A 71572-nucleotide genomic window follows, 5' to 3' on the forward strand; every position below is an offset into this window, starting at 1 on the left:
TCATCTATAATACCTAATTTACACAATCTATCATTTGTATTAACTTTATCAACTAGTACAAACTAAGCAAACAACTCAACTCGTGATGGAACCAAATCGCTCCATATAGCTGTAGTAGTGAAGCTGTAACTAGTAATGTCATTTAAAACTGATTCTGCTTGCAAAATTTGTACAAAATAATTAGTAGAATAAACACTTTTTTTAATCAAATTATGGAAATGATATATTATTTATTTGTTTAAACAAGTTCTAAAATTAAAGTATTTAATTGACTGTCGATAGATAGATAACAGTTGAAAGCATCTAATTATTAGAAAGGCTTGCTCTTTTTATAGCAAATAGAACTGTTCATACCCTGGCCCAGCGAATAAAGCTAGACCCAATAAGGATAAGAGACTCAATCTATAAAGAGGGTCTCCAATCAATACCCGACCTCTTTAAAGAGGTCGAACACCGTACGAGGAGTCCAGTTTTACTTAACTGAACGAGTAACTACCTCCACGAATCACTCCCATTATCTCTATCTTTACTTAAAGAGAGGTTCTAACAAACTCCCAAGATAAAGGAAACAGTTATCCATCAATAAAAGGTGGAACTACTCCAACAAAAGGTGGTTATCAAATCTACTATAAATATACTGACACCCCTCAAGTATTATTTACGTTTTAATATACTAAAAACCTGCCTAAAGCCTTGCTAACTTAAGCATCGGAGTCTCTTGAAGGCACCACCCCTACCTCCTCACGAGGAACTTGGACAGGCGACATCTCGGCACCAAATAAGTCGGACGCTACCACACAAAGGGATCTGGACCTCACATTCAGGCCCAAATCAATGTTTCAGATAACCATCAGAACATTGGCACCGTTGCCGAGGACCTGGGATTCAACCCCTAATAATGGCGGACCACTAGTATGAAGAGGGGCATATAGCATCCGAATCTAAACCTGAGCCCCAACCAGAGGGCCATGCCATTATACTCTCTCCACCACCACAAACGCATGTTCCTCACGGAGAAGGGACATCGAGAAATCCCCAGCCATGGTGGATCCAATTAGAGGTCCATCCACTAACAAAAGAAGACTCTCTGTAAACAATGGAGCTGCTGGGGTTAGTTCACGGTCAACGAGAACGACTAGAATAAGTTGAACTTGAGGCCGAGTGTCAACGAGAAGCAGAACGGGAGTTGCGACGAGAAGTGCGACGAAGAAGGGAGCTAGAAGAAAAGCTCTTACGACTAGAGGGCGATCTCCAAAGATGAAGCACCAAAATAGACCGGGAAGAAAGCCCCCTCGGGGAGAAGACCCGTTCATAGAAGAGATAATGCGAGCTAAAGTTCCTAGGAATTTCAAAACTCCTGACATGGATCTCTATGACAGAACCTCCGACCCGAGACACCACCTTAGCAACTTTTAAAGCCAGATGTATTTAGCTGATGCCTTTGACTCCACCCATTGTAAAGCCTTCCCGACCACTTTGACCAAAGCGGCAATGAAATGGTTCGACAGCTTATCCCCCAGGTCGGTAACATGTTTCGACGATCTAACAAGGAAGTTTCTTACCAGATTTTTCATTCAAAAAGATAAGGTAAAGCATGCTCCGAGCTTGCTGGGAGTCAAGTAAGAGGTCAGAGAAACACTCTGAGACTACATGAAAAGATTCAACAAAGCATCTTTAGAGATCCAGAATTTACCTACAGAAGCGGTGATAATGAGATTGGTTAATAGTCTTAAAGAAGGACCATTCTCTCAATCCATATTCAAGCGAATCCGGCTTCCTTGTATGAAGTACAAGATTGGGTAGAAAAGTACATCAATATGGAGGAGAACTCCCAATTACAAGATCCACTCCCGAGACCTAGCTTGCCTTACCCACCCCAAGAAAAGGAAAAAGAAGCTAAAAAGAAGGAAGAGTACAATCCGGAGAAGCCTCACAGATATCATAACTACACCCCTCCGGGTCTCCCTGGTAGATGTTTACAGAGAAATACACCATACTGAGAAACTTCCACTTCCTCGACCAATTAAACACAAAAAGGGTAGAAGTCGAACAGAATACTGTGAACATCACAAACTCTATGGACATTCTACCAATGACTGTTACGACTTGAAGAATGTCATAGAAAAATTGGCCAGAGAAGGTCAATTAGACAGATACCTAGTGGATAGGTCGGGAGAGCCGGGGAAAAAAAAGAGAGATGAAGAGAAGGAACGACAGGAACATCCACCTCAAACTCTTGAGCAACATGTACACATGATTAATAGAGGATTCGCTGGAGGAGAAATATCAAAATCATCACGGAAAAGGCATTTAAAAGAGGTGTACCAAGTCGGGGAAGACACCAAATTTCCTGACTTCCCCACCATCCCGTTTACTAAAGAAGACACCGAAGGGTCAACACCTGACCATGATGATCCCGTGGTTATAACCATGATCCTCGCCAATGCCAATCTCCTTAGAAACCTCATAGATTAGGGAAGCTCGGCTGATATACTATTCAAGCCCGCTTTCGACAAACTCGGATTAGAGGAAAAGGATCTAAAGGCCTTCCCAAATAACCTCTTCGGACTGGGGAATGCGCCGATCCGACCTCTCGGGTACATCTCTCTCTACACTACCTTTGGCAAGGGCACAAGATCGAAGATATTGAACATTTATTATATCGTGATTGACGTAGCCTCTGCATATTGATGTGAGGGAAATCGTTGGTTCGGAATTTTCATGAAATAATTCCGTTGAAGTATAGATCCAAACCAACAGATAACTCTCAATCAAAGTTTAATTTTTTTGTCACTTAAGTCAAACCAATAAAAACCGAGAGTATTTAAACCTCAGGTCATCTCTCAAAGGAATTGCAGGGAAGTGTGCATATTTTTTTTATGAGAATTTTGGGGGGGGGGTTTGGAATTATGAATAAGAAAATAAAGCTATAACTAAGGAACTATAAATGCTAAAAGACACTCCTGGCAAGGATTAAGAGTTAAGGTTTCCTATCTAGATCATTAACCACAACATAGTAATTACAAAGGGTTAATTCCACTTAGTCATCCTCTAACATCGGAGGGTTAAGTCAAGTGGATATAGTTGATCCTAAAACCAACTAACAACCCTAAATTACCAATCACACTGGACATCAATGACATTAAAGAACCCAAGTCCTCAATCTCAAGTCAAGAGTGCTAAAAATCTACCATAAAACCAAACCAAGTATTTTATCAAACACTTGGAAGGTATAAAATAAAAGTATAGTAAAATTGCAATAATAATAAAATCTACAAATACCAAATGCAAGATAACAATAATAACAACTCAATCAGACATCAATAAACATAAAAATATCAAATTGCATTAAATGAAAATGAAAATCAACAAGACTGCATAAGATCAAAAGCAACAAAATAAAGGAAATAACAAGTAAAACTAAAAGAACAAGGATGTAATAACAAGAAATTACAAGGAAAACTAAAGCAAGACAAGAATTAAAATCTAAATCTAAGAGAGATTTTAACCTAAATCTAACCTAATTTGAGAGAGAAGAGAGAGATTCTCTCTCTAGAAAAAAAACCTAAAACATGATTCTAAACTAAAACCTAATTGCTCTCCCCATGATCCTCCTTGAGAATTGCATGAAATACTTTAGAAATAAGCTGGATTGGGCTCAAAATTGGCCTGAAATCGCGACCCATATATTTATTTAAATAAATCATGTGTTGGCAGTCATGCGTACACGGAAGGCATGCGTACGCGCAAATTGGCAAAATTCCAGGTCATGCGTACGTGGAAGCCATGCGTACGGGCAACAGGGCAGATTTCCAAAACTTCATTTCTTCAAGATTTCTCCACTTTTACATGCTTCATTTCTTCAAGTCATCCTTGTCTTCTAATGCCTAAAATCACTCAGCAAATATATCAAGGCATCAAATGGAATTAAAATGAATTAAATTTAGCAATTTAAGGGCTTAAAAAGCATGTTTTTAATCATTAAGCACAATTAGGAGAAATTCACAAAACCATGCTATTTCAATGAATAAGCGTGAGATAAATTGATAAAATCTACTCATTTCAACCCAAAATTTACAATAAAATTATGGTTTATCACATACAACACCCTAATAGGTCGGACCACCTTGAACCAACTTGCAGCTGTTGTCTCCATACCCCACCTCTGTATAAAGTTTCCCACGTCAGAAAGAATTGCCACCATTAAGGGAGATCAGAAGCTAAAACGTAGGTGCTTCAACAAAAGTCTTAATCTAAAATGAAGTCCTAGGAGAAAAGAGGTCAATGTCATCGAGCTTGGTGGCGTTCGAACTCGAAAAGAGGTCAATGTCATCGAAATTGGAGACAACCCTGAGAAAACAACAAGCATAGGAGCTAATTTAGAGGAAGGACTCAAGAAACAGCTCATCGATCTAGTAAGAAGAAATTCCGACCTCTTCGCCTAGAAAGCCTCCGACATGCCTGGCATAGATCTCGACCTATTATCTTACAAACTCGCAGTATATCTGGGCTCTCAACCTATTCAACAAAAGCGTCGAAAGCTCGGACCAGATAGGATGCAGGTCGTGGAGGAACAAGTGCATGCCTTGCTTGAAGCAAAGTTTATAAGGGAGGTAAAATATCCATTGTGGCTAGCTAACATTGTTTTGGTGAAAAAAAAAAACGGAAAGTGGAGGATGTATGTTGATCACTCGACCTCAATAAATCTTATCCTAAGGATGCATATCCTCTCTCTAGCATTGACACTCTGGTTGACTCAGCCTTAGGTTATCGGTATTTGTCTTTCATGGACACTTACTCGGGATACAACCAGATCCCGATGTATATACCGGACCAAGAAAATACCTCATTCATAACTTCAAAAGCTAACTATTGCTACATAGTAATACTTTTTGGGTTGAAAAATGCTAGAGCTACGTACCAGCGACTCATGAATAAAGTATTCTCTTCTCACCTAGGAAAGCTTACGGAGATATATGTAGACGACATGCTCATTAAAACCAAAGAGAATTCAGCACTACTATCTGACCTCTCCGAGGTATTCTCCACAATAAGGAAGCATGAGATGAGGCTAAATCCCTCAAAATGCACCTTTGCAGTAGAGGCAAAAAATTCTTAGGCTTCATGCTAACTCAAAGAGGCATAGAAGTTAACCCGAATAAGTGCAAAGCCATATTGAACATGAAGAGCCCGACTTGTGTCAAAGAAGTTCAACAACTAAACGAAAGGTTGGCAGCTCTATCTAGATTCCTAGCAGGGTCAACACTGAAATCCCTACCTTTATACTCAATTCTCAAAAAGGGAAAGTAATTTGAATGGATCCCTGGTACGCGGAATCGTGATTACACTTTAATTATGTAAAATTCATTGCTCTTTCTTTCCCTGGAAATGGCGCCAAAAACATGATGCCAAGACCATGGTTCACAACTCCGTGTAACTAACCAGCAAGTGCACTGGGTCATCCAAGTAATACCTTATGTGAGTAAGGGTCGAATCCCACGGAGATTGTTGGTATGAAGCAAGCTATAGTCACCTTGCAAATCTCAGTTAGGAAGATATAAATTGATAGTGGTATTTTCGAATAATAATTAATAGAATAGGCATACATTCAGAAAACAAGAAGCATTGTCACCACATCAATATAATTAAACTAAGTTCAAGGATAAATTCGAAACTCATGTACTTCTTGTTCTTTTGAATTAAAACATTTTTCATTTAAGAGAGGTGATGGATTCATAGGACATTCATAACTTTAAGACATAGTTACTAACTACTAATGATCATGTAATGAAGACACAAACACATATAAGCACATAACATAGAAAACGAAAAACAGAAGAAATAAGAACAAGGAATGAATCCACCTTAGTGATGGTGGCGTTTCCTTCTTGAGGAACCAATGATGTCCTTGAGCTTTTCTATGTCTCTTCCTTGTCTTTATTGCTCCTCCTTCATTGCTTTTTGGTCTTCTCTTATTTCATGAAGCATGATGGAGTGCTCTTGATGTTCCACCCTTAGTTGCTTCCAATAATTGTGTGGAAGAAAATGTATCCCTTGAGGTATCTCAGGGATCTCTTGATTTGCAGTCAAATGTTCTACCACTGAGCTATAGACCCTTGATGGAAGCTTTTGTCTTTCCTTTCCTCTTTTTAGAGCTTTTTCTGGCCTTAGGTGCCATCAATGGTTATGGAAAAAACAAAAAAGCTATGCTTTTACCACACCAAACTTAGAATGTTGCTCGCCCTCGAGCAAAAGAAGAAAGAATAGAAGAAGAAGAAGAAGAAGATATGGAGGAGATGGATGGGAGTGTGTATTCGGCCATATGGGTGGGATTGGGTGGGAGAGAGAGATGTTGATGAATTTTGAAGGTAGTGGGTGTATGGATGTGAGTGGTAAATGTAAAACAGAAGGGATGATCATGAATGGAAAGAGAGATGAGGTATGTGGGGATCCTGTGGGGTTCACAGATCCTGAGATGATCCTGTGGTGTCCTACAGATCTTGAGGTGATCCTGTGGTGTCCACAGATCCGGAGGTGTCAAGGATTTACATCCATGCACCCATTAGGCATGTAAAATGCCTTTGCACACAACTCTGGGCGTTCAGCGCCAGGTTGGTGCCCATTTTGGGCGTTCAACGCCCATTTGTGTGCCATTTCTGGCGTTGAACGCCAGAACCATGCCTGTTCTGGCGTTCAGCGCCCAGAAGCTGCCCATTTTGGGCGTTCAGCGCCAGCACCATGCTCTGTTCTGGCGCTGAACGCCAGACAGATGCTCCTCCAGGGTGTGATTTTTCTTCTGCTGTTTTTGATTTCGTTTTCAATTTTTATATTTATTTTGTGACTCCACATGATCATGAACCTACAAAGACATATAACTAAGGAAAATATAGTTAGATAAATAAAAATTGGGTTGCCTCCCAACAAGCGCTTCTTTAATGTCAATAGCTTGACAGTGGGCTCTCATGGAGCCTCACAGATGTGCAGAGCTTTGTTGAGACTCTCCAACACCAAACTTAGAGTTTGGATATGGGAGTTCAACACCAAACTTAGAGTTTGGTTGTGGCCTCCCAATACCAAACTTAGAGTTTGACTGTGGGGGCTCTGGTTGACTCTGCTTTGAGAGAAGCTTTTTCTGCTTCCTCTCTATGGTTGCAGAGGGAGATCCTTGAGTTTTAAACATAAGGGAGTTCTCATTCCATTGAAGGACTATTTCACCTCTGTCAACATCAATCATAGCTCTTGCTGTGGCCAAGAAAGGTCTTCCTAGGATGATGGATTCATCCTCTTCCTTTCCAGTATCCAGGACTATGAAATCAGCAGGGATGTAAAGGCCTTCAACCTTTACTAACACGTCCTCTACTTGTCCATAAGCCTGTTTTCTTGAACTGTCTGCCATCTCTAATGAGATTTTAGCAGCTTGCACCCCATAGATTCCCAGTTTCTCTATTACAGAGAGGGGCATGAGGTTTATTCCTGAACCAAGGTAACACAGAGCCTTAAAGATCATGGTGCCTATGGTACAGGGTATTATGAAATTTCCAGGATCCTGTCTCTTCTGAGGCAATGTCAGTTGATCCAGATCACTTAGTTCATTGATGAACAAGGGAGGTTCAACTTCCCAAGTATCAATGCCAAATAATTTGGCATTCAGCTTCATGATTGCACCAAGAGACTTGGCAGTTTGCTCTTCAGTAACATCCTCATTCTCTTCAGAAGAGGAATACTCATCAGAGCTCATGAAGGGCATAAGGAGGTTCAATGGAATCTCTATGTTCTCTAGATGAGCCTCAGAGTCCTTTGGTTCCTCAGAGGGAAGCTCCTTATTGACCACTGAACGTCTCAGGAGGTCTTCCTCCTTGGGATTCACGTCCTCTACTCTCCTCACAGGTTCGGCCATGATGCTTATGTCAATGGCCTTGTACTCTCCTTTTTTATTCTCTTCTGTATTGCTTGGGAGAGTACTAGGAGGGATTTCAGTGATCCTTTTACTCAGCTGGCCCACTTGTGCTTCCAGATTTCTAATGGAAGATCTTGTTTCATTCATGAAACTTACAGTGGCCTTAGACAGATCAGAGACTAAGTTTGCCAAATTAGAAGTGTTTTGTTCAGAGTTCTCTGTCTGTTGCTGAGTGGATGATGGAAAAGGTTTATTATTGCTAAACCTGTTTCTTCCACCATTATTAAAGCTTTGTTGAGGCTTTTGATCCTTCCATGAGAAAGTTGGATGATTTCTCCATGATGAGTTATAGGTGTTTCCATAAGGTTCACCTAAATAATTTACCTCTGCTATTGCAGGGTTTTCAGGATCATAAGCTTCTTCTTCAGAAGATGCCTCTTGAGTACTGTTGGATGCAGCTTGCATTCCATGCAGACTCTGAGAGATCATATTGACTTGCTGAGTCAATATTTTATTTTGAGCCAATATGGCATTCAGAGTATCAACTTCAAGAACTCCCTTCTTCATAGGCGTCCCATTATTCACAGGATTCCTTTCAGAAGTGTACATGAACTGGTTATTAGCAACCATGTCAATGAGTTCTTGAGCTTCTGCAGGCGTTTTCTTTAGGTGAATGGATCCACCTGCAGAAGTGTCCAGTGACATCTTTGATAGCTCAGATAAACCATCATAGAATATATCCAGGATGGTCCATTCTGAAAGCATGTCAGAAGGACACTTTTTGGTCAACTGTTTGTATCTTTCCCAAGCTTCATAGAGGGATTCACCTTCTTTCTGTCTGAAAGTTTGAACATCCACTCTAAGCTTGCTCAGCTTTTGAGGAGGAAAGTACTTGGCTAAGAAAGCCGTGACCAGCTTATCCCAAGAGTTCAGGCTGTCCTTGGGTTGAGAATCCAACCATAATCTAGCTCTGTCTCTTACAGCAAAAGGGAAAAGCATGAGCCTGTAGACTTCAGGATCTACTCCATTAGTCTTAACAGTATCACATATCTGCAAGAATTCAGTTAAGAACTGAAAAGGATCTTCAGATAGAAGTCCATGAAACTTGCAGTTCTGCTGCATCAGAGAAACTAATTGAGGTTTCAGCTCAAAGTTGTTTGCTCCAATGGCAGGAATGGAGATGCTTCTTCCATGTAAATTGGAATTAGGTGCAGTGAAGTCACCAAGCATCTTCCTTATATTATTATTATTTTTGGCTGCCATCTCCTCTTCTTGTTCGAAAATTTCTGAAAGGTTATCTCTGGATTGTTGTATTTTAGCTTCTCTTAGTTTTCTCTTCAGAGTCCTTTCAGGTTCTGGATCTGCTTCCACAAGAATGTTCTTATCCTTGCTCCTGCTCATATGACAAAGAAGAGGGCACAGAAAAATAATAATAATAATAGAGATCCTTTATACCACAGTATAGGGATCCCTGTGTGAGTAGAAGAAGAGGGGGAGACAAAGAATGTAATATAATGGAAGAAACACAACTGTGAGGAGGGTTGAGATGTGAGATAAGATGTTAGTAGATGAATAAATAAATAGAATAAGATGAGAGAAAAGGAATTTTCGAAAATAATTTTTGAAAAAGAGTTAGTGATTTTTCAAAGTAGTTTTTGAAAAATGTTAGTAATTTTCGAAAATTAAGATTTAAAAATTAAAATAATTAATAAATTAAAAAGAAATTTTGAAAAAGGGGGAATATATTTTCGAAAATGAGAGAGAGAGAGTTAGTTAGGTAGTTTTGAAAAAGTTAAGAAACAAACAAAAAGTTAGTTAGTTAGTTGAAACAAATTTTGAAAAGATAAGAAGTTAGGAAGTTAGAAAAGATATTTTGAAACCAACTTTTTGAAAAAGGTAAGATAAGAAGATATTTTTGAAATTAGTTTTGAAAAAGATTTGATTTTTAAAATCTCAATTAATGATTTGATTCATAAGAAATCACAAGATATGATTCTAGAACTTAAAGTTTGAATCTTTCTTAACAAGCAAGTAACAAACTTGAAATTTTTGAATCAAAACATTAATTGTTATTGTTATTTTCGAAAATTTGTAATAAATAAGAAAAAGATTTTTGAAAAATATATTTTTTTTTGGAATTTTCGAAAATAACTAAGAATTTTGAAAAAGATTTGATTTTTGAAAAAGATTTTGAAAAAGATAAGATTTTCAAATTGAAAATTTGATTTGACTCATGAGAAACAATTTGATTTTAAAAATTTTTGAAAAAGTCAATCCAAATTTTCGAATTTGATGAGAGAAAATGGGAAAGATATTTTTTTATTTTTGAATTTTTATGATGAGAGAGAAAAACAACAAAAAGACTCAATGCATGAAAATTTTGAATCAAAACAATGAATGCATGCATGAATGATATGAATGTCAAGATGAACACCAAGAACACTTTGAATGTCAAGATGAATATCAAGAACATATTTTTGAAAAATTTTTGATGCAAAGAAAACATGTAAGACACCAAACTTAGAAATCTTTCATGTTTAGACTCTAAGAAACGAAAAATGCACATGTAAAACAAGAAAAGACACAAAACATGAAAACATCAAGATCAAACAAGAAGACTTACCAAGAACAACTTGAAGATCATGAAGAACACTATGAATGCATGAAATTTTCGAAAAATGCAAGATGCACATGCAAATGACACCAAACTTATGACATGACTCAAACAAGAAACACAAAAAATGTTTTTGATTTTTATGATTTTCTAATTTTTTTTGGATTTTTTTCGAAAATTATATGAAAAAGAAAAAATAAGGATTCCAAAATTTTTAACATGAATTCCAGGAATCTTGCATTCTTAGTCTAAAGCTTCAGTCCAGGAATTAGACATGGCTCATGAGCCAGCCAAGCTTTCAATGAAAGCTCCGGTCCACAACACTAGACATGGCCAATGGCCAGCCAAGCTTCAGCATGTAATTCAGACATGACACGCCTGACATACTCATTCCCAAAGGAATTAGACATGGCTTTACAGCCAGCCAGGCTTCACATGCTTCATGAAACACTAGAATTCATTCTTTAAAAATTTTGAATAAATTTTTTCAAAAACAGGTGAGAAAATTTTTGAAAGATTTTGAAAAGTTTTTGAAAAGAAAACAAAAAGAAAATTACCTAATCTGAGCAACAGGATGAACCGTCAGTTGTCCATACTCGAACAATCCCCGGCAACGGTGCCAAAAACTTGGTACGCGGAATCGTGATTACACTTTAATTATGTAAAATTCATTGCTCTTTCTTTCCCTGGAAATGGCGCCAAAAACATGATGCCAAGACCATGGTTCACAACTCCGTGTAACTAACCAGCAAGTACACTGGGTCGTCCAAGTAATACCTTACGTGAGTAAGGGTCGAATCCCATGGAGATTGTTGGTATGAAGCAAGCTATGGTCACCTTGCAAATCTCAGTTAGGCAGATATAAATTGATAGTGGTGTTTTCGAATAATAATTAATAGAATAGGGATAGAAATACTTATGTAATTCATTGGTGAGAATTTCAGATAAGCGAATGGAGATGCTTTCGTTCCTCTGAACCTCTGCTTTCCTGCTATCTTCATCCAATCAGTCTTACTCCTTTCCATGGCTGGCTTTATGTGATACATCACCACTGTCAATGGCTACTTTCGATCATCTCTTGGGAAAATGATCCAATGCCCTGTCACGGCACGGCTAATCGTCTGGAGGCATCACCCTTGTCAATGGCTTCATCTTATCCTCTCAGTGAAAATGGTCAACGCACCCTGTCACGACACGGCTATTCATCTGTCGGTTCTCGATCATGTTGGAATAGGATTTACTATCCTTTTGCGTCTGTCACTGACGCCCTGCAATCGCGAGTTTGGAGCTCGTCACAGTCATTCATTCATTGAATCCTACTCGGAATACCACAGACAAGGTTTAGACTTTCCGGATTCTCTTGAATGCCGCCATCATTCTAGCTTACGCCACGAAGATTCTGGTTAGGAGATCTAAGAGATACTCATTCAGTCGAAGGTAGAACGGAAGTGGTTGTCAGGCACGCGTTCATAGGGAATGATGATGATTGTCACATTCATCACATTCAGATTGAAGTACGAATGAATATCTTAGAAGCGAAACAAGATGAATTGAATAGAAAACAGTAGTACTTTGCATTAATCTTTGAGGAACAGCAGAGCTCCACACCTTAATCTATGGAGTGTAGAAACTCTACCGTTAAAAATACATAAGTGAAAGGTCCAGGCATGGCCGAGATGGCCAGCCCCTCTGATCTAAGAACCAGGCGTCCAAAGATGTCAAATACAATAGTGAAATGTCCTATTTATAATAAACTAGTCACTAGGGTTTACAGAAATAAGTAATTGATGCATAAATCCACTTCTGGGGCCCACTTGGTGTGTGCTTGGGCTGAGCTTGAGTGTTGCACGTGTAGAGGTCCTTTCTGGAGTTGAACGCCAGCTTTTGTGCCAGTTTGGGCGTTCAACTCTGGTTTTGGCTCCTTTTCTGGCGTTGGACGCCAGATTTGGGCAGAAAGCTGGCGTTGAACGCCAGTTTACATCATTTATTCTTGGCCAAAGTATGGACTATTATATATTGCTGGAAAGCCCTGGATGTCTACTTTCCAACGCAATTGGAAGCGCGCCATTTCGAGTTCTGTAACTCCAGAAAATCCACTTTGAGTGCAGGGAGATCAGAATCCAACAGCATCAGCAGTCCTTCTTCAACCTCTGAATCTGATTTTTGCTCAAGTCCCTCAATTTCAGCCAGAAAATACCTGAAATCACAAAAAAACACACAAACTCATAGTAAAGTCCAGAAATGTGAATTTAACATAAAAACTAATGAAAACATCCCTAAAAGTAACTAGATCCTACTAAAAACATACTAAAAACAATGTCAAAAAGCGTATAAATTATCCGCTCATCAATCCCAAAATGCAAGCAAGCCTTTTAGGACTTCAAAGCATTTCTGGGGCAACCCCCCCATACTTACCCGACCTGTGTCGGGGGAAGAGCTCATGTTATACTTAGCAATGGCTGATTGAGCTATAGCTTCAACCTTGATCCGAGAAAATGAAAGGGGGTAGCAACCTATCTACTTCGTCAGCAAAGCCTTGCAGGGGGCAGAGTTGAACTATCAAAAGATAGAAAAGTTTTTGTATACCCTTATTCTCACCTCTCGAAGGCTCCGACCTTATTTTCAGGCCCACATCATAAAAGTTCGTACTAATCAACTAATGAAATGCATCTTAGAAAAGACGGACTTAGCAGGACGGATGCTACAATGGGCTGTTGAGCTGTCTGAATTTGACTTAAGGTATGAAGTTTGGACAGCAATTAAATCTCAATATCTTGCCGACTTTGTAGTTGAATACACTTAAAGCTTGAGAGATCCAACTACATGGAGCTTGTATGTAGATGGGTCATCCAACAAAGCCAGCAGTGGGGTAGGTGTCATCCTGGAAAGTGACCAAGGAACTCGGATAGAAATCTCACTAAGGTTTGAGTTCTCTACTTCTAATAACCAAGCAGAATATAAGGCCTTACTTGCTGACTTAAAGATGGCTAAAGAAGTGGAGGCAGAAAGGTTGATAGTGTTCAGTGATTCTCAAGTAATAACTTCACATATTAACGGCACATGTTAAGCCAAAGACGCCACCATGAAGAAGTACTTAGATGAAGTTCGAGAACAACTGGCACAATTCTCAGAAGGAGAAGTCCAACATATAGCCCGGAAAGCAAATGCCTGAGATGATGCCTCTCCAAATTAGCCAGTATCAAGCCAGGGGGTAACAATAGAAGCCTTATTTAGGAGACTATACAAGTACCATCAATATAAAAAAGGGAAGACAATTTGGAGGTAATGACCATATCCAACCAAAATTTAGGATGGATGACTCTTATAGTCAATTATCTCAAATTTGATGTCCTCCCAAAGAATGAAAAGGAGGTCCAAAGACTCGTAAAAAAAGCGCAAAATTACACACTGGTCCATAATGTCCTATATAAAAGAGGGATCTCAACACCTCTCTTGAAATGCGTCCCGACTTCCAACACAAGAAAAGTTTTAGAAGACGTACACAACGGTATATGTAAAAATCACCTGGAACCCGGTCCCTAGCCAAGAAGGTGATCCAAACTGGTTTCTTTTGGCCGATCTTACAAAGGGAAGTGGCCGAGCTCGTTAAGAAGTGCCCACCTTGCCAGAAGCATGCCAATTTTCATATTGTGTCTCCTGAAGATGTTATTAGCATTAGATTGCCATGGCCATTTACAAAATGGGTCTCGATCTACTTGGGCCATTTCCTCAAGCTCCAGGACAAGTCAAATATCTCATAGTTGGGGTTGATTATTTCACTAAGTGGATTGAGGCAGAGTCATTGGCAACCATTACCACCCAAAGAAGTCGAAAATTCCTTTATAAGAACATTGTCACAAGGTTTGGAGTTTCCCACTCCATCACCATAGACAATGGGACTCAATTCACTGACTCAAATTTCAGGAATCTGATGACCGATCTCAAGATAAAACACCAGTTTACATCGGTCAAACACCTCCAAGCCAATGGGCAGGCTGAGGCTGCAAACAAGGTCATACTAGCCGGGCTGAAACAACGATTGCAAGAAGTAAAGGCGGCATGGGCAGATGAGCTCCCTCAAGTCTTATGGACATATCGAACAATCCCGCATTCTACAACCGGGGAGTCACCCTTCCGACTTGCTTACGGAATAGAAGCCATGATTCCAATAGAAAATTGCTGAAGAATCACCTAGATTTATATTCTATAATGAAAGGGACAATGCTCGAGCACAAAAGGAAGAGCTCGACTCCTTCCAGAAGAGTGAGAAAAAGCTCAGATCAGAGAGGAAGCCCTAAAACAAAGGATGGCTCTAAGGTACAATCAAAAGGTGATCCAAAGAAGCTTCATCGCTAACGACCTCATCTTGATCTGAAATGACGTTGGAGTGCAGAAGTCAGGTAAAGGAAAGATAGTTGCAAACAGGAAGGGACCTTACAAGATAATCAAGGTCTTAGGAAAATATTACTATAAAGTGTCCAACCTCCAAGGGCGGGAGCTCCGAGGTTGTGGCATGCGTGTAACCTAAGAAGGTACTACTGCTAAACAGCAAACCTTGTTCCCTGGTATACTCTTTTTTCTGACCTTAGGATTTTTTTCCCTGGAAAAGGGTTTTTGTGAAGGGGGTTTTAACGAGGCACCAAAAGAAAGGCTAGGGGTACTCAAGCCCTTAGTACGTAAGATTATGTAAATGAATTTCTTGCTTATCAATAAAATTCCTATTTCTTTCTTCAAAGTTTCCTATTAAAAATGCATTAATTTAAGCTCAACAAACCGCAAAAATCATTGCTAGACCTAAAGTGATCGGCAAGATGAAGCGACGAGGTACAAATTAATGTAAGAAGTTATAAAAACAACTCGTAAAAACCAACTTCAACCATAAAGCCGGATAAAAACGAAGTGTAAAAGTAACTTAACAAAGTCCGACTATACGAAGTCAGAACTAGGAAAGGGAACTCATAAATAAATTTATTACTTAACAAAGTTGCTAAGATCCAAAATTAACTAAACTATATTCAACCTCAAGGACCTAGCTTCATTCGCTTAAAAAGCATAATGGTTCTTTAAAGACACAAGAAAGTAACTTGAATACTAGTTTATAAAGTTGTGGAAAGCAACCATAACAAAAGAAAAGTGTTCAAAAAAGCTACAAACTATTACAAAAATAAAGTGTTATAAGACCCACAACTCGGGTCATTCCAAACATCCCAAACAAAAACATATGAGCATTCTAAGAAGTGGCGCCAAATAGAGGGTTGAGGTCTTCACCAATCTCGCCATCCTTACCTTAGACAGGAGAGTCGGAGGATGCACCGAGACCGGGACAACCGGAATAGGACCAGGAGGTGAGGAAGGAGTTTTAACATTTTCGACCTCAGTGCGGACCTCGGGGATCTGAGGAGGTCGGCTGCCCTGGGACTTCAGGTCAATTTGAGGCTCCTCATCATCATTAGGGGCTGACATGATCTTCCCATTAACAACGATATTGTTTTGGCTGAACAAGGAAAGATCGAGGTCGGGGGTAAGGACTTGGATTCGAGCCTTCAAATTGTCGAAGATCTCGTCCATCCCTCCGACCACGTTTTCCTGAAGGGCAGCGTACTCCTCCCGGACATTCCTTAACTCCTCCTGAAGGTCGAGTTTTTTCCCATATACTCGAGTGTAACTCTCCTTGGCCCTTTGCTTCACCCCCTCGGCCATAGTTGTGGTGGCCTCAGTTGTCTTAACCTGGGCACGAGCCTTTTCCAGGTCAGATTTCAGCCTGGCATTCTCCTCCTCCAACTCCTCCTTCAAATCCTTCAGTCTCTCTACCTCAGCTCGGGCAGAGTCAAGAAAGCTCTGGGTGGAACCAATAGGAGTCTTTTTCAGCTCTTTACTTAGATTAGTGCACCGCCATCTGAATATAATTACGGGCCATATGGCTGAGGTGATTTTTAATAGACACATTATCCATGCCTATGTGACTATGAGGCCAGATATTCTTCTCGCTCCAAGCAAACCTGTCAAACCCTTTTATCATTGATGCTCAACTCCCCAGCAGTCTTTTGTTTTTTGGGAGGAGGCCCTGAAGGCGATGGGGAAGGCGGGGCACCTGAGCTCTCTGAAGGTGGGTCAGAGGAAATCACTCGAACGAAAGTAGTAGGGATAATCTTCTTCTGAGTAGTAGGACCAGATGAAGTGCCTACGGCCTCTTACCCCAAAGACCTCGGGCCACAACTGTCTTCTAAGTCTGACGAAAGTACTTTATAGACGAGGTCTTGGATGCCATGGTCTCTGCAAGAACGAAAATCACATTAGAACAACAAAACACAACTTAAGAAATCATAAAAGATAGACGTCATGAGACTACCTAGTTCGGACCGAAGTTGACCGAGATCCCCTAAGAACCTTTTTGTGTCTAAATGAGGAGTCCGGCCCCAACACTCTTGCAACACATCCACAAAATATTTTTCGACTTCATCTAACTTATCTACAGTGTATTTGGCTATCACGGACTCCTCTTGCCAGTACAGGAAAAAGGCAGGTTCATCATTCTTGTCTAGATAGAAAGGTTGGACACCCTCTATAGATCGGACCTTAAAGAAGTAATTCTTGAAGTCGTGAAAGGACTCATTAAAGATGGAAAAAACTTTTCAATCCTAAACTGCTCGAAAGGAAAACTAAGAAGCCTTTCTTTTCAATGTCCCAGGTTTAGTCAATACAAAAAAATAAAAGAAGACTACCAGTGGAAGGTCGACATCAAGTTCTCGGCAGAGGAACTGGAAACTTCTCAAGAAAGCCCAAGAGTTCGGGTGTAATTGGGATAGGGCAACATTGCAAACCCAAAGAATATTTGACTCAAATTCAGTAAAAGGGAGTGAAACGCCTAATTTGGAGAAAAAGCAATCATAGGCGTAGAAAAAGGGGAGTTCTGAGTTATTTAAGGGAGGAAAACAAACTCTCTCCTCAGGGTCAGGCACTACCAGTTTGTAATTTGTCTCGTTCTCTCTGTTCTCACAAATTTTATGGTGCCTACCGAAAACATAACAATACTCCTTATCCACTACTGGAACACAAGAAAGGACAGAAGTATCTACCCAACTTAAAAGGCTAGGGGGAACTTTAGTCGATATATTGAGGACAACAGAACGTGACATAAAGGCTATACCTACAGATGCAAAATAAAGAGATCGTTACTCCAACAACTCTAATGTCGTCCAAAAGAAGTCGGTCAAAAACAAGTAAAACCAAAGAAAGCCATTCTTCAAAAATTTTTCTACAAAGCGCACCAAAATGGTGTCTCTCCTATTCAACAGAAGCGACATTATCACATGGTAGTGATACCATTGGGGGCAATACGGATACAATCAATAAATAGCGAAATGGTTATAGTTATAGTTCTATAGTTCAAAAAAATCCAAAATCCCCAAAATAACCAAATGATGATGTAAATCAACCTTCAAAAGGGAGTTTTTAGACAAGGAAACAGTAGTCAAACAAACAAAGAAAATTTGAAAAAGAAACAGCAAATATCATCATTAAACCCAAGCATCGACAACAACACATCATCAACATTACTAAGACCATTCAGGATAATGGCAAGACAGACAGAAACACGAAACTACTAAACAAAAGCACCAAGCTTAGTGAAAGTTCGAAGAAGGAAAGGTCACGTCAAACGGCAAAGTCACGAATGTTCCTCTCCATGATAGCAAAACAAAAACCTTTGGCGAATCCAAGAGGGAGAAATCTTTGGAATCAAGAAGCGATTGGAAAGCAAGAATAAAGAGAAGTGAAAGGATCTTTTTGAAAGAGAAAAATGATAGGATTTTTTCAGGAAATGAAGAAAAGGAGAAGATGGAGAGCCAAATCACTTTTATAAGAGACAAGGGGAATAATAACCCCTTAACCCCTCTTAAAGAAGTGCGCATAATCCAAGAAAAACTGGCCCGCATTAAAGGAGGCAACGTTTAAATTTTTGAAAACACGTCGGGAATCCAACCTTTAAAAAATAGAGTACCCGATGTCAAAACAAAGGGCCATGAATTTCTTGAATCTGACCTCTTGAAAGCTCGAGACTCAAGCAGGGGAACTGTTCATACTCTGTCCCAACGAATAAAGCTAGACCCAATAAGGATAAGGGGCCCAATCTATAAAGAGGATCTCTAGTCCATACCCGACCTCTTTAAAGAGGTCGGACACCGTAAGAGGAGTCCAGTTCTACTTGACTGAACGAGTAAATGCCTCCGCGAATCACTCCCACTATCTCTATCTTTCCTTAAAGATAGGTTCCAACAAACTCCCAAGATAAAGAGAACAGTTATCCATTAATAAAAGGTGGAACTACCCCAACAAAAGGTGGTTATCAAATCTACTATAAATATACTGACACCCCTCAGGTATTATTTACATTCTAATATACTAAAAACCTACCTAAAACCCTTGCTAACTTAACCATCGGAGTCTCTTGTAGGTACCACCTCCCACCTCCTCACGAAGAACTCGGACATGCGGCATCTCGGCACCAAACAAGTCGGACGCTGCCACACAAATGAATCTGGACCTCACGTTCAGGCCCAAATCAATGTTTCAGATAACCCTCGGAATAAGAACTAAAACAAAAAATACCATCAGCATGCATGCTGAATTTTAATATGGTTATAACTTAAAGATAGTATGCTTTATTTTTTCTGTTCACATTTCTTATCTTGAAGAAAAAATTAAAGTTCGATTGAACACATGTGGATAAGTGGATTCCACCCAAGTGGTACATTTCCATGTTCTTAGTCTCTTCTTATTACTGATAACTCAATTAGCAGAGTAATTAACCTACTTCAAAAGTTTGAAAATTATCTATGGTACTCAATGGCCTTCTTATTCTGTCATGATATCAAATCAAGAACATAATGGTGATTTGAAATCAATAATTAATGGCCTAGACAACCTAGACTTTAATTACTATATTCAAAATCAACAAGATATTAAAGCAGTCACACGGATGCCAATTTTACCCTAGTACTTGAAATGTATTCATACATGCATCAGAGTTATCAATCAAGAAATACAATTCATTGAGTAGTGATAGAAGGAATAACTCGTTATTTTATTTAAGGGGTGGTTCTTTCTTTCTTTTTCTTTTTCTTTTTTTTTCCCCTTTAACTTTCATTTTACATCGATAAAATGATGAGTTGATGACTGGTATAAGAAAAAAATAAAAAAGAAGTCATATAAGTAGTTATTTAAAAAATTATTCCATGCATATGTCGTATAAGGATAGGAAGGGTTTTTTATTTAAATAAATTAAATAAATATTTTATTTACTGAAATAAATAATTTTAAAAATTATTACGAAAATACGTAGGTGTAAACGAGATAAAACAGTGTGCGTGACACGTGTATATATCGTTTACAGTGTAAATGAGATACGTATAAGCTTATCTCATTTACACTGTAAATGAGATAAGACTAGGCCATGCCTATATATAGATGTCGTTTACAGCCTTGTCTGGGCCCCGGTTTGAACTTTTCCTCCACTTTCTCCTCTCTTTTATCCATTTCTAACCATATTATCAAGTAAGACGAAGATAACCCGTGCAGATGCACGTGATCCAAACATCAATAGGCTGAATGTTGTATGGTACTACGTCGGGGCAGCCGACTTTGCAGTTAGTTTTATTTACTGTAAAATGTTTTATCGAGTAAAATGTTTTATTTACTGTAATTAGATTATTAAGTTAAAGTTTGATAATTAGATTATTAATTACTTTGCTGAATATTTTTATTTTACTTAACATATTGAGGAAATGTCTATTAGTTAAGTCCATGTCAACGTAAAAAGTTGTATCGACATAAATTAAGTTTGTACATACGGCTAAACACGTATGCGCTCCACCAACCTTCTGTACCTCCCTAACGAAATAAAACATTCATAAAAACTACACTAGATAAAGCAATCATAAATGAGTAGATACGCCACACTTAAACTTGAACTCACCAGTATCTGAGGTTCTGTTAGAGGGCTACACGGAGACTCCAGGGACATCCAATTGCAGCTTGGCGGCTATGCACATGGTACTTTAATCGGTCCGATTCTACCACTCGGTACTCAGCACTTCTGCGAATGCTATAGTTCTTCATACCCTGCATTATTGCATCTCTGCATTTAAATCTGTGGCAACCCAAAACTCTACCTCACCGTCTAGGTTGTACTCCTCTTCTCCCGTGTTGGAAAACGGAGATTTCTCATTCATGGCGTCCATATCCAAGGTATGATAGTGACTTGGTGCATCTGATAGAGCCGGAATCAGGTGGGGGGAGGCAAAACATAGCGCACCGCTGCCTCGGCCGGCGTCTCCGGTATAAACTCCTCATCTTCATCATCTTCAGAGGAATCACTGTTGTTACTATCCGCAATGTACTCTTCATCGGAGTCTTCACCACCCACGTCCATGTCTTCCACTGGACTGGCAACATGAATCAGTGGTGGTGTGAGAGGTGAGTCATCCTGCACAAAGGTCGAGTGGACAGAACCACTGCCATCAACATCATCAACCTCGGCGGAAAGTTCCATCACTTGTTTTGCCATGATTCTCCCATGGATGTCAAACATGAGTCGCACATGCTTGTCGCCTTGGAGCCGAAACAAGCGAAACTGAAAAACTCCATTACCCAAAGGTGCTAGCAACCTATACCCCACATTTCCGATCTTTTTTCTCTCTAAACCACCAAGGTTGCTCAATACCAGACTCTTCAACTTGGACAATGAACTAACACGCGGAGTGCGCAATAGTAACGGATTCTCACACTCAAATATCACCCCTGAAGGTTCTTGATGGCCTAGAAAAGGGTGTTGAATCTATGGCCTTCTTTTACTTTGACTAATAAGGCCTTAATCCAGAAATTGTGATTTGGTTTTTGTTTAGTCTATGCAGCGAATTATGCAGGAGACAATTTTATTTTGTCTCATAAAACTAAAGAAATAGAATCAGAGTAGAAAGAAAGAAGGTGACACAGTCATATATCCTGGTTTAGTTGCATTGTGCAATGCAACCTACATCCAGTTTCTACCACAACATTGGTGAAATTTTCACTATCTTTTAAGTATTACATACACCAATTCCCTAGGGCTCAATATAATCTTATCTGAGACACATCAAACTTCAACATAAACTTGATTTAGTTATGTAACTACCTAAAATTGACACACTAAGTACTTACCCAACTTAGTAAGGGATACCTATCAGGTACATGACACAAAACAGAAATACAACAACAAAAAAATCTGAAATCACTCTTGCTTTTTCTCTCAAGTATTTCTCTCATCCTTTTCACTCAATGGCTTTTATCAATACCTATCTTTCTTGCCTTTTACCTCTCAATAAATACAAAGAAAGATATAACATAGAAACAGAAATACAAACAGTAAACCATGAAGGAGATGATGAATGACAGCCTTGATTCTATATGCTGAACCCAACTTCTGAACTCAAAACATTGTTCTTCATCTTGGCGGAGTGTTCCCTTTAGTGTAGGTGCAATGCTTCCAAAACTACAAACTCAGTTTGTGAGGTTACACACTTTGCTCTCTTTCTCGGGTTCTCTCTCCTTATCTCAAATGAGAATCAATTTTCCTTTTTGTAACTTGTTCTGAGTCACGACTAGGGTTCCTTTCACCAAGTCAACTTCTTGATCCTTGGGCTTGCTGAACTCTTCTCTTCTCTTTTTTCAATCAACCCCAAAAATTAGGGATTTAAAATTTATATATTGGCTTGATCGAGGAGGGAAGAGCAGCAGAGTCATGCTTGCTCAATGATAATCTCAGATCCAAACCCTTGAAATTGTGCTTTGGCTCCAAGAAACAATGTAAGCCATTGATTCACAGCAGAAAAAATTCAACCACCACTTTTTTCATCTTGCCCGAAATGGTAGTGTAGAGAAAAAGAGAAAATATGAAGCAATTGACTTGCATGCAAATAGAAATAAATTATCTTTAACCTCTGAGCTTGCTTAGCATGCTTTTTATTATCTTGATTTGACATTATCTTCCTTGATTTATTTTTCCTTTCTTTCTCTATGGTGTTTGAACACAAAAGGTGAAACTCTCTTTCTTTTCTGATGTTTACCCAAAGTGTACTTAGCAAGGCTTATGGTTGCTTTACCTTTACTTGATTGGCATTGGGCTTGATCTTGGTTTCACTTTGCATTCAACTCCTTGTGATCACTTTGTTTCAATTATTTAGGCTATAGCAATATTCATCTGAGCCTGCACGCTTAAGCCACATAATAAAAAACTACTTGGATTATCAACCCAAATCAACTTGTTTGTCATCATCAATGTGTTATTTATTTTCTTAACTCAACTACTCCATTGTTACTGTTTCTCATACGACAATTAGGATACATACAAACAACCACATATCTGTTACTACTAGACATTTTTGCCTATTTTTATGGAAGAAAAATAGAGGAGAAGAAGATAATAAATGCTTGTGAAGAATGCCAATGATTGCACATCCTTTTATAGCTGTTAGAAATTTGTCTTACTGTATTTCGTTTACATTGTAAATGTTATAGTTTAACACGTATCTTGTTTACACTATAAACGAGATATATACGTGTCACACGCACTGTCTTAGTATAAACGAGATAAGTCATCCTACGTATTTTCGTAATAATTTTTAAAATTATTTATTTCAGTAAATAAAATATTTTTTAATTAATTTAAATAAAAAATCCGGATAGAAAGTCCATTTATTTTACGTATATTTTTATATTAGCTAAAGTTTAAAACTCAACTTGAGTTGGTTTAATTGTTAGTTTACTAGTTCTCTTAAATAAGTGTCGGAGATTCAAATCCTATCTGTTTGTAGGTTGCGGTAACTCATTGGTCAGCGACAACCCCTTAAATAAAACCTATATTCTCGACGGATTAGTGTTTGTCCTATGGAATTGGATAATACAGTAAAAACCAACAAAATTTAAAAATTTTACTTTCTCTCTTCTCTTCTTTGTAATTATAATTGTTGATCTAATTAAATAAGAGAAAAATTTATCATGTTATTAGTTAGAAGTGAAGTCTATTCTTGTAAACGAGATAATAAAATTAAAATGGAGATTTTTTCTAAAATAAAATAAAAAAATTATTTTCTCAAACCCAATATTTCAACTTTAATTTCAGGAATGCGATTTTTTTTGTTAGAGTGAGTTTGCCGCACCTCCGGCAGAACTTCTTCCAAATTTTTAAAAATTTCAATTTTTAAGTCATTATCATTGTCTCCAACAGTATATAGGAGTACACAAAAGTACACAAATAACAAGCATGACTTCTTTAATATCGCCGGCACCAATGACAACTATTATCATCGTCTCCAAAAATACACAGATACACGAGAATAAACCATATTTAATAATGATTTTTTCATTATAAATTAAAAAAAATATTATTTTCCCATTAAAATATAACTTATTATTGTATACTCTTGTGTATTCTTATGTAATTTGGAGACTATGATAATGGTTGCAGTATAAGAATTTGAGTTAGCCATTTTTTTTAGAATTTAAAATGAAGTTCGCTAGGAATTAGACAAACTCTATAAAAATTATAGAGTTCATCCGGGTGCGACAAACTTGCTCTAAATAAAAAAATCGTATTTAAAAAATTAAAGTTAAAAAATTAAATTTTAAAAAATAATTATTTTTTTAATTTTATTTTAGAAAAAAATCCAATTAAAATGTCACTTCACCTAGAGGCTTTAGGCATGGTGGTCATGGAACACTATAATTGACTTAGGATAGCTCGAGTTTAATTTTGATGTTTAATCCCTAACAAGGAAGAGATTTCCACCGACCACCATCTTCTTCATCCTTAGTCCTCATCACATGTTGATGATCTTATAGTCTCTTCAAAATCACAATAACAATAAAAAAATTTTTCTCTAAATTAAATAGATTGGTAAATGATAACATAAAGTAGTGTTTATCATTATTAAATTTATAATATTTTATCATGTGTAATTTATTATCTTGATTTAAAAGTGATTGATTATATCTTTTATTTTTCATTTCATTAATTATCTCACTTAAAAAAAATTATGAGACGATTATATATTAGAAGAGTAAATGGTCAAATTGGTCCCTGAAAATTACACGATCTCTATTTTGGTTCCTAAAAGATTTTTTAATCAAATACATCCTTAAAAGATTTTTAGTTAGTCACGTTAATCCTTCCTTCACTTCCCTCGCTAACACCATTAATGAGAAGCTGACCTGTCATGTGAAATTGCACCTCATCATATAAAATGACACCATTTTAAGTCAAGGAGAGCTGATTTCTCAAAACAGCATTGTATGGATTACCCTTCATTCTTCAATCACACTTCTTTCACTTAGTTGAAAATACTCGTATTCTTTGTTTCTCTCTGAACCCAGCAAAGACATTCACTGGAAGACAAACCAGGTTGGATTTCGATTAAACGTTGGGTGTTGTGTGCGTCTTCTCCGGTGAGGGTTGGTTTACGTTTCACACATAGGACAACAAGGAAGGGTGAGAGATAGTGATTGAAACGGTGTCGTCCCTGTTTCTCTTACAAAACTTTCTCTCTCTCTCACCTTCTTTTGAAAGAAGCCTTAATCATCGTTGTTGATTGAAGCATTCGGTGCGACGTCTCTATTTCTCTCACAAAACTCTCCCTCTCACTTCCTTTTCGACGTCACTGAAGAGAAGATGAAGAAGCATTCATCATCATTGCCGATTCACACATCCGACGCAATGTGTTTGCGAGTTCACCATTGAAGAGTGGCTTCGGCGCAGTGATCGAAGACGTGAACCAACGGCTATTTTTCTTATTGTTTAAGGTTTTATTTTTTCATGATTATTAAACTTATTGTTAGGATTGTACCATTGATAAAGTTTGTTTCTTGTAGTGTTTTTTGTTGAAACTGAAAACCGTTTGTGGGGTTAGGATTTTGTTCATTGTTGATTCATGAAAGTTGATCAAGGACTCTGTTTTTTTTTAAATATTAAAGGAGTCTGCTGACTATTAATTTTTCTGTTCATTGTTTATTTTTAATGTTTGTTTGTTGTTTGGTTTTGATGTTTGCTTTTTTTTCATAGAATTTGATTTTGTGAATGGAAATTTTTCTTTTTTTGTTGCTGAACTTCTTTTTAGGATTGTGCTATTGTTAAATTCTATTTTTTGTTTGTGTTTTTTGCTGGAATTGAAAATTATTTTTGGAGTTAGGATTTCATTCTTGTTGATTAAACATTTTGTGAGTAGGGTTTTTCACTTGGGACTGATTTGACTAAATTTCATAAAGATATCATACTGCCTGTCAATTAGGATGTAAAGGGGTGTGCTGATATGTAATTTAACGTGCCATGTCAGTTTTTGTTAACTCCGTCAATGTGAAAAGTGTCGGAAGGACTAACGTGACTAAACTAAAATCTTTAGGGGATGGATTTGATTAAAAAAAATTTTCGGGGACCAAACTGAAAATTACGTGATCTTTCAGAGACCAATTTGACTATTTACTCTATATTAGAATGATTGAGTGATTTTTCAAGAATGAAAATAATGTATTAAGATTGTCATCATTATTTTACACATTTTGTAATTACAAAATTTGAAATAGAACAAAAACTTTACCATACTCCGATCCATAATAAATATATTCATACGAGTAAAGTGACAATTAGATCATCAAGGATTTCGACTTCGGACTAGTTAGTTTTTTAAGAAAAAAAAGTAACAATTAGGTCCTCCATGATAACAGACGGTGGATATGTATGTTCTTTCGTCAATAGATAGTGTGAAATGAAGCGGAGTTGTACATGTATTTTGTTATCTATAGTGGTGCGTCTTCTGTTGTTGACACATGAGCATAGAAAGACGGTGGATATGTATGTCCTTTTGTTAATAGATAGTGCAAAACGAAACGGAGTTGTACATGTATTTTGTTATCTACAGTGGTGTGTGTTCTGTTGTTGTTACATGAGCATAGAAACGATGTTGTTTTGGACAATGAAATATTTATTATCTTTTGAGTTTCTATACAACCTTTATCAACTATTATCTATTTATCACGAATCTTATCGAAACAGGTAAAGTTTCACTCCAAAAGTTGTTATCTGCGTGACAATCTTTCATAAATAAACACGTCACAGTAGGTAACAGTACATATAAGCACTACAGTTAAATTTTACGTGATAAATTGATAAAAAAAAATATCATATGTTTACCGTTTACTACGTTGAAAACCAAATTAATATTTTTTTCAGAGACTAATTAATTTAAAGTCAAATATTTTAGAGACTTAATTATCAATTTACTCTATTGATAAATTGTTTGTGATATAATAATAAGTGGTTAATCTCTTATTTGTTATTAAAATCTCATCTCCTTTTTCTACCATGCTTATTTAGAAGTGATTTTTTTTTGTGACAGAAATAAACTAAACAAAGAAAAACAAAACAAATGATCTGCTTAAATAGAGAGACAATCCTTTTTAAGACTACTCTTAAACTTCTCCCAAGGTGAAGGAAGCTCTACATGAGAAAGTTGTAACTTCATTGCCATCTTTGCCACAGTATCTGCCACCGTGTTTGCATCTCTCATAATCAAACGAAAGTCAACACGCCAATTCCAATGCATGATATCTCTTATTTTGAGCACCAATGGATCAATAAATCCAAAACCATCTTGGTGATTAGTAACAAGATTAAATGCTTCTACACAATCCGTCTCACAAATAACATCTCGTTGATCCACATCCCAAGTTAAGAGATATCCTCTCCAAATAGTAAACAATTCCCCTTGAAGAATACTATTACTCTCAATCATTTCCAAACACCCCATTTGCCAACTCCCATTACAATCTCTAATAACACAAGCAAAACCACACTATCACCCGAACCAAGTTAACTAGCATCACAATTAATCTTGAAAGTACCAATGGATGGGGGATTCCAAAAACCATTTAGAGTAGAGGAAAAGGACATACGTTGTAATTCAAAAATATTCCTAAGCTCCTTTTTTGAAGTTAATGCCAGACAAATCACTTTTTCCGGAGGCCAAGTTTCATGAGGATTAAAAATGTCATTATTCCTTGTTCACCATATCCACCAAAGTCCCGAAAAGAACTTGAACGGATACTCTCTGCTATGATACAAGAACCAGTTCTTCAAATCCAAAGGATGACAAGAAATATCCAACCTATGCCATACAAGCTGAGCTTCTGGGCAATCCCGAATACAATGTAAAACCGATTCCTGGTTAAAAAGACATCTTGGGCACCTATCCGATGACGACATCCCTCTCTAAAGCGAAAACTTGCAGTAGGAAGAGTCTCCTTAAGACACAACCAAGCCAAAAATTTGTGCTTTTCCGGAACAAGCTGACGCCAAAGCCAAAATCAATTCTCCCGCTCCTCCCAACCAAAAAGCTTCTTACACAACCACAAATAACCATTGCATGAGTCATAGACTTTGGCAGCAGACCCAAACCAATACCAACCTACTTTCGGACCTGCTTGCACATCTGGATTGTAAGAGAGAATATTACCTTTTAGATTTTGAGATAAAGAAAAATAAAGAGTATCCAAATACTACCTACCAACTGACCAAATATCCTGTATCCGGAGATTCTAATAAGAAATGTGATCATAATCCATCTCGTTAGATAACCGTCCTTCTCTCCTCCAGCTAGAAAACCAAAAATTCTGTTTTAAATTCCCAATACACCAAACAAACCCATCCTTCAACACTTCCCAAACCTTGATTTAGAAGTGATTCTTAATTTTACCTTTTCTATACTAAAAAGTTGAAAGGAAAAAACAAATTTAACATTACATGTCTACACTTTGCCACTATTAATTTTGATATGCATGTCTTTCAAACACTTCCATGTGATGCAACCACATGCTACATAGTCATGTTTTAGAGTATGTAGATAGATGGCAACATATATAAATTAACACAAATTTTTTTTTAATTAAGATACAATTTTATTTTTGAGTGGCAGCTTATGGTAAATAAATATATGAAAAATAAAATATTTATTTATTTATTATTATTAATTTATTAACTTATTCTTATTTCTAAGATGGAGGAAGACCTTGAATACATAAAAGCCATCAAGCTCCCAAGGCCCTCATATCAGCACAAATAAAATAAAAGGAAACTAAAAAAAGAAAAAAAATAGGGAAAAGGTGTAGATTTTCTTTGTGATTGTCCGATTGTGTAAGATCGATCGTACCATCGATTGTTCGGTAATTTGCTCCAATCGGGTACGTATCGATCGTGTAGTACTGATTATAACTCATGTATTTGGGATCTTCTTCCTATGACTGCCTCCGTATGCTTGGATAATCTTTCAAAAACATGTTTTTTAATCGTTTTTGTGATCTGTTGCTGTATTTGGAGTACCGATATTCGTTTGGGTATTTTTAATTTCCAATTTTTCTTTTCCGGGTATGTTCTGTTCGACGAGATTACTGCGTATATGTGGAAGCTGATTGATCCGTCATCAATTATTCTCTGAACTCTGAACCTTCTAGAATTTTGGAAATCATCGGTTCTTAATAGTTAAATCCAGAAATGATTGATTTTCTGGATTTAATGCATACAAATATGATATCCAGTGCTAGTTATATTACTTTTTTTTTATGCACAATGTTGTGGAATTGCTGCTGAATTTTCCTCATCAATGATGTTATTCATATTGCTTTTGAATTCATGAAACTTGATGTTGGAATTGCGGTTGTGGATAGATACTAGATAAAACTTGATAAGTGTGTTCATATTTTTCATCTGTTTCCTTTCTTTTTTGGTTGTTTATTTGGTTTTGTCTGCAGCTGTCTAAGAATGGTTTCATTGGTTGCCAGTGGCAGCAGTCAAATGTCTCCTTCAGTTTCTGTCCAAGAAAAAGGAAGTAGAAATAAGAGAAAATTCAGGGCTGATCCTCCTTTGGGGGAGTCCAATAAGATTATTCCTTCACCCCAAAGTGAGTGCCTTGGTTATGAATTCTCTGCTGAGAAGTTTGAAATTGCCCCGGCTCATGGGCAAGCCGCGGCTTGTGACCTGTGTAGTATTAGCCAGGATCATTCTGCCGATGGATTGAAGCTTGATCTTGGGTTGTATAGTCCTGGAAGTGCATCTGAGGTCGGGCCTAGTCATCTAAAGGAAGGACTCGAGGCAGATGAATTCAACGATGCTGATTGGAATGATCTCACTGAAGCCCAATTGGAAGAGCTTGTCTTGAGTAATTTGGACACCATTTTCAAGAGTGCAATAAAAAAAATTGCTGCATTGGGATATACAGAAGAAATTGCAACTAAGGCCATCTTGAGGTCTGGCATCTGCTATGGATATAAAGATACTGAGTCTAATATAATTGATAATGCTGTAGCATTTCTTAGAAACAGCCAAGAGATTGATCCTTCACGCGAGCACTATTTTGAAGATTTAGTGCAGCTTGAGAAGTATATCTTAGCTGAATTGGTTTGTGTACTTAGAGAGGTTAGGCCATTCTTCAGTATCGGCGATGCAATGTGGTGTTTGTTAATTTGCGACATGAATGTGTCACATGCTTGTGCAATGGATGGTGACCCTTTAAGTTGTTTAGGTAGTGATGGCACTATGGATGGTGGTTCATCTAGCCAAATGGAATTGCAATCAACAGCAGAAATAAAAGTTCCTGAGTTCAGTTTTCCAAATCCTTGTAAATCGATTCCTGCAGGTTCTCATAATTCTCAATCCAAGAAACCCTTCGCGGTGGGAATTCCTGGCATGAATAACTCAAAGAATTCTCATGTTCTTGGTGGTGGACTCTTAGAGAATGGGGGTACCACTTTTGGATCTGATTGTGTTAATAAAGCTTTTACTACTGTTGCAACATCTCAATCTCCCCTGGTCGATGAAAAATGGGGGAATGTTAGGAAGTTCCATTCTGGCAGCACCAAGAGGGACTATGTTCTTCGACAAAAGTCGTTTCATGTGGAAAAGAATTATCGGACTTATGGATCCAAAGGGTCTTCAAGAGGAGGGAAGCTGAGTAGCTTTGGTAGTTTAATCTTGGATAAGAAACTTAAATCTGTGTCAGAATCTTCTACGATAAATTTAAAGAGTGCATCCTTACAGATAAGTAAGGCAATGGGGGTTGATGTGATTCAAGACAATAATGCTAATTTCTCATCCCCTGCCGGACCATCTGTCTCGACTTCATTCCGGTTGGATTCTGCTCCTGATCTCATCTCTAGATCGACCAATACTTCGTATTCAGTACATGCAGCAAATACTCTACCTGCATTCAGTAGTCCAGCTCCTTTATCAGCTACAGATACTGATCTTTCTCTTTCATTGTCTTCAAGAATCAAGTCTTCTCCGGCACCTGTCTACGTCAATAAGGAGGCACCTAGTAGTAGTCATGTGGGTTTATCATCTGACAAGCCCCTTGGTCAACGGGTACCACAAGATAGAAAGGATGAAATGATTTTGAAGCTGGTTCCAAGGGTTCGTGAGCTGCAAAATCAACTTCAAGAATGGACTGAATGGGCCAATCAAAAGGTTATGCAGGCTGCTCGTCGGCTGGGTAAGGATAAGGCTGAGCTCAAGACACTTCGACAAGAGAAAGAGGAAGTTGAGCGTCTTAAGAAAGAGAAACAATCTCTGGAAGAAAACACTCTGAAGAAGCTTTCCGAGATGGAAAATGCCTTATGCAAAGCAAGTGGACAGGTAGAGCGAGCTAATGCTGCTGTTAGGAAGCTTGAGGTTGAGAATGCTGCTTTAAGGAGAGAGATGGAGGCTGCTAAACTACGTGCTGCAGAAACTGCCGCAAGCTGTCAGGAGGTCTCAAAAAGGGAAAAGAAAACCCAAATGAAGTTTCAGTCTTGGGAGAAACAGAAATCCTTGTTTCAGGAAGAGCTAGTTACCGAAAAACGTAAATTAGCGCAGCTGCTGCAGGAACTAGAGCAATCTAAGGTGCAACAGGAACAAGCTGAGGTATAGTACTTTAATCTTGTTCCAAAATTTCTCTAATGTTCCCTTATATTTTTGTAAACAACACCTGGTATCTTCACTGTTGTAACATAGTTCGTGCAGTATTAATGTACCACGGTGTCTCCAATATGCAACCTTTTTTCTTAAGAAATAAGGTTGTATGAAGGTGTGATTAGTGGGTTTTTCTGTTTTGAAGATCCTCCAGTCTCATTTTTATTCTCAGCATAGACCAGTAAGTAGATAGGCTTGTGTTAACACCTATTTTAGATATCCATTTGTTTGCATGAGTTGACCATTATCATGTTTCCATGTAGAGTGGGTGAGTACTGCATGTATATTAAATGATATGGGTCTGAAACAAATTTTCTTCATGCCATCATGTTAGCTATCGAGGTATTATCGGCTTTTCTCCATTTAGAAGGTGAAGAACGGATGCGTAGATTTTAAGATGACTCCTTAAACTTGTGTTTCCTTGCACCTTGTTTGTTTTCCTTTTCCTTGAAGATCCTGTTTATCTTGTATTTGTGATACTCATCCTTATTGTCAAGTGAAACATGATCAAATTGTTTTGTACACATGAACCATTGCGAGGTTCCACAATGCAACCACTCTTGACTCTTTATGGGTGTTGAATGAGTTTATTTCTTGTTATGTTCTCATCGTAAAGGGCAAATATCACACAGGCTAGATGGCAGCAAGAAGCGAAGGCGAAAGAAGAACTTCTTCTACAGGCCATTTCTATAAAAAAGGAAAGAGAACAGATTGAGGAGTCAGCAAAATCCAAAGAGGATATGATCAAATTGAAAGCGGAGAGAAATCTGCTCAAGTACAGAGATGATATCCATAAACTTGAAAAGGAAATTGCACAGCTGAGGTTGAAGACCGACTCTTCCAAGATCGCTGCACTGAGGATGGGCATTGATGGAAGCTATGCTGGCAGGTTCGCCGACCTCAAAAATGTTGCAGCCATGGGAGGGCCCCGGAATTCTTTTATAAGGGAGCTAGTCAGCGACTACTCAGTGACATCCGGTGGGGTTAAACGCGAACGCGAGTGTGTGATGTGCCTTTCGGAGGAGATGTCCGTGGTCTTCCTTCCCTGTGCACATCAGGTTGTTTGCACAACATGCAATGAGCTCCATGAAAAGCAAGGTATGCAAGATTGCCCTTCTTGCAGGAGCCCGATCCAGCGGCGTATCGCCGTACGGTATACACATACATAATATTTATTTATTTATTTATTTATACTTTGAGCGAGTTGAGAGTTTTGAATAATGTCTATGGGACTCCAGAATGAATAAAGCATTCTAATCATGCATCTCAACAGTTGGTTGATACATTAAGCTGCTTTCAATGGCAAGGTTGATTTTTGGTTGGTTCTGTTTTTTCTCCTCTTCTGTTTTGATGTTATTCTTGAGAAGGTGCACTTGCCTTCCTTAGCTTGTTACTGTGATATGATGCTAAAGTAAATAAATATGCAGAAGAAATTATACCTATTGGTTATATATATACACTATTGTTTTCTCAATCCTGTGTGTTCATGTGCTATTTTATTAAACATAAGAAGGTGAATATAAGTGATTCATATCTGCTGAATGTCAGAATATTTGATCAATGATTATGACTTCCTATTGACAACATTAATGGAGAATATAGCTACATGTGCCACCCAATATTTTTGTCTACATGAATGGCCTTCATGATTCAAGCAGCGATCATAGAATGTGAACTTCAAAATCAAGATTATGCATAATTGCATATTTCACACAAGCGATCATTTTTTGACTTAACTGTTATGTTTTATTAAGTGATGCATAATACATGAAAACTTTTTTCCTTCACTCTAGAGTATCTAAAAAAAATTAAAGGACCCATGAAACTCAAGAAATGTAATTAAAAGGATGCCACATGGTTAAGGCCAAAGACACAATTATAAATTATAAAATCTTATAATATGTCCATATTATTTATTTTAAATTTCTTATAACATTCATAAATCATAACAGTGAAGAAAAGTAACTGTATAAAATTATGTTTTGTTTATGCCATAGTTTACCGACCATTTATTTTCACTGCTTCCTAGGCGTTTTAAAAATCTATAAAACTATTAATAATAAAATAGAATTAGAAAAAAATAATTAATAAAGATAAATAGAGTAATAGATGTGGATGGAAATATTTGGAGAAAAATATAGAACCCATACCTGTCTAGAAGGTTCTTTAGGGAAATTATGAAGTGATACGAGAGATGTACTCAGCCACATCTATTCACATTATTTTAGAAAGGAAATTAAACATTTAACCATTCCAATAATATTATTAGTTTGTCGAAGTTGAATTGTTTGTTAATATAAAACAATTTCCTTCTTTATCCAGCTATATTAATTTCCGAAAACAGTTGTAATATATATATTAAGGCTTTAAAATAATAGAGTAAAAATCGAATGCCTTTACAAAATTTTGCAAATATATTAGAATTACATTTTTAGTTTTATTATATCTACTGCAAGATGTTTGTGGTGTCAAAAGTTTTAAATCGGAAGAAGGTACGTGAAGAGCTGAAAAAACATAATTTTCATAGTAGTATTTTGTTTTTGGAAGAAACAAAAAAGGAGGAGAAGCAAAGAAGTAGGAGAAGAGGGTAGCCATTGAAACTTGAAAGCGACAAGTTGTATGATTTTCTAAGAATTGTCGTATGTGTGCCATAAACCGCGAGACGGACCAGGAATGGGTAAAGTTGGTCATTCAATAAAATGAAAAATCAAAGAAAGGACACATACAATTATGTTATATATATATATATATATATATATATATATATATATACTAAAATCAATTATTAATATAAAATATATATTAAAATATAAATAAATATTAAAAATAAATTAAATTATATATATTTATATATAAATATATTAACAATTGATTTTAGCATAAAAATATTTTTAAGACACAAAATAATAGCGTTAGTGTTACTATTAAGTTCAATTTGATGGCGACTTAGCTCCAATCCGGAATATCGTCCACTCATTTCTCATCATACATTATAATTTTGAATTATTTTACATTCTTTTTGTTACTGAGTTATAATTAATAAAATTAAACACATAAATAGCGAGGAAAATAAAACACAACTGACATTTTTCATTTTGAGAAGCTGCTTTACTAATTACTCAGCTCTCAACTACTCTCTTTTTTGTTATATTCATTCATTCTATCTTCAGGTACGTGATTTGATTTCATGATATAATCAGTATGCAGTAATATATGTATTTACATGCATGTATATGCGCATGAATGCAACAGAGAAGGAAGGGGAAATTGAAGTGAGAAAGATCAGAAAAAGATGTGTTCCTCGGTAGGCATAGGGAAGGGAATACTGATAAGGAGTACACCAGATGTTTGCAGTAATAACAATAAGAAGAAGAGGGAGCTACTGTTCTATGGGAAAAGAAGCACCAGCAGAGGAGTAGTGCTGTGGCAGGAGGAGTTGCAGTTGTTGTGCTTTGGATCCAACTCATCATCATCATCAACAGGATCATCACGTTACCCTGCAATACGTGGACAAGTTATCCTTACCCCACCCACAACCAAAAAGGTACGTAGTACCATCCATTCATTCTTTCCTCTAATTACCACAATAATCATCAATATTCACTTGCTACTTTAATACCTTATTCAATTCACTAACAACCAGTATTAAGTATACACCAAAATTAATTACTAATATAAAATATAGTCAATATACATAAAAATTTAAAATACATATTAAAAATAAATTAAATTATATATATATTTATACACAAATATAAATCAACTGATTTTAGTAGCTATTTTTAATGTGCAAATAGTATTTTTGATTTACTAATACTAATAATAATAACAATTGGTGTGTTTTTTTTTTTTTTTGTTCTAAAACATTTTTTAATTAAGTACTAAATTATTTTTAAGATTTGAATAAAACACTGCTGGTTAAAAGATTAAGATACTAATGATCTTGACTACTCAGCACTTTAATGCTTCTTAACTCAGTAGTACCATGTAATAATTTTTTTAAATATGATTACTTCCTTAATAATGTTCCACCTTTTTACATTTGTGTAATGAAAATCGCACCAGTGGGTTGGCCAACTGCGGTTATTTGGTCAAGTGATTTTCGTGACTTGCTGAGCATGTAATGTTGGGTTGTTGGGACAATAACGCAATTAGTGGGCCAATTTTCCTTCTTTACCACAAAATGTCCTAATACGAGGCCCAACTTGGTCCGTGAGGCTGTGAAAATTTTTGGTTACGTCCCTCGCTATTAACAATTTTCTTTTGTGTGATGTAGATTTTAAATATTCTTAAAATTGATGTTGTCTGAAAAACTATTGGTCATCTAGAATTTTTCTAATTTTTAATATCTTGAAAATGCTTAATCATTTGGAAATAACCTTAAAAACTAGTTATTTTAATTAATATAATTGAACACTGACACTGAGTCACTGATGTTTATATGTTGACATCATATAAAAATTAAAATCATTACATAGGGCTAGTAATGGATAGAGTACGGTATTCCCTAATTCTATGTTGAAAATTTCATTTAAATTTTATCATACTTTAGCGGCGGGTTGAGAATCTCTCAACTCTAACCTTATCCGCACCTAAAGTTCTAAACCCTACCCTACTCGCAGAAATATAAGATTTTTTCAAAACAAATATAAAATTCAATCATTCCAAATTTCATACATATTAATAAAATAAAACATAAAGAACTAATGATTCAAATTACTAAATTAACTAACTAGTTTAGTGGTTACTCACTTGTTGCAAGTTATTACATGAGGGAGTCTTTGGATTCAACTCTCATCTCCTTCACTATATACCTAACTTTTATAAAATAGGTGTTATATATGGGGTGTGGGTAGGGTAGGGTATGTATTGCCAGCCCTACTTATACAGTTATGCTGATATTTGATTTATTTAACTAAGCATTGTTTAACTTTGACCAAGCTTCTCAATTTTTGTTTTAACCGAAGTTGCATTATACATGTCGGATTCAGTAACTAATCCTAACGGTCATAACAGCCATATGCAATGTGCTATTCCCTTACTCCCAGACAATAATCAGACAGAGTTTGAAGTTGAAAACTTTTAAGAATGTCAGATCACGTATACAAAGGCAAATTGTCATAAACCTTTTAGAAGTTTTCACACATTACTAACAAGTAAAAAGAGGTGTAAGAGTGGTGTTCAACTATGATTTTCCCTAAGCATTTAGAATGTAACATCTATTTTTTATTGAAGCTGGAGTAAAAATTTTCTGTGCTTTTGTTTAAACAGCGTGTATTCACATTTGGCAAGGGCAGAAGTGAAGGAAACAAGGCCATGAAATCCTTGGCAAGTATTCTTTGTCTTCACATTTGTTTACATTCAACAAAATAGGGATGCCTGCTTTCTTTTTTCCATGACTGCTTTTGTTTTCCTTTGAATTGATCTGCATGTGTGTGAATGATATGCAATAGTTGGGAGGAAAGGGGGCAAACCTGGCAGAAATGGCAACCATTGGATTGTCAGTTCCTCCGGGACTAACGATATCAACGGAAGCTTGTCAAGAATATCAGCACAATGGCAAGAAGTTACCTGATGGCCTCTGGGATGAGATACTTGAAGGCCTCACTTTTGTGGAAGCAGAGATGGCGGCCTCTCTTGGGAATCCTTCTAGACCTCTCCTCCTCTCTGTCCGCTCTGGCGCTGCAGTAAATATCATTCTTTTCTTATACTTGTTTTGTTCTTTTCTCATGCTGTGCTAACAAAACATAACTAACTAGTTTCCTCCACCTTTTCAAGATTTCCATGCCTGGAATGATGGACACAGTTCTCAATCTTGGACTCAATGATGAAGTCGTTGCTGGCTTGGCTGCAAAGAGTGGAGAGCGCTTTGCTTACGATTCATATAGACGATTCTTAGACATGTTTGGAGATGTTGTGAGTAGTCAATTCTTTTACACTCTGTGTAAAAATGCACGTTGTTTTAGCTTTCTTTATAGATTGCTAACAATGCTTTAGCAACTGAAGTCCAAATTACAATATTAAAAGCTAGTATCAATTCCCCCTTCTCTAAAAGTGGAACAAGAAGCATTGTGTTTTTCCATATTTTCTAATTGTTCTTTTGTGTTATATTGAGGTTTTGGGCATTCCACATTCGTTGTTTGAGGAGAAGTTAGAAAATCTAAAGAACAAAAAAGGTGCCAAACTTGACACTGATCTAACAGCATCTGATCTCAAAGATCTGGTTGAGCAGTACAAGAATGTCTACCTTGAAGCCAATGGAGAAAATTTTCCCTCAGGTGCTGAATGCAACTCCATCACGATTTGTTTGTTATATATTCTCATGGTCGTCACCTTCATTTCAAACTCCCTCTCATCATAAATTTTTTGTAAGAAAAAACTATATGCACCCATCTTAAGTTTTATTAACCAATTGCAGACCCGAAGAAGCAGCTCGAGCTAGCCGTGAAAGCTGTTTTCAATTCTTGGGATAGCCCAAGGGCTATTAAGTACAGGAGCATTAATCAAATAAATGGACTAAAGGGAACTGCTGTGAACATTCAAACTATGGTGTTTGGTAACATGGGGACGACTTCTGGAACTGGTGTCTTGTTCACTAGAAATCCAAGTACTGGAGAAAAGAAACTCTATGGAGAGTTTCTGATTAATGCTCAGGTACATGATTTATGATATGATACACTAGTTATGCAACTTTCATGCACTTATTTTGCTGATCTTTTCAACCCCCCAAATAGGGAGAGGATGTAGTTGCTGGAATCAGGACACCTGAAGATTTGGAGACTATGAAAAATTGCATGCCCGAAGCATACAAGGAACTTGAGGAGAATTGCAAAATTCTGGAGAAGCACTACAAGGATATGATGGTAAAAATTCACTCTCCATAGATAGGCCATATTGTTTTGCATGCTTCTCTTACTTCCTGGAAATTTTATGGAATTGCTTTAACCTACAATTCAGGATATTGAGTTCACAGTTCAAGAAAATAGGTTGTGGATGTTGCAATGTCGAAGTGGAAAGCGTACTGGCAAAGGTGCTGTTAAAATAGCTGTAGACATGGTTAATGAAGGGCTTGTTGATATTCGGTCTGCAATCAAGATGGTAGAGCCAAGGCATCTTGATCAGCTTCTCCACCCACAAGTATATACTTAGTTGTAGTTACAATTACTAGATTCACATTTAAGATGATGATCAAGTGTTCTTAATTGATTTTAGTTTGTCTGGTTAGTTTGAGGATCCATCTGCTTACAAGGACAACGTGATAGCTACCGGCTTACCTGCATCCCCTGGAGCTGCAGTAGGGCAGGTTGTGCTCACTGCTGATGATGCTGAAGAATGGCATGCACAAGGAAAGAGTGTCATCTTGGTATCCCTCTTTATTATCACGCAATCATTTTTTTTATCTATCAAGATTATGAAAAGTTTTAGGTGAAATGCTTCTTAGTGTAAGATTGGAGTTTCATTCCTATTTTATTTATTCAAGGTGAGGACAGAGACAAGTCCAGAGGATGTAGGGGGTATGCATGCAGCTTCTGGAATCTTGACAGCTAGAGGTGGTATGACATCTCATGCTGCCGTTGTAGCTCGCGGATGGGGAAAGTGTTGTGTGTCTGGCTGCTCTGATGTCCTCGTAAATGATATTGAGAAGGTAAAGGCTTTCCTTTGGTAGAAGCATATTAAATGGCCATCATGCTGTTGGTATAATCTCTCAACTGAAAATGCAGGTTGTTGTAATTGGTGATACAGTGATTCCGGAAGGTGAATGGATATCACTGAATGGATCCACCGGTGAGGTGATACTAGGTAAGCAGCCACTTTCGCCTCCGGCACTAAGTGATGACCTTGCAACCTTCATGTCTTGGGCTGATGAAATAAGGCATCTGAAGGTGGGTGCATAGTATGCTTTACATGCTTCATTAGTTGAGTTGAATCAAAGAATCTCCTTTCTTGAATATTCTTTTATTTGCTGTTGTCTGTCAGGTAATGGCAAATGCTGACACACCGGAAGATGCATTAACAGCAAGACAGAATGGTGCTCAGGGAATTGGACTATGCAGGACAGAACACATGGTACATAAAATATTCATATATGATTTAATCTTTTTAATTTTAAACCTAATTTTTGGATATTCATAACAAATTTTACTCAAAAGTAGTAACAAATGATGTGGTTTTCTACTGGTTTTGGTGAGTTTCAGTTTTTTGCTTCGGACGAGAGGATAAAGGCTGTGAGAATGATGATAATGGCCATCACACCGGAACAAAGGAAAGCTGCACTTGACCTTTTGCTACCTTATCAAAGATCAGATTTCGAGGGAATTTTCCGAGCAATGGATGGTCTCCCGGTGACAATCCGATTGTTGGATCCTCCGCTTCATGAGTTTCTTCCGGAGGGTGACTTGGAGCACATTGTCAGTGAGCTAACTTCTGAGACAGGCATGAAGGAAGAAGAAATCTTCTCTAGGATTGAAAAACTCTCAGAAGTGAATCCCATGCTTGGTTTTCGTGGCTGCAGGTTTGCATTTCCTTCTTGTGCATGACAAATTCATATTGAAATGAACTCTAGAAAATGAAGTAACAATGTCCACAATTTATGCATTGATTTTACAATAATTTGTATGTGACCATTGAGGTTCTGTCAACAGGCTGGGAATATCATATCCTGAATTAACTGAGATGCAGGCACGTGCAGTCTTCCAAGCTGCTGTTTCAGTGAGTAACCATGGCATTAAAGTCCTTCCTGAGATAATGGTTCCACTTATTGGTACACCTCAGGCATGATCCTTACTCCACCTTATCTCTTTCCAGTTTGCATGTTCTTCAGTTTTGTCTACGTGCATCATTAAGCCTAAAATTTATGAGGAAACTTCCATAGTTTCATTATCATCTTAATCATATAAGCCCAGATTTTATTTTATTTTATTTTATTTTATTGGCAGGAATTAAGGCATCAAGTGAGTTTAATAAGGAATGTTGCTGAGAAAGTTTTCTCTGAGATGGGTTCCTCTTTAAGCTACAAGGTTGGAACAATGATTGAAGTTCCCAGAGCTGCACTAGTTGCAGATGAGGTAAAAACAAACTCCTTTTGTCTCTACTTGAAGAATCACATTAAGATTCTAACATGTAGTTACTTGTTATTACTTTAGAATGTGGGAAAGAAACATAGTTAAAGAGTATAATTTGTTCTGTTTAATTATTTATTTAAACTTGCTAATTTTATTATCCATTCTTCTAGATTGCTGATGAAGCTGAGTTCTTTTCATTTGGAACCAATGACCTTACCCAAATGACATTTGGGTACAGTAGAGATGATGTTGGAAAATTTCTTCCGATTTACCTATCAAGCGGCATTCTGCAGAGTGATCCATTTGAGGTTAGTTGTCTAAAGGTTATTTGCTCATTGATGATATATGAAAGATGGTTGCTGAATTTTTGAAACTGTTGACAATAATATTAGGTACTTGACCAAAAAGGAGTGGGTCAACTCATCAAGCTTTGCACAGAAAAGGGTCGTGCTGTCAGACCAAACTTAAAGGTAAGTCTAGGAGTAACTGACTGATAGAGATTTTTGAACTAGAAGCATGTAGCTGTTCTATTCTATGAATTATTAGACCTCATCAAATTGCTGCAGCAATTAACACCTTGAGTTGGTTTATCAGGTTGGAATATGTGGAGAGCATGGTGGGGAGCCATCTTCTGTTGCATTCTTTGCTCAAATTGGTCTTGACTATGTCTCATGCTCTCCTTTTAGGTCAGATTTTTAGTTCCATATTATATAAAAATAAATTAGAGATTTAGATTCAATCACCAAACTGAAATTTGAGGACACTTGCAGGGTTCCAATTGCTAGGCTTGCAGCAGCTCAAGTTGCAGTTTAAGAAATTTGTTAATCTGGTTTAAGAGAGGGTTGAATGGCTAACTTTCAGGGCATGACTCTCTTATAACTGTAAATAATTGTTATTTATTGTTTATAATAGTGAATAAGTCCATGTACATCAAAAATGGATATCTGTATATGAGGTCAGATAAAATGGCCACTGACATACATATAGAAGTAGAAAGAAAAAGGAAATATGTTTTTGAAAAACGAAAAAGAATGAGAGAAACATTGTGTACAAAGATTCTCACAAGTTACAACAATGTTTCTCTCAGAATTTGATTGCAAAATGTGCCTACAATATATTTGGTGCACAAGACAATAGTACTGACAAATAGCTATATGTTGTCAAAAAATAAGTGATTCTGTGAAATTCTTGTACATGTTCGACTGTATCCATACTAATAAAATCTCTGATAAATTCTTGTGTATCTTCCGAATGAACTCCAAATAACTAACTTGTGTGTTTGGATTGATTTTTGCCATACTATTGAATAAAAGTGATTTTATAGAATTAATTTTTGTTAGAATAACTTTATATCAACATGATTTATGTTTGGTAATTCTATACTAAAATTGATTTTGATAAAATAAATATTATTTAGATAATATTAGTTAAAATTACTTTTAGATAGATAATTACTAAAAAAGGATATACTATTAAATTATAATATTATTTTTTAAGTATATTTAATTTTTTATATTTTTTTAATATGTTTTTTATATAATTTTTTTTCTAGAACTTTTATTATTCTTTTTTAGTACCTTATAATTTTTCACTACTATTATTATTTATGGTTAATTTTTTTTCTTTAATTTACTCTATCTAATAGGATCAATAAATTATATTATAAAAAAATAATAATAAATATAATATACAAGAATGACAATTATAAAAATGTATAATGTCAAATAAAAAAAATTAACAAACATATAAATAATAAATAAAAGAAAAAAAATCATAAAGAAAAACAATAAAAATTTCATAAATAAAATAATAACATGTATGAAGGATAGGATTGGTAGAAGGAAGAAATGAAGAAGCTAGGATTTGTTGTTTCTTGTACATGTGAATTTAAGTACAAAATCACTTATGCATTTATAGAAAAAAAAATAGTCAAAACAAAAATTGAAGTGTTCCAGATTTTGAACGTGCTTTTCACCTTTTGAGAAAAGTGTACATCTATTTATAATATAACAGTTAAAAAGTTCAATATACGAGGCTTGAACAATGTTCCCACTAAAAACACCCAACTCTAAAGTTTCAGAGGTGATGACACGTCATGAATAGTATTTCCTCCATTAGGATGAGAATGCAAAAAAGCATCGGCTTATGCATAAAGAAGCCTCCAAAAATCGTCCACCAACAGTGTTACCATCCAAAAAAAAATTGCCATCTTTCAGCAGGGCTGGTCGCCAAAGTAACATCCCAGTGAAAGTGTTCCCTCCGAAAGAAGTGCAAAGGTGATGGCTTCGTTGGTCAGAGGTCTTAGCAAAATTGAATTTCAGATGCAAGTAGCATATCTTTCTGCCCATGTGTAAGGACCTACGGTTAATAAAGGATTGGATTTTAGACATCTCACTTTGGCGTTCACCGGAGTTCTTTAAAAATCCCAATTTTTCTTGCTCATTCCATTCATTGATAGAGGAACAACTCTATATAAATATTAGAATGGTACAGGTTATATGAAAAATATAAATTTATTGTTAATTATATCTGGCAGAACTTTTGCTTGAAAGCAGTTTTAGAGTGCAAAGAATGGCTGCAAAGACAGACTTGATCAGAGACATCAATCCAACCAAGCTTAGCTTACTTGGTCGTTGGTCATGGGTGTTGCCCGATTATATGAGTTTCCCAGCCAGTGGAACCAGAATGAGGTGTTTAGCTTGGAGATGGTTTTGCAAGATGAATAGGTATTAAATGAGTGATTGTTTTTAATGCCTTTCTAACAAGTTTTGGTTTTTTGGGTTTCAAAATGTTTTGCAGGGTGATAAAATTCAAGCAACGATATGTAAGTTTGGGTTGGATTTGTTTAGGGAGAAGATAAAAAAGCATGATGTGTATAGTATGTGATATGGTCGTTACACCTACAAAGCTCGGCATCACACGTCACACCTCGGCCATAACTCAGCAATATACGTTACAAATACGGCCTTCATGAGTAATAACTCGACAAAACCGACGTTATAGACCAAAACCGCCGAGTAAAAGGCGACATAATGTCCAGATACGTTATCAATCCTCGCCAAGACAGACGTTGAGGAAAAATCATTACTGATAAAGAACCGATCATATAAAAGCAAAGTAAAAGTATCTTTTCCATATACTTCTTACTTGAATCTCATACTGACTTAAGCATTGGAGTGCCTTTGCAGGTACACTCCCCCTTCTCTTCCTCTTCATTGTCCGCGCTTCCACAAGTTGAAAGGAAAAGCTCGGAACTGACGAGCTAGCAGTGCAGCCTTCCGAGGAGATAGCTCGGCTGACGTTCCATACGAGGAGCCGACCTATTCTACAGGCAAGAACAATTGGCGCCCACCGTGGGCCGAAGAGATAAATTTTTTCCTCTTTTGGTCTCGATTCCTCTGCCTGTACCTATGGCTGACGCGCTGCCTCCTACCCCATCCGAACTTCTCCGGATGGTGACCGAGCTACAACAAGCAAATCAATTGGCAGAAGAAAATCAGAGAATGGCCGCTCAGATCACCGAGTTGAACAATGGCCGAATTGAAAATAACAACACTCATCAACCTCAGCCAGAGGATGCCGAACATCATTCAAACCCCACTCATGTATCTGAGACCATTCAAGTCTAGGATGCCCAGCCGGAGGACGAGAATGAGGAACCAGACGAGCTCGTAGGCCCTTTCACGTCAGACGTGATGAATTTTGAATTACCACGACGATTCACTTTACCATTGACCCTCACACCTTATGATGGGCTCGGAGACCCAAAAAAGTTCATCAAGAAATTCTGATCAATAATGATCGTCAACGGTGCATCTGATACCGTTTTGTGTCGTTGTTTTCCAAATTATTTAGACGATCCTACACTTGATTGGCTTTGTGCTTTGCCTGCAGGTTCAATTTCGCGATTCCAACAACTGGCCAAGCTATTTGAGGACCACTTCGCTGGCTCCGCAATCTATCTGTATGACTCAGATTATCTGAATACAATTAAGCAAGGACAAAATGAAAGCCTGAAAGACTATATGACTCGTTTTACGAAGGACGCCATAAGCATACCTGATCTCCACCCTGAAGTTCACCTTCATGCCATCAAAAGCGAACTTCGACCTGGGAAATTCCAAGAGACGATCGCCGTATCTAAACCGAAAACACTCGCCGAGTTTCGAGAGAAAGCAAAAGGCCAGATTGATATCGAGGAGCTGAGACAAGCTCAGAAGTTCGACAAAACAAACTACAGAGACAAGGAAAAAGTGCATAACAGTAAGAAAAATTTTAAACTAACCCCTCGTTTTGACTCTTATACACAGTTCAACGCTAAACGGGAGGATATAATCAAAGAGATCTTGAACTCCAAATTAATCAAACCACCAAGAAAGGCGGGGACATATCAGGATACAAAACACGTCGACAAATCTAAATACTGCGCCTTCCATCAGAAGCACGGCCACACAACCGACGAATGTGTCGTCGCAAAAGACCTCTTGGAACGGTTGGCTCGGCAAGGGCACATTGACAAGTATATTGGAGGGCACATTCAAAAACGTACTCCAACCTCGGCAGGCAATACTCCATCTGAGCAACCAAGCCGAGGAAAGGACAAGCCATCCTCGACCCAGTATGACCAACCACGAGGTATCATCAATTGTATTTCAGGAGGAGGTGCTAGTGGAGGCTCATCCAATTCAGCTAGGAAAAGATCTTTCCAAACAATATACTCGGTAGAAGGAGCACAGCAGGACCACCAACTAATCCCTCAATTCCCCCAAATGACATTCACACAAGCAGATTTCAAATCCAATATTCAAAATTTAGATGACCCCGTGTCATCACAATTCAATTGGGAGATCTACTAGTAAAAAAGGTACTCTTAGATCTAGGGAGCAGCGCCGACGTTCTGTTTTACTCTACATTTCAGAAAATGAAGCTAAGCGACAACAACCTGCAACCAACAATAGGAGACCTCGTCGGTTTCTCAGGTGAACGAGTCCCAATACTGGGATCAGTGTGGTTGAGAACCACACTGGGTGAGCACCCTCTATCTAAAACATATGATATTCAGTACTTAGTAGTGGATTGCTTCAGCCCATATAACCTTATACTTGGCTGACCTTTCTTAAATAAGTTCGGCGCAATAGTATCCACAGTTCACCTTTGTGTCAAGTTTTCTGTGCAGGACGAACATATTGTAACCATTCATGGGGATCACAAAGAATCACGACATTGCTATAACATCGGAATGAAATTTCAAAACGGACCAAAACAACCTCAAATCAACAACGTCCTCAGCACAGCTAACAGCTCAGAGCTCGCCGATCTAGACCCTAGAGCGGACTTCCTTGAGCGACCTACACCAACAGGTGAGCTACGAAAAATACATTTCAACAAGGATCCTAACAAATACACCTTTGTAGGTACAGCAATAAGCAAGGACGAACTACCTGCGATAGAAAATTTTTTACATGCAAATGCCGACTTATTTGCTTGGACGCCCTCTGATATGCCCGGCATCGACCCCCAGATCATTAGCCACAAGCTGGCTATCAACCCTTCTGTCCGACCAATTCAACAGAAGAAGAGAAACCTCGACGAAGAAAAGAAATGAGCATCATTGGAGGAAACTCAAAAGCTGATTAATGCCAACTTCATCAGAGAGATCAGATTCACTACTTGGCTCGCCAATGTCGTTATGGTAAGGAAACAAAATGGTAAGTGGCGCATGTGCGTCAACTTTACTGATTTAAACAAGGCATGCCCAAAGGATTCTTATCCTATACCATCCATTGACTCTTTGGTGGATAACTCCTCTGGCTATGCCACCTTAAGTTTCATGGACGCTTATTCGAGCTATAATCAGATACTTATGTAACGGCATTCATCACTGAATTTGGTAACTATTGTTATAAAGTTATGCCTTTTGGACTAAAGAATGCAGAAGCGACCTATCAGCGTCTCATGGATAAAATCTTTGCTAAACAAATCGGCTGCAACATAGAAGTCTACGTTGATGACATAGTCGCCAAGACCAAAGTCGGCCACAGCCACATCGACGACCTAACCGAGATCTTCAGCCAGATCCGATCCTACAACATGCGCTTGAATCCCGAAAAGTGTGCTTTCGTCGTTGAAGGTGGCAAATTCCTCGGCTTCTTACTCACAAGTAGAGGCATCGAAGCAAACCTTGACAAGTGCCGAGCTATTTTGGAGATGGCAAGCCCGAAGACATTAAAGGAAGTACAACGCTTAACAGGAAGACTTACTGCCCTAGCAAGATTCGTCCCATGCTTAGCCTTAAGATCTATTCCTTTTTTTCAAACTATGAAAAAGAAAACTATTTTTCACTGGAATGACGATTGTGAGTGGGCTTTCGCTAACCTTAAAACAACTCTCTCACAACCGCCGATTCTACAAAAACCCTTGCGAGGGAAAGATTTATATTTGTATTTATCAGTTACTGACTGGGCAATAAGCTCTGCTCTTGTTACAGAAAGGGACAAAGCTTAACATCCAATTTACTTCGTCAGCAAAACGCTACAAAACACTGAAATCAACTATCCGAGGATAGAAAAATTAGCATTAGCATTGCTATTTTCGGCAAGACGACTCCGACCTTATTTTCAGAGCCATGTCATCCATGTTCGAACCGACCACCCATTACGTCAGGTGCTACAAAAACCAGAAATTGCGGGCAGGCTTAAAAAATGGTCGGTAGAATTATCCGAATTTGATATCAGATACCAAGCCAAAGGACCGTTCAAGTCCCAATTCCTTGCAGATTTCATAGCAAAATTAACAATGCCCACTGAAGACGACCACAAAATACAATGGACATTACATATTGATGGTTCATCTAACACTCAAGGGTGTGGAACAGGCATTCGACTTGAGGGCAGTGATGGATTTATCCTAGAACATTCAATACATCTATCCTTCAAGGCCAGCAACAACCAAACGGAATATGAAGCCCTCGTCGCTGGACTCCGACTTTGTTTAAATCTCCAAATCTCCAGTATTAAGGTATATTGCGATTCGCTTCTGGTAGTACAACAGGTAAATGACCTATTCCAGGTAAGAGATCCACTCCTTTCTAAATGTCTCAAACTCGTCAAAGATTTAAGTTCTAAATTCACTGAATTTGAAATAAATCACATACCACGCGGACAAAATCACAGAGCAGACATTCTTTCTAAGCTCGGCAGCACACAAGTCGACTTATCTATGTTGCACCAATCCACAATAACATCTCCAAGTGTTACTCTAACGGATGTTGTGAATGTTACACAGGAAACAGATTGGCAGACACCTTTTATACATTATCTGCAAACAGGGAACATACCAGACAACATCGAAAATGCAAAATGGTTTCATCGACAAGCTTCCTTTTTCACTTTAATAAATGGCTCCCTATATCGCCGAGGATACTCCTGACCACTCCTGAAATGCCTCAACAGAAGTGAGGCAGAAATAGCATTAGCCGAAGCTCATGAAGGAATCTGCGAAACCCACACAGGAGCTCGAAGTTTGGCTTCCAAAATCCTCCGAGCAGGTCTGTTCTAGCCATCCATCAAAGAAGATACCAACAATAAAGTAAAGACATGCAACAATTGCCAAAAGCATGTGCCACTAATACACACCCCAGCCGAACAGTTACATTACTCGGACATTAGCTGGCCCTTCAACCACTGGGGGCTCGACATTCTCGGCCCATTCCCAGTAGCACCAGGTCAGGTAAAATTTCTTGTTGTTGCAATTGACTACTTCTCAAAATGGGTAGAAGCCCAACCTTTAGCTAAGATTACTTCACAACATATGACATCTTTCATTTGGAAGAACATTATTTGTCGTTTTGGTCTCCCAAGACATATCATTACTGATAATGGTCGCCAGTTTATCGATCAGAAATTTAAATCTTTTTTGCAGAACCTCAAAATCAATCATCACTTCTCATCCGTTGAACATCCACAAACTAACGGCCTCGCTGAAGCAGCGAACAAGGTCATATTACATACTTTAAAAAAGAAGTTGGATGACGCCAAAGGCCTTTGGGCCGAACTCATACCAGAAGTCCTTTGGGGGTATAACACTACACCTCAATCATCAACAAAAGAAACCCCATTCAGGCTCGTCTATGGATTTGAAGCAATGATCCCTTTAGAAATTTTACAAGGCTCGGTCCGTACACAGATTTCCGACCACGAAGAAGCTCGGCGAGTCGAGTTAGACATCATCGAAGAAGTTAGAGACATGACAAGTATCCGACTCCACGCGGCACAGCAGGCGATAGCTTGGCGACATAATAAGCTTGTCAAAAACAGATCATTTGAACAAGGAGACTTAGTCCTCCGGAAGACAGAAACAGCTCGAAAACCTCCAAATCACGGAAAGCTCGCCGCAAATTGGGACGGCCCCTACCGAATAGCCAAGGTCCTCGGCAAAGGAGCATACACATTGGAATCTATAGATGGTACCAGCTTACCTAATACCTGGAATGTTTCTTCTTTAAAGAAATTCTATAGTTAAAAGTCAGGGCCAGGACTAGTACTCTTTTTCCTACTACTAAGATTTTTTCCAAACAAAGGGTTTTGCTTGGAGAGGTTTTAATGAGGCTAGCCTACCTGCACCTTTGTAAATAAAAGGTTCATCAGTCAAACCAAATACTTTCCAGATATTCACTCCTATATTATTTGTCAATCATTAATCGAATTAGCAATTCGAAAAGCTTTTCAAAAGGGAACAAGCATTTTCATCAAACAATACTTACAGCTCGGCAAACCATTCCACATCTTACTAAGATGTCCCTATCAATAAATCTATTATTGTATTCCATGCATTAGACGAATACAACTTACAAAGCGCAAATTACCAAAACAAGGATTATAACTTAATCCATCTCAAAATACAGCGCCATTTTTTGCCTAAAAGTCCATAACACAAATGTTTCAACATAACAAATCCTAAACAAAATAGAAAGCTAAAAACGTCACAGAAACAACAGTTCATTTCAAACAAAACTAAGTATTCTCAGCTTCATCCTCCGCAACACCATCATCATCAACTAGTTTACCATCTCTGACAATCTTCCCAGGATCCATCTCAGAAAAATCAACTTCAGGAGCCATAAATTTCGCCTGAATTGAAGCCCTCTCAAATCCTTCAACAAACGAATCCAAGATTTCATTTTGTTTCTTTTGTTTCATGTCTTTCAACTGAGCAGTAACCTCAATTAACCGAGTCTCCGCACTAGCCAAGTCAGCTTCCTTTTTCTTTAAGTCCTCTACATCCTTAACATAGCTGTCTTTTGTTTCTTTCAGTAGTTTCTCAACATCACCCAATTTAGTTTGCAACTCAGCAACTGTACCTTTACTTTGGGCTAACTGCTCCTTCAAAGCCTCAACCTCCTCTCTCTGCATCTCTAACTTCTTATATTTCACCTCTTGACTACTACCTAAGCTCGCCATATGAAATCCAACTACCTATAGGTTAAAACAAAAACCTAATTCAAAATTAGAATCACATACAACTCTAAAATAATAATTCAAAACAAAAAACATTTACCTGCATATACTGCCCGACGGCTATTTCCCCAACCTCATTAGCCAATGAAACATCGGCCGATGATTGGCAAATATCATCGGCCACAGACATATACGGAAAGTCACCTCCCCAAACCGATAACCCACCACTATGTTCAGAAACTTCATGAAGTTTCTTCTGGTTCATCAGAAAGGCACGGATTTCTTCCAACAAAACATTATCCCCCCTTTGACTAGATTCTTCGGATAAGTCAACAACTTCACCCTTTCTCTTCTTCACAAGAACTTTCCTGCGACCAGATACAGGCTTACTGACCTCAGCGGCAACAGTAGTCTTCTCCTTATTGGATGAGGACACTTCTTTTTCCAGATTCTTATTCTTGAACCTGGACCTTAAGGAGGCAGCTAAGACACCAGGATACTTACCCCTTGTATAAACATACAAAACAAAATCAGCAACATTTCAAGCAAGGATAAAGCAAACAAAATGACAAAACTCACCCAAATATTCTATAACCAAATCTCTATTTTCCTCCGACTTTAAAATTTCAAACATAGATATCAAATCCTTCCGATCAATTTGCTCCACGAGGAACTCAATAATGCACACATTCCTCAAAGTTATCACCTCAGGTTCGAGTATATTTTGAGGCTCCGAGCACCACCACAGTAGAAACCTCTCAGCTATAAACTCGTTCATATAAAAAGGAAATTGCTTCTCCACACTCCTCACTTTCAGATACATCTCTTTGAATTATTTAAAGGAAGATTTATACAACTTGAAGATACCAAACCCAGGAGTACTATTTAGATTAACCCACCCCCTTTCCAAACCCCTTTAGCTTGAAACAAGGAAAAAAAATCCACAGAAGGTCTTTCCTCAAGAATTTCCATTAGTATCTCAAAACACCTCAAGAACGCCCACCCATTAGGATGCAACTGCGAAGCAGCACAATTTAGTTGCTTCAGAATTTGACACTCAAAATCAGTAAAAGGCAACTTAACCCTCAGTTCCTCCAAAACGCAACTATGCATGTAGAAGTACTCAAACCCCTGACTCCGGTGATAAACCCTATCTTCCACACTACACGACAACAACTCCACCTGCACCCCAGACCCAACCCTCACAACCTTACCAGCATCAATCTCCTTAACAGTTGCCTCATCACAAAACAAAGATACCCGAGACTTAACATCTTCACTAACCCAATCATAAGACCAATCAATACTCTTCTTTTTATCCTTCTCAAAACCCATAAGAGAACCCAGACAATGAAAATAAAAGAAGAAGAAGGAAATGAGAAATCAGTAAAGGATACAAAGAACATGCATACATCTTTTACTCATACTGTTTTCAAAGAAGCAAGACCAAGGATCAGGGGTAACCAAATTGAAACTTAACCCTCAAAACTCAATCACATCAAACGGTACAGTTTGTTTTGGAAACATAAAAAGCCATTTAATAAACACAACATCTTTCTCTCTCCTCACTAATGGCTTGACACGACTCCCCACTTTCCCCACTAACATTCTTTTTAATGAAGAACGTTGAACTGTGGGCTCCATAACTAATCAATCTAACCGAGTTATAACTCATCAAGAAGCTCAACCTGCTTCATTAAAAAAATTTTCTCAGGCTAAACTTGGGGACTGTGATATGGTCGTTACACCTATAAAGCTCGACATCACACGTCACACCTCGGCCATAACTCAGCAATATACGTTACAAATACGGCCTTCATGAGTAATAACTCGGCAAAACTGACATTATGGACCAAAACCGCCTAGTAAAAGGCGACATAATGTCCAGATACGTTATCAATCCTCGCCAAGACAGACGTTGAGGAAAAACCGTTACTGATAAAGAATCGATCATATAAAAGCAAGGTAAAAGTATCTTTTTCATATACTTCTTACTTGAATCTCATACTGACTTAAGTATTGGAGTGCCTTTGCAGGTACACTCCCCCTTCTCTTCCTCTTCATTGTCCGCGCTTCCGTAAGTTGAAAGGAAAAGCTCGGAACTGACGAGCTAGCAGTGCAGCCTCCCGAGGAGATAGCTCAGCTGACGTTCCATACGAGGAGCTGACCTATTCTACAGGCAAGAACAGTATGCAAAATTTTATTGTGAAAATTAACAATGGAAAGGTAAAGACAACTGCTCATAAGTACAAGCTTAGCTTCTATACAAAGACAGAGGTGAAAATCCTTCTCATCGAGAATTTTGCTTTTAATCCATTTAAATTTTTCCCTTTTGCTGAACTTGAGGCAAATGCTCCAATGGATAGAAATATGTTGTTTGATACGTTATATCGACATACTTCTTATTTTATTAAGATACGATCTTAAATTTTATTACAGGTTTAGATTTAAATGGCCTTATTGTGACATGCAAACTACATAGGAGAGATTGTTGGAAAGGAAGAGGCTATGGAATGATTATACGCACGGATGAAGAAAACTAGCGTATTACACTACAGATGGAAGACCTAGAATAATATTTACTATTTTCTCTCTCCTTTCATCTGTACGTTTTGTTTTTGTTTTGCAGTCATTTAATTTAGGTATATGTTAGATATTAAGTGTCCAAAAATATTATTAGAGTTGTATTATGCCTTTTATTTCAGAAAATACAAAATTAAATATATATTATTTGAAAAATTAGTGAATCAAATATTTTCACACCTCAAACGAGATGATAAGAAACATTTTATAATGATTGTTCAACTCTTTAAGTCGAATGTATATTTAAGTTCTGTGAATATTCAAAGCACTTATTATATCTCTAAATATAATTTTTCTCCAAATTTTTTTAAAGTTATTGATTTCAAAAGAAGGTGTGTCTCTAGAGTGTTCAAATTTCTGCTTTACTATGAGTTCATAAAACATAACTTAAAAATCATATTAAATTATATAAGCCTTTAGATTCTCTACAATTTTTAACTTAAAAACTCTAAATATCACTTTTTTTTTTCACTTGATATTTTTTTTTACCATGGTTTAAAATATGAAATCACAGTTTGCTTAATTGAAATTAAAAAAAAATTATTTTATTATAGAACATGTATAAGAATTTGTTTCATAATTAAACACAATTTTTAAATATTTATTAAGGTATTAAACTGGTGAATAACATAAAATCCATTCTATGTTTCAGTGAATAATATTTTTGTATGACAAAAAATTATATCAAGAAAAATATATAAAATCCCATAAATAATGTTAAGTAACTATTTTTTTCAATTAATATTATTTATTTTTTTAAATTATTTTATTTATCTTAAATTTTATACTCTAACCTTTAATCATAAATTTTAGATTCTAAATTCAAATACTAAAATTAATTAATATTAACTAATTAAAATATAATTCTCACTAATTTTTCAATTGTAATAGAATCTCCTTTCGAAATTTTTAATCTGTCATTTTGTTTTAAGAAAAAATAAAATAAACAAATACAATAAAATGATCGAAAACCTAATTTCAATTTTCATTTCAACCTTTGACCTTTGTTGTTGAATACTGGAAAACCCTCTCTTTCAAATTATTCCTCCCAAACCCAAAACCCCAAAGTAGAGAACATCCTACTACTAGTTTCGGGTGGTTCATTCTTTTGCGAGTGGCAATAATTCTGAGAATGGGATTTGAGAGCTACGTGGTGGTTCACAACATTGCCAAAAGGCACAACGTTGGCACGCTTGCTCGAAGCGCCACTGCCTTCGGTGTTTCGGAGCTCATCCTAGTCGGTCGCCGTGATTTCAACTCCTTCGGCAGCCATGGCTCCTCCGCCCACCTCCGCTTCCGCCACTTCCACTCCCTTCACGACGCTCGCCAGTTTCTCAAGGTCCCTCCTTGCTTTCTCTTTCTACCTCCCAAATCAGTTGCTCTTTCCTCATTTCTTTCTTTGTCCGAAAATCGTTTCTTTTTTATGAAAATGAATCGGGTTCTGTTATTACTTTTCACAGGAGAAAGACTTCGATATTTGTGGAGTGGAGATCACCGAGAATGCCATGCCCGTGAACCAGCATCCTTTCAAAAAAAGCACGGCTTTCCTACTCGGCAACGAGGTTTTTCCTTTGTTGTTGATTTAATTGGTTTTTAGAACTTCATTCCTTCATGGAGCATGAGAATCACATTAGAAATTTGTTTCATTCCTGTGAAAATTGCTGTGTAGGGTACAGGCCTTTCTGCTAAAGAATGTGAGATATGTGACTTCTTTGTATATATCCCACAATATGGAGGTGGCACTGCTTCTTTGAATGTTACTGTTGCTGCTTCAATTGTTCTGCATCATTTTGGAGGTACAAGCATATGTTAGTTACACTTGAATGTGGGAGTGTTAGGATGAAGCTTTCATGATTGGTCATATTTCATCCAAATCCCTAGAATTTTGCAGTAACTCACAGAATGTGTTTATATCTGATGTTTGATACTACTTATATCTGAAAGGAATATGCACATTTGAGTTTCTTTTTTGTAATATTTAAGTATACTTTTAGTGATGATGATGATTGAAAATTTGTATTTTTCGATTACCTTCGCTGTATGTGTTGCTCTTGCACAATCACTTTTTGTTTGTGTACATGTGTGGTTTCTATCCATTGATATACAATGAGAAACATTCCAGTGGATTAGCTTCTTGGAAGTGGGATTTATTATTGAATATAAATTAAAGCATCATTGTTCATTGGTGAAAATCGTGTTGACTGTTTCTTAAGATCTAACTGCTTCTGCGTAGATTATGTCCTTGATGTATTCATTAAACTTGACTGTTGTTTCTGAACTATTATTTTTGCCAGTCTGGGCAGGTTTTGGAGAGAGATCTCGTGATGGGAACAAATTTGTTGTGGCTGAGAGACCTGTAAAGCAGGTTCGACGAAATTTCTGCACTGAAACAGAAGATGATATCGTTGAAGAACGTAAAGCTAGAAGAGAAAATGCTGCCAATGGTTTCTTTGATGAGAACGAAAACAACAATTCATCTTCAAACATGCTTGATGCATTATTTGTTGATGGCTGACAAATTGGTAACAATGATCTTTCCTCTTTGGGATTTAGATGCTTCAGTTGTGGCAGAGCTGAACCGGCACCTTACTCGTGTGTGTGGATTCAAGGAACTGACTGTTCGCTGCTACCATTGAAAGGTAGCTTGATATTTGGGACTCTCAGAAAAACAGAAAAGCCATTAGCTGGGGAAGGTTTCTACGGCATTAGTTATACATTGTGTACTAATTTTATGGTGTGTCTGCTGTAACTTCCTCTGGTTACAGGGCAATACTTAACAGTAAAACCACTGTTTCACATTTTATTTAGAAATCATAAATGATTGTTTTGTCCTATTTTACCAAACAGTAATAAATAATCAAAATTGAGACCGGGGGCATGTTAGCAATTAGTATATCGGTATCCATACTGATCCAAAATCAGAAAAAAAAAATTGGTTATTTTTATGGAAAAAAACGGCCGGGGTCAAAGTTCAAACCCACTAGACAAGCCCCCTGGTTTAGCAGCTGCTGCGAATATATATATATTGGAAAAGGTACCATGCAAGATACTTATCCGTTGGAGTAATCACTAAATGAAGATAACTACGAGGCCTCTTGCTGTAATAAATAGGATAAGCTTCCCCATTGCAATTTGTTTTTGATGCATGAATCATTATGCATGCACCGCTTGACGCTTTGACAGCTCCATCTCTCATTATTATTATATGTATATATAAAGCCAACGTTAAGTTTATGTCTTGCACCTCAAACTATCAATTCAACGTTTTTATTATCAACCCCTTTAAACCGAAGCTGGAGTAAAAACTTGTCTATGGCGATGTCTAGACAGCGGGTATTCACTTTTGGCAAGGGCAGAAGTGAGGGAAACAAGGCCATGAAGGCCTTGGTAAGGCATTCTCTAATCTCTACATTTACATGTGTATGTATGTTATTAATGCATGCTTTTCATATCATGAGTGCTTCTGTTTTCTTCTGATTTGCAATAGTTGGGAGGAAAAGGGGCGAACCTGGCAGAAATGGCAAGCATTGGGTTATCAGTGCCTCCTGGACTGACCATATCAACAGAAGCTTGTCAAGAGTATCAGGACAACGGCAAGAAGCTACCTGATGGCCTCTGGGATGAGATTCTTGAAGGCCTTACTTTTGTGGAGTCAGAGATGGGAACCTCCCTTGGGAATCCTTCTAAGCCTCTCCTCCTCTCTGTGCGCTCTGGCGCCGCGGTATATATCATTCTTTTCTTCTTCTTTTCTCATGTGCTTAATAGAACATAACTAACTAGTTCCCCCCACCTTTACAAGATTTCCATGCCTGGAATGATGGACACAGTTCTCAATCTTGGACTCAATGATGAAGTCGTTACTGGCTTGGCTGCAAAAAGTGGAGAGCGCTTCGCTTATGATTCATACAGACGTTTCTTGGACATGTTTGGAGATGTTGTGAGTAGTGAAATTGAAATCTAAAATCTTATTGCATGCAATATTTTAGTTACATAGTATCATTCTCTAAAACTGGAATAAGTAGCATTGTGTTTTTTCATAACTTCTAACTATCTTTTGTGTTGTATTTAGGTAATGGGTATTCCACACTCATTGTTTGAAGAAAAGTTAAAGAATCTAAAAGGTAGAAAAGGTGTCAAACTTGACACTGATCTAATAGCATCTGATCTCAAGGATGTGGTTGAGCAATACAAGAATGTCTACCTCGAAGCCAAGGGAGAAAGTTTTCCTTCAGGTGCTGAATGCAGCGCCACCAACTTCTTGACAAGTATTCATGCCTTCATCCAACTGACATTTTTCAATTTACCAATTGCAGATCCAATGCAGCAGCTAGAATTAGCGATTAAAGCAGTTTTCAACTCTTGGGATAGTCCAAGGGCCATTAAGTACAGGAGTATTAATAAAATATATGGGCTAAAGGGAACCGCTGTGAACATTCAAAGCATGGTGTTTGGCAACATGGGCACTACTTCAGGAACTGGCGTCCTGTTCACGCGAAATCCAAGCACCGGCGAAAAGAAACTCTATGGGGAGTTTCTGATTAATGCTCAGGTTACATCTGATACCATATAATAACTTTCTAATACTACTTGTTTAGTGTTGATGTAATAGAGTAGAGCTGCTTTTTAAGCATCATCATTGTTTTATTATTATTGATGTAGGGAGAGGATGTAGTTTCCGGAATCAGGACACCCGAGGATTTGGAGATGATGAAAACTTGCATGCCGGAAGCTTACAAGGAACTTGAGGAGAACTGTGAAATATTGGAGAAGCAATACAAGGATATGATGGTTAAATTTCAATCTCATAGATTCTTATATATTCTTAATCCTGTGTAATATTTGTTTGTATACAGAAGCTGATGTTTGCTGCTCTGCATGCTATTCTGGCTTCAATTTGAATGGATTAAGACAAAGCTTCTGAAATTTCTTTAACCTGTAATGCAGGATATTGAGTTCACTGTTCAAGAAAATAGGTTGTGGATGTTGCAGTGCCGAAGTGGAAAACGTACTGGTAAAGGTGCCGTCAAAATAGCTGTTGATATGGTTAAGGAAGGACTTGTTGGTATTCGTTCTGCAATCAAGATGGTAGAGCCACGCCATCTTGATCAACTTCTTCACCCTCAGGTATATATTCTGTTGTAATTGCCAGTATCTCTATGACCAGTACCAGTGTGTCGTGTGCCAATAGATTCTTTTTGTCCCTTATTGCATCGAAAGAAAGTAGCAACTAGCCAACTAGTTTCAGCTTGAAAGGACTTGGAGGAATTAAACTAACTTGAAAAAATAGTATTAACTGACCAGTAATCAGAAGCACACACTCAGTTGTAAGATTTTGAAATAGTAATAAGTACGGCTTCACTAGACTATGCTTGGTGTTTTTGACTTGTTTTAATTGTTGGGTTAGTTTGAGGATCCATCTGCTTACAAGGACAAAGTGATTGCCACGGGCTTGCCTGCTTCCCCTGGAGCTGCAATAGGGCAGATTGTGTTCACTGCTGATGATGCAGAGGCATGGCATGCAGAAGGAAAGAGTGTCATATTGGTATGGCAATAATCCCCCTTGCTCTAGTTTTTTTGTGATTAGTAGATCATCCATTATTGCTAAATGAGTGATTATTAGCTGATCCAGTCTTGCATTGTTGAAAGGTGAGGACAGAGACAAGTGCAGAGGATGTTGGCGGTATGCATGCAGCTGCTGGGATCTTGACAGAGAGAGGTGGTATGACATCTCATGCTGCCGTTGTAGCCCGCGGATGGGGGAAGTGTTGTGTGGCTGGCTGCTCTGGTATACTTGTAAATGACACCGAAAAGGTGAACGGTTATTCATTTAGGTAGTACAAACGTGCTAAATGGCCATCTTGCTATTGGTAGTAATTCATATAAAAAATAACCAAGAGAGTATAATCTCAATCAATGAAGCAGGTGGTGGTAGTTGGGGATAAGGTGCTCCCGGAAGGAGAATGGATATCACTTAATGGGTCCACCGGTGAGGTGATACTAGGAAAGCAACCACTTTCTCCTCCAACTCTAAGTGATGATCTGGCAACCTTCATGTCTTGGGCTGATGAAACAAGGCATCTGAAGGTGAGTGTATGTCATGAGTCTTACCTACTTCATAGTTTGAGTTGAATTAAAGCTTCAAAATATTGTTTTCTGAACATTGTGAATTCATATTGCTGTTGTAAATCAGGTAATGGCAAATGTTGACACACCTGCAGATGCACTAACAGCTAGACAGAATGGTGCCCAAGGAATTGGACTGTGCAGGACCGAACACATGGTAAAAAAAATAAAAATTTCAACTCCTTGGTCATAATTAAATGAAAAGTGTGCTCTCAATATTCCTCAATATATATATATATATATATAGAGGAATAATGCATGCTCGATTGTTATGGCACTAAATATTTAAGAATTGTATGATTCTCTACTTTCAGTTTTTTGCCTCAGACGAGAGGATAAAGGCTGTGAGGTTGATGATAGTAGCCATTACACCAGAACAGAGGAAAGCCGCAATTGACCTGTTGCTACCTTATCAGAGATCAGATTTCGAGGGGATCTTCCGCGCAATGGACGGTCTCCCGGTGACAATCCGATTATTGGATCCTCCACTTCATGAGTTTATTCCCCAGGGTGAGTTGCATCACATTGTCAGGGAGCTAACTTCGGAGACAGGAATCAATGAAGAAGAAATCTTCTCTAGGATTGAAAAACTATCAGAAGTGAATCCCATGCTTGGTTGCCGAGGCTGCAGGTTTGCATCCCCCCCCCCCCTTCTCTTTCTCTCTCTCCTTAGTTTATGGATTGATTCACGGCATTCATATCTGACTATTGAATTTTCTGTCAACAGGCTAGGAATCTCATACCCGGAACTAACTGAGATGCAGGTTCGTGCAATCTTTGAGGCTGCAGTTTCAGTGAGTAACCATGGCATTAAAGTTCTGCCGGAAATAATGGTTCCACTTGTCGGTACACCTCAGGCATGATTCTTATTCAACCTCATTCCCTTGCTGCTTTCTTGCTTCACTTTTTGCTCTACATGTACCATTAATCATAAAAATTATGTTATAGCTTTACCATACATTCTTTGAGCCAAGGCTTCGTAGTCTTTTTAGTTTTTCCTAAACAGTATGTACCAAGTACAACTACATTAGCTTCTTGTTTTTATTATTTATAATCTTTCCTCTTTTATCCTTGGCAGGAGTTGAAGCACCAAGTGAGTTTAATAAGAAATGTTGCTGTGAAAGTGTTCTCTGAGAGGGGTTCCTCTCTAAGCTATAAAGTAGGAACCATGATCGAGGTCCCTAGAGCTACCCTGATTGCAGATGAGGTATAACTTAAATCCTCTCTTATTTATCAACTCAAAGAACCACATTTAGATTCTAGCTTTGCATATTACTAATTTTGAATATGATAAAGCCATAAAGAATGGCAATCAACTCCACCATTTTGCTTAGGCTGGAACAATTAAAGTGTCATTCTATTCCCTTTTGGTTTCTCACACTTCAGAATTTTATTATCTGTTTATGTAGATTGCAGAGGAAGCAGAATTCTTTTCATTTGGAACCAATGACCTTACCCAAATGACATTTGGGTACAGCAGAGATGATGTTGGCAAATTTCTTCCTATTTACCTGTCAACCGGCATTCTGCAGAATGATCCATTTGAGGTTAATTGAAAAACTTCACTTTGTTTCTTCATGGAACATGTATGAAGAATGCTTGCTGAATTTGAACTGTTGACAATATTATCAGGTACTTGACCAGAAGGGTGTTGGTCAACTCATCAAGATTTGCATAGAAAAGGGACGTGCTGCTAGACCAAACTTAGAGGTAGGAATAGAAGCACAACTAATACAAATAATTTGAACCAACCGAATCTTCATACACAATGATATAAAAGCATTTGTTCTATGCATGATATCTCAGGTTGGAATATGTGGAGAGCATGGTGGTGAACCATCCTCTGTTGCATTCTTTGCCAAAGTTGGTCTTGACTATGTTTCCTGTTCTCCCTATAGGTCAGATTTTCAGGCCCATTAAAATGAGTGATTTTGTTCTAACAACCACCAAACTGAGATTTGTTGACACTTTCTTGCAGGGTTCCAATTGCTAGCCTTGCAGCAGCTCAAGTTGCAGTGGAAGATGGGAATTGACTCTCTAACTCGCTCGGAATATTGTGGTCTATAATAAGTCCATTCATGTAAATCGGAAATGGATATGAAACAGAAACTTGGCCTACAAATATCTGTAGAGACATGTATGTATATCTAAGTCAAAATAAGAGAGATTCTGTAGAAGTTCTTGTACATGTTCCACACTCTTTTGCTAATAAAGTCTTCCATAAATGTGTATCTTTCTTTTAATTAATTGATGATGCTCTTTCTTGCAATATGAAAGATGAAATCAATGCCTATTGCGAGATGAAAAAAATCATATATGACAATGATTTAATAGATTATCTTTATCATATACATTAAAATACTTTTTATCCCTAATATTTTTGAATTTTTTAAAACTACCCTTACATTTTTAATTCAATTCAATTTTGTCGAAAAACGTTGAATAAGTTTTTATTTTACCCATTTTACCCTTTCTGTTGATTTTATGACGGTCGATTATTAAATCAATTATTTTACCAATTTTACCTCCCTATTTAATGTAATAGGTCTGCTACATATACAAGTTTTTTTGGCTTACAAGCTATACAAGTTGGTCCAAAAAAAAAAAAAAAAACCACGCGTACTACACTCTTTAGAATGTAGAATAAATGCATGCCGGCATGCACCTTACACAACGGTTGCGTTTTTCCAAAACACGCTCATTATGGCAGACTCTTCCTCTTCTTCCTCAATCAAAATGCAAACCGTCCAAGTTTCAAGCCACATTCGAAACAAATTATAATTCTGAAGAAACGTTTCAACTCCTTACGAAGAGTAGAAGAAATCAAGAACAAAAGATACAAATTTCCATCAAAAATCACCAGAAAAAACGAAAAAACATTATTCAAGGTAAGGTACTGTTTTACTGTTCTTCTAGGTTTTTCACATTTCTGTTTCTGATTTCGAAATTAAAGCACTATACCGTTAGTATTTCTCTCTCTGTTTCTTCTAGGTTCTTCTAGGTTTTACTGTTCTTCTTGTTCTAGATCTCATATTACTGTTCTGATGAAACTATTCTTCGTTTACACTATCTTACTTACTTCTAGTGAATGCTTTAACGTGTATTTTGATACATATTTTGTGCATGTTTACATGTTTTTTAAGTAGGTTTGTGCATGTTTACATGAAAGACTCTTCTTCTTCTAACTGATTTTTGGGTGTATATAGCCGATTGTTGGGTGTATATCTCGGTCTTGGCATGCAACTATTGTTTCTAGTGGCATTTTGAACTTAAATATATTTTTGGACTCATATAATGCCATATAATTCAAAAAATATAGAGGTGTATGGGACTGATATATATATTAGGACTGATATATATGGGACTGATAATTTTTAGTAGGATCTAGTTACTTTTAGGGATGTTTTTATTAGTTTTTATGATAAATTCACATTTTTGGACTTTACTATGAGTTTGTATATTTTTCTGTGATTTCAGGTATTTTCTGGCTGAAATTGAGGGACTTGAGCAAAAATCAGATTCAGAGGTTGAAGAAGGACTGCAGATGCTGTTGGATTCTGACCTCCCTGCACTCAAAGTGGATTTTCTGGAGCTACAAAACTCCAAATGGCGCGCTTTTAATTGCGTTGGAAAGTAGACATCCAGGGCTTTCCAGCAATATATAATAGTTCATACTTTGTCCGAGTTTAGATGACGCAAACTGGCGTTGAACGCCAGTTCCATGCTGCAGTCTGGCGTTCAGCGCCAGAAACAAGTTGCAAAGTGGAGTTCAACGCCAAAAACACGTTACAACTGGCGTTCAACTCCAAGAATGACCTCTCCATGTGAAAGCTTCAAGCTCAGCCCAAGCACACACCAAGTGGGCTCCGGAAGTGAATTTCTGCATCAATTACTTACTTCTGTAAACCCTAGTAGCTAGTCTAGTATAAATAGGACTTTTTACTATTGTATTTACATCTTGGGATTATCTTTGGATTATTATTAGTTTCATATTTGGATTATTATTAGTTTCATCTTTGAATTATCCTTTGATCACGTTTGGGGGTTGGCCATTCGGCCATGCCTGAACCTTCATCACTTATGTATTTTCAACGGTAGAGTTTCTGCACTCCATAGATTAAGGTGTGGAGCTCTGCTGTTCCTCATGAATTAATACAAAGTACTACTATTTTTCTATTCAATTCAACTTATTCCGCTTCTAAGATATCCATTCGCACCCAAGAACATGATGAATGTGATGATTATGTGACGCTCATCATCATTCTCACTTATGAACGCGTGCCTGACAAACACTTCCGTTCTTCATGTAAACAAGCTAGAATGAATATCTCTTGGATATCTAATACAGGGGACCGAGTCCGAGATATTAGAATCTTCGTGGTATAAGTTAGAACCCATGGATGACCATTCTTGAGATCCGGAAAGTCTAAACCTTGTCTGTGGTATTCCGAGTAGGATCTGGGAAGGGATAGCTGTGACGAGCTTCAAACTTGCGAGTGCTGGGCATAGTGACAGACGCAAAAGGATAGTAAATCCTATTCCAGTATGATCGAGAACCTCCAGATGATTAGCCGTGCCGTGACAGAGCATTTGGACCATTTTCACAGAGAGGATGGGATGTAGCCATTGACAACGGTGATGCCCTATATAAAGTTTGCCATGGAAAGGAGTAGGATTGATTGGATGAAGACAGCAGGAAAGCAGAGGTTCAGAGGAACGAAAGCATTTCTATACGCTTATCTGAAATTCTCACCAATGAATTACATAAATATCTCTATCTTTATTTTCTGTTTATTTATTATTATTATTATTCGAAAATTCCATAACCATTTAATATCCGCCTGACTGAGATTTACAAGATGACCATAGCTTGCTTCATACCAACAATCTCCGTGGGATCGACCCTTACTCATGTAAGGTTTTATTACTTGGACGACCCAGTGCACTTGCTGGTTAGTTGTATCGAAGTTGTGAACGAAAAAGAATTTGAGACTGAGAACGTGCGTACTGAGTTTTTGGCGCCGTTGCTAGAGATCACAATTTCGTGCACCAAAATCTAACTGGTACTGTTCTAATTGTGCTTGACCTTGTAGTGTCATTTTATGCATGTTTGAGTGAATTGAATATGATTTTGAAATGATTTAATTTCGTTTAATTGAAAAAACAAAATATTTATGAGACTGGGTTTGGGTGTATGTGGCTGATATTTGGGTGTATTTGACTGATCTATGGGTGTATGTCTCTGATTTTTGGGAGTATTTTTTATCTATTGACAACATCTCTTTTTCATTGCAGTAAAAATGGCAAGCAAAAATCAAGGTGGAAAAAAAATACAATGTAAGCACAAATATATATCTTAGAACAAGTCAATTTTTTCTAATACAAATATATCTTATTCTAATGACTCTAATTTTGCTTTGTTTACAGCAAACAAAAGACTTGAAGTGTGCAACCCATTTGTTGAGTGAAAAATTTGAAAATATGAGCGAGGAAAAGAAAGTAATTGTTCGGGATTTAGGTTTTGGTGGACTAATGCACATCCCGCCAATAATGGTGCATCAAAAACTATTAAAGAAGTTGGCTAACTCCTTTAAATTGGGGAAAAACACACTCGAAACCAGCTACGGTTCGTTTAGAGTTAAAACCAGCACAATAGGGGCTGCGCTTGGCCTCAATGCATCAGGTAACTCATTACAGAAAACCTCTATACTTCCATTCTTCGTAATATCTTATTCTTCTATCATATAATCAAGAAACAAACATAGGTGCATATGAGTGATATTGGGGTGTATATGAGTGATGTTTGGGTGTATTTTAAGTGATTTTTTCAGTGTAAGTTGTTTTCTTTTTTGTAGGAGATCTATTTCCTCAGAAAGTCAGTTATAAGGAACTTTCTGAAGAGAACAAACATATTTTTAGAAGATTCCAAGGGAAGACTTTAAAAAATCTGACGGATGAGATGATGAGTATTGGTGTTGGAAATGAACAGGATCTCCTGATGTTCAAGAGGATTTTCATCCTCTATATACAGATGGCATTCCTGTTGCCAACAACAATAAATAAAATCTCTTCTGTGCACCTAGGTCCAATTTTTAAGATGGACAAAATAAAGGAGGGCAACTGGGACCCCATGTGCTGAATTTCATCATCAAGGGCATAACTAATTATAATCTGAAAAAGAAAAAATCAATCGATGGCTGCCTGTTTGCCTTGATGATAGTCTATTTTCATTTGTCAAAAAATAAAGACAAGAAAGGAGAAGAAAGACCTGCACAACCCTGGATTGCCAACTGGAATAGAGAGCAGTTGGTTGAAAGGATGAGAGCAGAAATGGTTGAACATATGGTAAGTGAACAGAATACTTTGGGTGTATTTTATTTACGTGGATGCTGTTAACTAACATTTTTACTGTTTCAGGGAATCGTAAAGATCGTAGAAATAAAGGAGAAATCGAAACAAATAAAGGAAAAAGAAAAAAACAAAAAAACAAAAAAACAAAAAAAAAAGAAGGCAAGTTCATCATCATCTGAGAGTGATACATTTGAAACTGAAGTCTATTCTTCCTCTTAGTCTGAGACTGAAGAAGACTCGGAGGAACCAAAAAGGAAACAACCCACCCGAACAGCCAAAAAGTAAGTAACATACTTGGGTGTATTTTGTCACTTTTAGGGTGTATTATGTCACTTTTAGGGTGTTTTTTACTAATGATTATTTTCTTTGCAGAATGGGATCCAAAAAAAGGAAGTAGATTCAGGAGGATTCCAATTCAAAAACTGAATCGAATGATGAGTAAGATTCTGAAATTATCATTGCTTTCTTTTCCATTTATTTTCAAAATTTCATGTATTAACACACTGTTTCTCATTAACTTTTAGAAGTGAAGAATCATCACCAATAAAAAAATAAAAAACAAAAAAAAATTTCAGACTACAGCCAAAAAGTAAGCACTGCTTTGGATAGTATTTTATGATCAATTTTATTTTGTTTTTCTGATTCACTGTTTTTTTTTCAGGACGCAATCCAAAAAGGGAAAGCTCATTGTAGAGGATTCGTCTCCTAAACAAACTCAATCCTATGATGGGTAAGATACTTTGTAAAGCTATATTACCGTTTATCATCAAAATTATATTTGTTAACATGTTCTTAAGAGAATTCTTAAGGGAATCAAAAAAGAAGAAAACCAATGAAAAAGCTGTTGCACAGAGGTTTGTTATATTTGGGTGTATAGTATGCATTCTAAGGTGTTTTTGGTTGCTGATAATTGTTTTTGGTTTTCCAGGAAGAAGGGAGCTCCGCTGCCATCGACAAAAGGTCACTATGAGTCGTCCGAAAAGTAAGAACCTTTATTTGATAAAATCTTGTTATCCTGATTTAACCGTATAGTAATTTTACTGAATGATATCTATTCTATGTTTAGAATACCGGAGGTAAACTTAGGAAGTGAGAATGATCCTTTATCTCAAGGACACACAGATCAAAGCAGCATAAACAAACCGGCGGATAGCATATAATTTTTCTTTCTAATACCGGTTGCTTTTATCTTTTATTACCTTCTGCTTTTAATTCTGTATATATTTTTTTTAGAAAAAAATCCCTTTAATGTTTTATTCAAGAAAAAAAAGGCAGGAAAAAAAAGCAAAAACTGTAACTACATAAGTTCTCAAAAAACAAAGCCTCTGTTTCTTTTGAATGCTTCAGGTGTATTTTGACTTTTTTTGGGTGTATTTCAGGTAGAGCCTGGTAGAAGAGTCAACCAATGACCCAGCTGAACAGAACATGATGGTTGTGAGGGTAGAGACACAGTCACAAACTGAAGCGCTTTCAATGTGAGTTTTACAAGTAAATTTCAACATTATAACCATGAAATTCACAGGCTTTCTTAAATTTTTATTTTTGTCTTGTTTAGAGTTTCGATTCAAGTTTATCTCCCTCTGTCCCAGACAACCCCTGTGCCAGAAATTGAACCAACCCCTGCAAAGTCTCCAAGTGAGAAAATTAGTGAAGAAAGAACAAAAATGTAAGGAATAATATTGGGGTGTATTTGGCTATTGTTTGGGTGTGTATTGTCCTTGTTGGGGTGTATATTTTACTTACTTGGGTGTATATCTTCACATAAAATCTGTAACTATTTTTTTTATAATATGATTCATTTTATCTAACCCTGCAGCACTCCAGAACCCCCAAAACCTGATGAAAGCACACCCACAGTTCCACCAGCTCCATCCAAAATGTAAGTCCAGCAGAGTAAGATTTGGTTTTCAATATCATTCGTCTATTCTTATTCATATAGTACGTTATATGTCATCATGCAGTAATCCAGCCCCAGAAGACGTTGCTGCACTGATGATGATGTCACGGACAGCATCCTACATTCCTAAAGAAGGTCTGATGCCATCATTCAGCCTTGGCTTGACTGATTCAAGCCAAGAAGAAGCAGCAACACAAGAGGGGGAGAGCGCAAAAACTCCTAAAATGCCAAAGCTAATCGAACAATTAGGGGAGCTGGTGGAAAAAATTACAAGCAGTGAGGTGAAAACAGAAGGTAAAAGTCAACAGATTCAAAAGCAGAGTGGCGAAGAAAGTTTTGAAAAGTTTGAAACTCCTCTGAAGAGCAACGAGATCTCGGCTGAAATGAAAGAAAAATGTTACGTCTGGGCCACACGTGTGAAGACATATGGTGATGGAAACACTAATGAGTATGACCCAGTTTGCACCCTCAAAGCCCAAGATCAATTCATTTTGTCAAAAATCCACTTTGCATCTCTGAAAGCTGATACACATGTAGAAGCTGAGGTAATATTAGAATAACATTAATGATTTTATCATGAAATGTAACTGCAATTCATGTAAATTGATTTGGATTTTTTTTCTAGATTGTCACTGCCATCTGCCTGATCCTAAACCAAGAAAATATTAAAAGATTTCAAGAAGAAATATACTGTCTCCCCCCAGATATTGTGGTAAGGTGTACTTCAATTCAACCTTGGGTCTATTTTCTGTATTCATTTGGGTGTATTTTCTGTATTTATTTGGGTGTATTAAATATTTCATTTGGTGTTTCACAATTGTTGCAGAACATGGCAATTGAAAATCATCCAAATGGGAAATTCTTACAGCCTAAAACCAAAAAACCATTCAAGGTGGAAGACTACCTAATGTTTAAACCCTTCTTGGACCTCAAAAAAGTAGCATCACATCCATATGTAAGTTTTCGTTTCTAAAACTTCTTATCACCATTCTTTACTTATGTGCCAAATAAACTAAAACATTGTTTAATGTGGACATGCTTCAGATTTTTGCACCTGTTTGCTATTCAAACCATTGGTGGTTATAGGTGGCTGATGCAAGAAAGAGAAAATTTTATATACTCAACCCATATCACAAGACATGTCCCTCCGATGCCAGAATGAACCTAAATAAATTCATTATAAGTTGTTTCTGTATTTTGTATTTTAATATTTGGGTGTATTACTGTTCAATATAAGGTGTAAGTTTGTGCTCATTTGGGTGTATTTTTTATTAAATTTATTCATATATTACTGATTTGTTTTGTGTTTTAAGGGATATGTAATGTCAAGAATGAGAGTATATGCTGGGGGCACCTCTGAAGAGAAAGGATCAGGAAATTGAACCACCATATATTAACATCTCAGGCCAAAAGATAAGGTATAAATCTTTCACTCTAAAAATTAATCTTTCCTATATGTAATTTGCTAATTTATTTCTTGTTTTTCTGCTATGACTGTGCTATTTATGTAATGAAGTGGCTTGAAATAATTCATCTCGAAAACGTTAAAAGAGGGAAGTATGAGTGGGAAAATTGGACCCAGGTAATTATGTTTAAAACTATATAACTCTGTATTACTTTACTAAATTAACATGGTTGATTAAAAAGAATATTCTTTTAAACTGTAGGACGAGGTGGACCACTATAGAGTAGAATATGCTTTTCGGATTCTATTCCATGGAATCAAAGCTTTGGGGGAAGTAATGCAATAAGACTGTCCAAGCCATCCTCATTGTTATTGAATCCATATTGTCAGATAGATTCTAATGATATTGACAATGATTAATCTAACTGTTATGTAGTCTTGTAACAATTTGAACACATGCTGTAAAATTTTGCCAATATAATCCATTTTTATTATAAAATTTTTTTCATAATTAAACTGTCTCTGCTGTATTCAAAAGGTCAGAATTACAGGTGCTAAAATATGAAGGAAAACATCAAACCAGGAAATTTTACACCCAAAACATGAAATTTTACACACAAGGAAAGTTGAATATACACCCAAACTTTTATCCCCTGATGCTTTATCCCTAAAACCCTAAACCCTAAACCTTAACCCCCTAAAACCCTAAACCCTAAACACTAAACCACCCAACCTACTATACACCCAAAACATGGAATTTTACACCCCAACAATTTCAATATACACCCAAACTTCTATCCCCTGATGCTGGATTCCTAAACCCCTAAACCCTAAACTCTTAAACCCGTAAACCCTAAGACCCTAAACCCTAAACCATAAAAACTAAACAAAACAATAATTTATAACATAAACAGCAGCATCTGAAATATATAAATGTAAAATGTCAAACACAAAAAAATTCAGAAATATACCCAAAAAAACTGAGCTTTAAACCCATATTTTGTAACTATACATCCAAAAAATTATCCCCTGTTGCTGGTTTCCTGAACTGATAATTCATAACATGTCCTTGATATTGGCTGAAATTTGGACGCACCACTGATGCAGCATCAAAGAAGTTTAACTGGAAATAATAAACTCACATATTAGCAAAACCATTAATAAGAAAGTTAAACTCAATCACCACATATTTAAAGAACATCACTTTTACCTCGTTTAAAGCTTTCATTTTCTTCTTTTTTGAGGCTTTGCAATCTGTTTGTCCAACTTTGAACCTAGCCTATTTTTTGGACGTCCTCTTGTTCGAACCCTTGGAGGGCTTTGAAGCTCGTTAACGGATTCCAAGTTGGCATCTTCGTGAGATAACGAACATGTCCCTTCCTTTTGGCTTTCAGTTCTTCCATCTCAACCATGACGTTATCGTACGCACGGTGCAAAATGACAGTCAGCTCCTCCGATTCTGATGTAAATTCGCAAATATTTTGCGAACAAAACACCAATTCGTCAAACCTCTTGCTTCTTGGCTCCAACAGTGGCTCGTCGTGGCTGCTCTTGATGTGTGTGTGTCGCCTCTTTATCTTTTTGCTCCATCGTTCCAATATATATCTCGGTGACACTTGGGTTACTCGTTCAAAGCTTAACACGCTTAGTGCGTGACAGCACAATATGCCTCTTGACTCAAATAATAAGCATTGGCATTTCACTTGGGCTGCTACTGAGTCGTAAGTAACTACAAACTTGTTGAATATTGAGCTGAAAACTTGTTCTCTAACTTCATATACTGAATAGCCTAGAGCGGAGTTGGTTAATCTTGTGATGCGATTCGTCTTTCCTCTGAATTGTGCTTGGACTTTCCTAAATTTTTGGTGAGTGTACACATGTTGAAACTGAGCTTCAATGGAGAATTTTATTGCACACGGTATAACCGTATGAAAATCTGTAGCATCTGATTCTCTCTCTGCTTGCTCGCTACTTCCGAGGCAATTATCATATTGTTTGACAAATTGGATAATTGAGCTGTTCCATGTAATGAACTTGTTAAAAAATGAATGCATGCTCTCGCTCCTTTGTGTGCTTTTCATCCCTACCCAGAAGTGGTGATCTAGATAAATTGAAACCCTTATATGACGGTCTTCGTAAAGATCTGCAGAATACACCAAAACCAGAATATATTACACCCAAAAAATATGCAATTTACACCTCTGCTGCAGATTTTTAACAACATTACCTGAAAGCTACTTGTTGTCCACAAGACCATACTTCAGCAGAAAATCATTCCAATTCCTATCAAATGAGTCTTTGCTATGAGAGTTCCAAACAACTTGGCTCAATTCTTGTTCAATTTCTGCATGTCCCTTGTACCCATTTAATTTGCTTGGGATCTTCTTCGTGATGTGCCAAATACACCAACGGTGAATTGTTGTTGGCATACAAGCCTCTATAGCCAATGTTCTGAAAACCAGTTTGAACCGACCGGTCAAACCGGTTGAACCGTGAACCAGACCCCAAAACGATTCGGTCAATCAGCAAAACCGCAAAATCTAAAAACTAGCGTTGAACCAGTGAACGGCCGATAACTGGTCGGTCGAACCGAACCGTGACCCGACCAGTTTTTTGGCAAACAACAAAACACTGCTGTTTCCCGCTCTGAAACCCTAAATCAATGTTCTGATCCCTAATTGCCTTCACAAAATCACAATTCTCATCGAGCTTCAGAATCAGAGAACGCCATCACAGTCTCACACGGCCACACGGGTTCGTTGTCGAGCAGTCGCCTCCGTCGCGCAGTCACCTCCGTCGAGCAGTCACCTCCATCGCGCAGTCACCTCCTTCGACCAGTCACCTCCGTCGCGCAGCAGCCGTCGTTCGTGCTCCACCACTGCTTGGTTCACTCGGCGTCGCTGTCTCCCACTCTCCCTATTGCATGTTCTTCCCTTTTTCCCCAGCTTAAGAGCCAACACGACACATCACAACGCAAAAGAGTAACCATTAATCATCCCTGTATACTTGAAGAGGATTCATCTGAAACTATTTTCTTCTCTTCCTCTGAGCTCATCCTTCAACAATGGTGACCGTGATGTAGAAAATAAAGGATATCGAAGATGAGGTACCCTATGCTTTGTCTCTAATGCTTCCTTCCTTCCATTGTATTCTCCACGGAACT

General features: G+C 37.4%; 5 protein-coding genes and 1 non-coding gene across 11 annotated transcripts; all 6 read left to right on the top strand.

Annotated features, from left to right (window-relative positions):
- Positions 1 to 8656: 8656 nt before the first annotated feature.
- Positions 8657 to 8764, top strand: LOC112724462 (small nucleolar RNA R71). The gene has a single exon (XR_003163623.1). It is a non-coding gene; the product is annotated as a small nucleolar RNA R71 (small nucleolar RNA).
- Positions 8765 to 28588: 19824 nt separating this feature from the next.
- LOC112723013 (putative E3 ubiquitin-protein ligase RF298) lies at positions 28589 to 33007 on the top strand. 6 transcript variants are annotated; one of them, XR_003163007.3, is made up of 4 exons: positions 28589 to 28772; positions 29340 to 31485; positions 31576 to 31714; positions 31797 to 33007. XR_003163007.3 is itself a non-coding variant. In XM_025774232.3 (3 exons), exons 2-3 carry the CDS (start codon positions 29350 to 29352, stop codon positions 32168 to 32170), a joined length of 2157 nt encoding a protein of 718 aa, XP_025630017.1. In that variant the 5' UTR covers positions 28589 to 28772; positions 29340 to 29349; the 3' UTR covers positions 32171 to 33007. The 6 variants fall into 6 exon arrangements, 5 of the variants coding, with proteins under 5 accessions (XP_025630017.1, XP_025630015.1, XP_025630018.1 ...); XM_025774232.3 differs by lacking the exon at positions 31576 to 31714 and having other exon boundaries at positions 32150 to 33007; XM_025774230.3 differs by lacking the exon at positions 31576 to 31714 and having other exon boundaries at positions 32166 to 33007.
- Positions 33008 to 34409: 1402 nt separating this feature from the next.
- Positions 34410 to 41838, top strand: LOC112723015 (pyruvate, phosphate dikinase 2). The gene is made up of 20 exons (XM_025774234.2): positions 34410 to 34703; positions 34786 to 35077; positions 36805 to 36861; positions 36987 to 37220; positions 37312 to 37449; positions 37649 to 37811; positions 37952 to 38187; positions 38268 to 38396; positions 38491 to 38670; positions 38759 to 38896; positions 39014 to 39178; positions 39255 to 39416; positions 39511 to 39600; positions 39729 to 40045; positions 40176 to 40305; positions 40470 to 40598; positions 40766 to 40903; positions 40988 to 41065; positions 41190 to 41281; positions 41366 to 41838. The coding sequence occupies exons 2-20, from the start codon at positions 34826 to 34828 to the stop codon at positions 41406 to 41408; spliced, it is 2871 nt and encodes a 956-aa protein (XP_025630019.1). The 5' UTR covers positions 34410 to 34703; positions 34786 to 34825; the 3' UTR covers positions 41409 to 41838.
- A 2554-nt stretch (positions 41839 to 44392) lies between these two features.
- Positions 44393 to 45451, top strand: LOC112722017 (uncharacterized). Its single transcript, XM_025773003.1, has one exon. It carries the CDS (start codon positions 44393 to 44395, stop codon positions 45449 to 45451), a length of 1059 nt encoding a protein of 352 aa, XP_025628788.1.
- Positions 45452 to 53599: 8148 nt separating this feature from the next.
- Positions 53600 to 55467, top strand: LOC112723017 (uncharacterized). Its single transcript, XM_025774236.3, has 4 exons — positions 53600 to 53972; positions 54094 to 54195; positions 54303 to 54429; positions 54928 to 55467. The coding sequence occupies exons 1-4, from the start codon at positions 53766 to 53768 to the stop codon at positions 55146 to 55148; spliced, it is 657 nt and encodes a 218-aa protein (XP_025630021.1). The 5' UTR covers positions 53600 to 53765; the 3' UTR covers positions 55149 to 55467.
- Positions 55468 to 55767: 300 nt separating this feature from the next.
- Positions 55768 to 60981, top strand: LOC112723016 (pyruvate, phosphate dikinase, chloroplastic). Its single transcript, XM_025774235.3, has 18 exons — positions 55768 to 56020; positions 56121 to 56354; positions 56433 to 56570; positions 56703 to 56865; positions 56947 to 57182; positions 57293 to 57421; positions 57578 to 57757; positions 58038 to 58175; positions 58280 to 58444; positions 58556 to 58717; positions 58824 to 58913; positions 59071 to 59387; positions 59484 to 59613; positions 59835 to 59963; positions 60166 to 60303; positions 60389 to 60466; positions 60563 to 60654; positions 60735 to 60981. The coding sequence occupies exons 1-18, from the start codon at positions 55946 to 55948 to the stop codon at positions 60787 to 60789; spliced, it is 2649 nt and encodes an 882-aa protein (XP_025630020.1). The 5' UTR covers positions 55768 to 55945; the 3' UTR covers positions 60790 to 60981.
- Positions 60982 to 71572: the final 10591 nt, after the last annotated feature.

Source organism: Arachis hypogaea, chromosome 11 (genome assembly GCF_003086295.3).
Source record: "Arachis hypogaea cultivar Tifrunner chromosome 11, arahy.Tifrunner.gnm2.J5K5, whole genome shotgun sequence".
NCBI classification, from domain to species: Eukaryota; Viridiplantae; Streptophyta; class Magnoliopsida; order Fabales; family Fabaceae; genus Arachis; species Arachis hypogaea.

Coding starts and splice junctions, on each gene's coding strand:
- LOC112723013 (XM_025774230.3), top strand. CDS start 29,350: ATGGTTTCATTGGTTGCCAGTGGCAGCAGTCAAATGTCTCCTTCAGTT. Junction 31,486..32,165: donor TGCAACAGGAACAAGCTGAG/GTATAGTACTTT, acceptor AATATCACACAG/GCTAGATGGCAGCAAGAAGC.
- LOC112723015 (XM_025774234.2), top strand. CDS start 34,826: ATGTGTTCCTCGGTAGGCATAGGGAAGGGAATACTGATAAGGAGTACA. Junction 38,897..39,013: donor AAGGAAAGAGTGTCATCTTG/GTATCCCTCTTT, acceptor TATTTATTCAAG/GTGAGGACAGAGACAAGTCC. Junction 39,417..39,510: donor ATGAAATAAGGCATCTGAAG/GTGGGTGCATAG, acceptor GTTGTCTGTCAG/GTAATGGCAAATGCTGACAC.
- LOC112722017 (XM_025773003.1), top strand. CDS start 44,393: ATGATCGTCAACGGTGCATCTGATACCGTTTTGTGTCGTTGTTTTCCA.
- LOC112723017 (XM_025774236.3), top strand. CDS start 53,766: ATGGGATTTGAGAGCTACGTGGTGGTTCACAACATTGCCAAAAGGCAC. Junction 53,973..54,093: donor ACGCTCGCCAGTTTCTCAAG/GTCCCTCCTTGC, acceptor TACTTTTCACAG/GAGAAAGACTTCGATATTTG. Junction 54,430..54,927: donor TGTTCTGCATCATTTTGGAG/GTACAAGCATAT, acceptor TATTTTTGCCAG/TCTGGGCAGGTTTTGGAGAG.
- LOC112723016 (XM_025774235.3), top strand. CDS start 55,946: ATGGCGATGTCTAGACAGCGGGTATTCACTTTTGGCAAGGGCAGAAGT. Junction 59,614..59,834: donor CACTTGTCGGTACACCTCAG/GCATGATTCTTA, acceptor TATCCTTGGCAG/GAGTTGAAGCACCAAGTGAG. Junction 60,467..60,562: donor CTGCTAGACCAAACTTAGAG/GTAGGAATAGAA, acceptor ATGATATCTCAG/GTTGGAATATGTGGAGAGCA.